The following is a 60,948-nucleotide window of genomic DNA, read 5'->3' as shown; positions in this document are numbered from 1 at the left end:
GGAAATTAGACTTCCCTCGGGCGGCTAGGGCGCGGCCCGAGAGAAAGGGGCGGCTCGGCCAAGCTTAATGGGCCGGCCGGCCCAAGAAGGCGGCCCATGGCGCGCGCGAGCGGGGAGGGGAGAGAAAGAGCCGGTGGGCCGGGTCCATTCCGCGTGGTCCCGGGTGGGACCCGCTTGTCAGCGACTCGGCTCACCGTGAGCGAGGTGCACGCGGGCGTGCTAGGGTTTGGGGAGGGAGGCGCGGCGCATGCGCGCGGTTTGCGGAGGACGTGGTGCGACGGGCCCACGCAGAGCCTCACGGCTCGCGGTGGACCGCGCGCACGGGGAGAGAAACGGAGGGGGCGGCTGGCCGGGTCAGCCGATCCGGTCGCGGCCGAGGTGGCGCCGACGTGGCGCCTACGTGGCTGCCACGCGGACCGGCGGGAGGTAGACGACGACGCCGGCCGAAACGGACGGCGGACGACAGCGGCGAGCGGCGGAGCGAACCACGGCGATACAGGCGAAAGCGAGCACACCGGGAGGTTGCACAGGATGAGAGGAGACGAGCCAACGGCTCGGATTCCCCGGGGGATGCTCGACGGCGGCGGATTGCGGTGGCGGCAACCGGCGGCGGGAGAAGGGGAAACGGCGACGAGGTCACGAGGGGTCGATTCCCGGCGGTGAGAGCATCTACGCGGCTACGGGAATCCGTTGCTAGCGACGGATTGGGCGGAGCTATGCCGAGCGGGGCCGGCGACGAGCGGCGCTTCCGAGCTCGGGCGGCGACGGCGGCGAGCACGCGACGAGCGACGGCAGCAGTCGGGGCGGCGGCAACTAGCTACGGGGAGGCTACTCGTGCTACTACCCGAGTCTAAGGGGAGGAGATGGAACGAGAAGGGAGAACGGAGGGAGGCACTACCGTGCGGGGAAGGGCACAGTGACGAGAAGCCGACGGCACGGGAGTGATCTCTCCGGCCTCGGGCCGGGGAAGAGGAAGAAGACGAGCGCCCGGGGTCCCCTTCCGCGTCCTAGCGCGCACCGGCTCCTCCGGCACACGCGACGACGGCGGTCGGCGAGAGAGATGGAGGGACGGCAATGGCGTGGGTGAAATACGGGGAAGATTGGGAGGGGGAAAAAGGAAGGGAGGCGCTTGGGTTTATAGGGCGGCGATGTCGGTTTGGGGGAGGGGAACCGACATTGGACGGTCAAGCCAGCGAGCTGGCGCTCCGGCTAGCGGCCAAATCGGCGACAGGGAGGAGGGGAATGACGCCGGCGGAGGAAGAGAAAGAAAGAAAAAGGAATGGAGAAAGGGAGCTTGTCCCTTGCCACTTTGGGAAAAGGAGGAGGGAGCGGGGGCGACGCGGCAGAGAGGGGGGGAGGGGCTCAGCCTCCGGCCCTTGGAGGCACGCGCGCGAAGAGAGGCGGGACCGAGTCGATGACGACGGCGATGACGGCGGAGGCGGCTTGGAGCGGAGCGGCGACACGGGCGGCAGGCGCGGCAGAGGCTGACGGCGGCGGCGACCAGGCGGTCGGCCACCACGGCGCGCGCGCGCGCGGGAAGCAACGTCGCGCGGTGACGATTTGGCGGCGTCGGCGGGAACGACAGCGGGAAGCGGGAGGGAGGGCTCGGCTCCGCGCGGCTCGCGCGCACGCGCGTGCAGCGCTCGGGCAGAGCGGGGAGAGGGAGAAAGAGAGAGAGAGAGAGAGCCGGGGAGGGAGGGGGAGATGGGCCGAGAGGGATTCGGCCCATCGAACCCTAGGGAGGCGAATTAGACTTTTGCGGAGGGATTTGATTTGGGAAGGATTTGGATTCGGGATTGAACTCGACGATGGATCGGGGATTTGAGATCTGAGATGGCACGGGCACTAGACAACAAGCAAAGAAACGGATTTCGCAAATAGGATTTTTAAGAGCTAGTTTTCCCGCTAGGCGCCACGACGGAACGGGCGCTACCACAGGAAACCCTATGTAGGCGTAAATGCCTTGCACATAAAGAAAGACAACTCTCACAGTTTGGCGAACTGGCATATACTACTAATCGGTAGAATTAAAGTTTAAATGCACATATCATGTAATAATATTTTTTTTTGCTAATATGAAATTTTAACAATTATTAAAGACAAATAAAAATGCACCGTGACGTTTAGGACGCGCATACTACTAGTACTACTAATCGTTAGAATTCTGATGCATGTTTCATCACTCCACAGTTTCAAAGGACGCTTTGATACAGAAAAGGTACAAAGAGCAGCATGCACTAATCGAATTCTGATGCAATGTTTCATCGCTCCACTGTTTCAAGGACGCTTGATACAGAGAGGGTACAAAGAGCGTCATGCGCTTTGTTGCTCGAGCCGTATAACAACGGGCCCCACTTTAGTACTCCTACTATGGTGGACTTGGTCAGCTGGTCTGATGCGCCACCTGCCAATCGACGGATACCGACTGGGATACGGCTGCATTATCTAGCAGCCAGTCCTTTTTGCCGCTAAGGGGAATAGACCGTTGGTTTGGCAGTTAGTACTTCGCATCTCGCAAGCTGGTTTCTCGCGGTATTCTGGATGGGCTCTTGCCGTATTCTGGACGGGCTCGCGGTATTCTGGCCTGGATGGGTTGCGCGCATGCGCGCTGCGCCGCTGCCAATGGATGGGACACGTCCGTATAAAACGCAGCGTTTGCCACCATTGTTGCTGGCATATCTTCGATTTGGACTTTTTAAGTCCAAGAGGATTTTCTCCACGAGAACTGAAGGCTGACCAGCTGAAAAACAGAGAATAATCCTACTTGGCTACTACACTCCTATAGGTCAAAACTACCCGTGCTTGAAATTCTAGAAGCCCTTTGTAGAATTCTAAGCTTCTACTAACTTCTAGTAGATGATTGACATAGAAATGTTTCCAGTACTAGATGATTGACATAGAAATGTCAAGCTCTCACTTTCTAACAGTGTCCTGACTCTGCAGCTGCTTCAATGCTGTCATTTAGCTATAACAACAAATGTTACTGGTACTCTTATAGCATTTAGTACCACTTATATGCATGTCAGTACGCTACATCAGGATGTTCTTCTTGATGGGTCATATTTTTTTACCGGTTTTTTATACATGAAAAGGAAACTTTGCATGGACAATCTTTTTTGGTTGGAACATTTTTTTTATACATGAAAAGGAAACTTCTTAAGGGATTGGAAGGGGAGGAAGAAGAACAGCCATGATTCTATAGTAGTCTGAGGATCAACAAAATTATACTCATATCCTCTACGTTTTGCAGCTCATAGAAGTTCCTAAGTACTCTATTCGTATGAGGAAGCATCAATACGTAGGATCCGGAGAATGTGTTATCCCCTCCGATTTTTAATATGACACCTTTACCTTTTTTTACATATATTTGACTATTTATCTTATTAAAAACAACATGATTGTCATTTATTTTGTTGTGCAATTAGATAGATAAGAGATGGGGAATTTTCGAACTGTGTTGAACCTTATCTTCTTGCCAACAACTCATAAATGGAGCCAGTAACGCCATTGAATCTGCATGGCAAAGGATATTTCTCGTTCATCACTAATACTAATTTCACAAATATTTTCACTAATCAACAATGGGTATGAAAGTGGTGGAGCTAGGGCGGCCGCCTTACCAGGCCGGAATCTAGTTTCGCCGCTGACTCGTCTCCCACAGCTAGGTCTAGACCCTTGCCTCCTGCCCTTCTCCAAAAATAAAAGTTATCTCATGCACATGAGTATATTATATTAAGAGGTATTTTTAAAAGTTTGTAAAGAAAAAAATATAAGGTCAATTTTTTAATGGAAAACTCATTGAACGAAGAGGGAGAAAAATATTATCCAACAAAAAACAAGTGAGCTATATCAACATATTGATATTTGGATGTTGGGTTATGTATAACCATATAAAGTGTGAGGCTCTAGCTAACTTTGTCCTATAAATATATGTGGAGATCTGATAGAATAATAATAACTAAGGGATTTTACTCTATGCACTCCAGAAAAAGAAAACAAAAGCTCCCATACACGAACTCGTTGATTGTATACGTGACAAAGCTTGTATATGGTGTGAGGCACTAGGTCGACCCATTGTATGGTGGGCCACATCAGAGGTTACATGGTAATCTCAGTGTGTAAATACTTTTCATGTACCTTTAGTCTCAGGTTTGTTGGGGTCATGAATCCGCTAGTGATTGTACACAGCATAACAAAGGTATGCACAATTATGTCTACAAGGAACTAATACAAATACTACATCTACATGCTCTTTTTCTTTAAAACAATAGTTGACATAGAATTCATTGTACAAATAGTACTAGAATGTCATAGGGCTCATCCTTAGTATTTTGTCATCGGATGGAATCTACTGACAGTGCGTGGACCAAGAGACAACATCAAAAGAAACTTGGTTGGAATATATTACATAAAGCAGTTCAATTATTATAGGAGTTTTTTTTCTTTCCGATAAGGACATACACGAACACATGCACAACACTGCTACACATACAACACCATATTGAAGCACCCACAAATACACTCTTAACCGTAGTAAAAAAGATAAAAATAAGTGGCACATCTATGATTTCACTATTTACGAGTTTTGGGAGCCCTCACAATAGTGCTAATTTTCGCTTGGCCGGCCAAATTGCAGGATTACACGCTCTCCAACAATCCCAAAAGAGAACGATTGCCGGGTTGGTCAGGGACTAATTGTCGATCTTAACCCTTAAACCTTGGGAGCTAACATAGAGATGCCCAGATGCGCGTTAGCGTGGCGACAAACGCACGGCGGGGCACGAACCGTACGGCGGCCCATACGTCCGTGACGGCATGATTCCCATCCCTATCCCCACCTCGCTCGCGGCGCGGCCCACCAGCGCCGTCGTGCCCCTCGTCCGCGTCGCGGTGCGGCGGTGCAGGCGAGATCCGCTTCGCTCAGCTCCCTGCCCGACCGCGCCACGGCCCGTAGGCCCCCCGCGCGCGCACCGCGCCCAAATCGATCGATCCCCGCGTCGTATGCTGTTGCTCTGCTCCGCTCAGGTTGGGACGTTGGGTAGGGGGGATGGCGTCGTGGACCACTCGTCCTGTCATCCATGCGCGCCCAGGCTGCGGCTGTACCGCCTGTGTACCCGCCGAGCCCCGTATGCAGACACCGGGCTGCAAAAGGTGTGGGTGTGCTTTGTCCTTTTGTCAGCCACTCAGCCTTGCACTCGTGTTTTATCGTTTTCCCCTCCGGCTGTGTACGGATCGCGTGGACACGTGTTGCTCCAGGAGAGCTATGCACACTGTTCAGCTATTGGCCCTGGTTGTGGGCGTAATTTTGTACTTTTTCACCCCTTTTTTGACTTAAAAAAAACCCTAACGGAATGGTATTTGTTTTGCCCTTTCATATATATATATATATATTGGGTGTGGGTAAAATCTGTGAGACTCAACTTACCCGTATTATATATACATCTTCTGCTGATGATTTGTGAACCTAAAGCTGTTGGTGATTTGATGCGGTTGCTCCCGCCATCGTCACAACCACCAAAATACTCAATAGTAAGAATAGACTTGGGCTGTGTTTAGTTCAGCGCAAAGTTTAGATTTTGGTTGAAATTAGAGATGATGTGACTGAAAAGTTATGTGTGTATGACAGGTTGATGTGATGGAAAAGGACTGAAGTTTGGATCCAAACTTTAGATCTAAACACAGCCTTGGTAAAACACACAGGTACACAGTGAGGGGTTATAGATTTTCAACTGCTACTGATCTGATAGGATACCAGAAATATTGACAAGTTCAGGTATCTTTCCTTTTTCACATCTCAACACATACACATACCAGGACTGAAAAATAAACTCATTTACTAAAGTATTTAATATGGCAAACCGACGAAGCCATCCATGTGTTGGAAGCAAGTACTATCATATGTTTTTAATGAAAGTAATCATCTGGTTAATCATTTGCAAAAGATCGAATCTTGTTAGATCAGGTAGTATCGAGCTAATTAACCACCCCAAGTCGTTGGTCTTTTCATTTTTTTCAACGACCAAGATCACTTACCCAAAGGCCAGAGTCCACACATCGGTCATATCTACACACACTACTTCACTTTTTTTTTTAGAATTACTACTTCACTTCATTTCACTATAAGCAATGAGCCTATGAGTGTTTAGAAAAGGGTAAGGTGTGGAGCGATGCACTGCGCGCACATCTTACAGCTAATCCACCCCCAAATTCTTATTTCACACATGCAGTACAAGCATACACAACCACAATATATACAGTACTCCTCATGGTCACTCGGCATTTCAGGAAATTAAAGTATTATTTTTCCTTTTGCAGTACTGTTTATATATGTACTGCACTGGCCGATGTGAATTGATTAATATTTCAGCTAGTGAGTCCCCAGCCAGGTGAAACGGGAGACCTATAACTTCCCTTTAAGCCGGCTTCATCAAGCCAAAACACCACAGAGAGAAGCCAAGAGCCCGGGAAAAAAAGAGAGGAGAAACAAGCTAGAACAGATAGGTAGACATGCATTAGCAGCAGATTAGGCAATCAGCTGCTGAGCTAACACCACATCCAGCATGCATGACTGGAGAGCAGAAAAGGGACTCCATACCAGTTTCAGTTTGTAGTTTGTACCTCCTCGTCTCTCCACATCATTCCAGCATCATATGCAAGCTTATCATATCAAATACTTAGTGGTACTGTAGCTATAACGAGCGGCAGTGTTTTGGTTTCATCTCCATGCATGCATCAAGAGTAGTAGTTAATTAATTATTACCGTCATCGATCTCAGTTCATCGCCAGCCGTTACCATGCATGGAGGGATTGTTATCTATGGGTCACGGTAGCTCCAGAGGCTGCCCCCGGCCTCCGACGGGTCCGGCGAATCGTCGGAGGAGCTGGGGCTGAGCCTCGGGGGGCTCATCATCATCCCGGCGGCCATGTTCCGCAGGAACTGCGGCGTCTCGAAGAGGGCCTCCTCGTCCAGGAAATACTGGTGGCTCCCGGCGCCGGCGCCGCTGCTGCCTTCCTGCTGCGCGCCGCCGCTGCCCGCCGTGGTGCGCGCGGCGGCACTGCTCCCGCCGCGCTGCTGGTGCGCTGATCCAGAGGCGGCAGGGGCAATGCCGCCGCCGGCACGGTCGTGCTGCAGCGAGGCGGCCGCGGCGGCAGCCGCTGCGCGGATGTCGTCCGCTGAGCTGGACGCGGGTGGCGCGGTGCGCGAGGCGGCCAGATCGGGGAAGTTGAGCGCGGCGTCGGGCCCACGCAGCGCGCGCGCCGCCACGTCGTAGGCGACGGCGGCCATCTCGGCCGTCGGGAACGTGCCGAGCCAGATGCGGCGAGCCTTCCGCGGCTCCCGGATCTCCGACACCCACTTGCCGCTCCGGCTCCTGATCCCTCGGTAGAAGGGGTGCTTCCCCGACGACCGCGGCGACGGCGGCCCGTGGTCAGACATTTGATCGATCGGCTTCAGCTAGGGCAGCAGCTAGCAAGCTAGGCGCACCTATATAGTTGACGACGACATGCCTATCTAGCTATAGCTAGCTAGCTAGCTAGCTAGCTAGTATCATCAGCTCGATCTGAGCGCACGTGTGTTCGATCGTGGCAGCTGTGGGTTGAGCGCGTGCCGAGAAACACACGAGCAACGCGGCTATATAAGGAGGCGGCGGCGGCGGCGAGATCAGAGCGCGGGAGAGAAGCGTGAGGAAAGCCATGGCGGTCGCTTGCGATGAGCTGGTGCTCCCGAAGCGAACAAGCAAATAACACCACAGCCACAGCCCCGCGCGCGTTATTTTCAGGCGGGTGTGTGGGGATTAGAAAAGTCGCGTTGCCTTCGACCTTACTAATCACCCAAGAAGGGGGCTGTGGCCTTTCCGCGGTTGAACATGGATTTAAACTGTTCCATTTCAGTCTCCATAAATTAATTGATGGCCCCAATATATTTACCCTGACCTAAAATTGCACATGCAAAGTGTCGTGAGTAATTTGATTATTGATAAAGTCCTACTGCCTCCATCCCAAAATATAGTAACTTTTGACTATGAATCTGGGCACATAGTTGTCCAGATTTATAGCTAAAAGTGGGAACGGAGGGAGTAAATTGGTCCACAAATTAATTTGGCTTGCTTGTGCTGCTGTACAGGTGCATAATTTTTTATTTCAAGAGACGTTTTTCCCCTGAAAAGAAATGTGTCTATCTCTATTGTATGAATTATGGTCCTAAGTTGAGATAGGGGTGAGAGGAGCGAGGGCAGAGGGGAAAGAAAGGGGAGATTGTTGGGCTTAGAAGGATGGTTGTGGGAGGCGGTGACCCCACGGTTGACGGTGAGGCGCCGACAGCGGCGCCAGAGCCACAGAGATGGAGGAGGGCGGTGAGCAGATGGGGTAAAGCAAGGTTGTGGTTTGGACGCCGTGGCGGATTCTTCGACCAGTGGCAGAGCCAAGGCCCGGCGAGTACAAGCATGCGCCCGAGCTTAGTCATACAGAAAGACATCAGCACATGCTTAATTACTCGATCTATTGGTTCCAATGCAAGCCAAAACATCCAACTAGGCACTAGCAAGCAAGTCACACATTACTTGGTTGTGGCACGAGGAAAAGCTAGTGAGACAACCAACAATCATCTTCTTTTTTCAAATATAATACTACTACTCATAAATCTTGTTTGCAATTGTGGTATATAGTGTTACACCCCAATCCAGCACCGTCGTACAACGGCACCTGATATGAGCGTGTCGTAGGAAAAACAGCGCGAGCCGCTTCCTATGAAACCGCGATCTCAGTACCAGTCCCAGGATGTAGCGCTGGTACCCACGGTGACAAATATGAATCATTGCAATCCTTAAAATAAATAGAGGACTTATTTACCTTAACTTAGGTTGTAGCTCAGACAGCCTGAGAATGCAACCGACGACACGGACGAGGCAAACACCAACAACAGCGACAGCAGCGGAACCAACGGTCTAACACCCAACACCATAGGCAACAGCAGGGAACTAGGACGAAACCCTAATCTTTACTTCACTTCAACTTCATCTTCAGAGCTGGCAGAACTATATATTTATATAGAGCAAGGGTGAGTACAGGAGTACTCAGCAAGCCATGGGAACTTAGGTGGTTAATGCAGGCTTCAAAGATAAGGCTGTTATTTTGCAATCGGTTTTGTTTGCAAGCATTTTAATAATCTAAGTGTGTGCTCTCCGCGACCAGAGCGAGACAAGTCCCAGCTCGGTCGGGAGGTGACTAGTGACCAAAATTTTATCAAGATTTACACAACTCCTAGAGTTGGTTCCAAGGTTGGTTTCCCAAACCAAACCGATTTTTTTTCCAAACATCCCGATAATAGTGGTCCCCAAACGACCATTCACTTTTAGGGACTCCCAGTCCCGCTGTCACCCGGACAGCCAAATGCTTTCCAAGCATCAGGTTTCCCGAACCTTAACACATTTTCACAAAGCTGGGTAAAACAAAAACTACGCTAAGGAATCACCTCACATCCGCCCATGACCGTGGGCACGGCTGTTCGAACAGTTTGTTAACCTCTGCAGAGGGGGTACACTTTACCCACACGACATTACTAACCCGGATCACTCAGCCCGTGCAGAACGGCCACATCTGGAGACCTTAAGGCTTTCATGACAAGGCATTTCGAAGGCCGACACAAGGTTGCCATATGCCGACGAGAGGGGTCCCAGACCAACAACAGGTTAGGTCCCAGACCATACTGTGCCAGGAAGCCCGGGGGTTCTCCCCGACACCACCCCGTTGAATCCACATGTCTCTCGGCATCAAGGCTCCCCCGCTTAGCAATTTATTAAGCCAGGGGTGTCCCATTCCACCCGTGTGGTCACACTATTGTATGCTCGGATGTAATTCCGAAGGAATCGGTCCTTAAATGCGACCACACAAGCATTCCGCCCAGGAATGGCCTTGTGTCGCGAGTTTTATTTTTAAAACTCATTTTCTTTCACAAGGCACCGACTCAGGCGTCGGGTTTTCCAATCCTTTTGTAAACCAAGTTTTACCCAAGAAGTTACTCAAATTTTAAGTTTGAAGGCGACCGTCGATACTCGCACAGAGTGCACGAATATCGAGGCGCAACTAGATGGTTACAAGGGAACATGATATAACAATTACAATGGAAGGATCAAATGCAACAAGTTAGGTAGGCTCGCCAATCTGCCTCGCAGACGGGGCAAGCAGATTAAGTGCAATCCTATCAATGCATAATATTTTTCAAGCAATATAATTAAGTTCAAATATAGGCTCAAGATGTTCAAAGGTGGCTTGCCTTGCTCAGGGTCTTCACGAAGCTTCACAAATCTTCGAGAATTCCACTTGAAGAAAAATATCCGGTAACCGCAACTAGGCGCAAACAATCAAAAACCTAAACAAAGACCAAATAAAATATCCTATTTAGGCTAATTAATAGTGCCATTAAATAGATCTCAATTTTACGGAATTACTGGAAGTGGAACGGAGGCGATCGGAGCTACAGATCAAGGGATATGAATTTTGGAGGTCTAAATGGATTTTCTGGATAAGGAAATGTTTTATCGGAATTTATGGAAATAATATTCTCAAGAATATTATTGACAGTCACTGATCAAGGAAAATGATTCATGGAATTTTGGAATAAGGAATTGATTTCTGAAAGAGGGAAAAAGGATTTATTGAATTTATAGAAAAGAGAAATATTTGTGGAATATTGGAAAAGATATTCTCAAGAATATCTTTGACTCATTGACAAGTAGGGCCAACAAGAAGTGAGAGAGAGAGAGAGAGAGGATAGATGGGCTGCGGTCCATGGGTGGCGGATGTGGTAGGAGGGAGGACGAGGGAGCAAGGTTAGACTTCGTTCCACGGCAGCTGGTTTGGAAGAGGGAGGCAATATAGACTTTGTTCCAAGGATCGAGGAGAGAGGTGAGGCCCATCGGCTGGCAAGAGAGAGCGAGAGAGTAGATGGGCCGGCTCGGGTTGGGCGGCCCACGGCCGGGCGGGCGAGGCCGAGCCGAGCCAGGCCTGCGCATGCGGGCGGCGCTGACTGGTCGCTGCTTGACCCGGTCAAGCGGGGCCGGCGGGCCAGGGTAGCGGCCACGTTGGCACGGGAGAGAGAGAGAGAGAGGGGAGGAGCCGGGCCGGAGATCGGACGGCTCACGGCGCGCGGCGGAATCCGGCGAGTGGCGGCAAACCGGAGTGAGGGGACGGTGCCGGGGGCAAGAGGAGGAGTGGATCCTTTCCACCGGCGCGGATTAGGGCGCCGGGGTCGGAGGAGGGCCGGCGACGGCGTCCGGCGGCGGCTGTGAGAGCGGCACGACGCGGGCGAGGAGGGCGAAGCTAGCGGCTGCGGCGGCGCTTCAGGGAGGTCCGAGGGGGGGCACAGGGATGGCGGCGGCGCTTCAGGGAGGTCCGAGGGGGGGCACAGGGATGGCGGCGGCGCCGGGAATCAAGGAGAGGAGGGAGGCCGATGGCCGGGGAGGCACGGTGGAAGTGGCCGGTCGCGGCGCACGGCAGAGCGCGGCGAAACAGAGGAATGGAACGCGGCGGGCTATGTCGAGCAGCGGCGGGCGCGATGCGGCGAGAGGGGGAGAAGAAGGGCGGTGTCTTCAGTGCTATTTCGGGCAAGGACGGGGAAGAAGCAGACGGGAAGCTCACCAACGGGAGGGAACGACGTCGGCGGCGATGGTTCGATGATGAGAAGGACGGGAAGCCGGCGGGAAGGGCGGCCGGGCTCTGCGGAGGATGGTGTTCGCGACGGCGAACGTGGCTCGACGGGGCAGCACTGCGTCAGCCGAGTGGTGGCGCCTGGCAGCGAACTTGATGCCGAGGCGAGCGCGCCGGGGAGGAGATGGAGGCATGCGGGGATGGAAGGACTGGGTGGCGGCGTAGCGTTCTTGGTCGCGGCGGGGCGGCCGGCGACGAGGAGGCGATGACACTTTGTTTCCAGGAGCACGGGACCAAATGGATAGATAGGGGGGCGCGGGGGTTGGGCTTTTATAGGAAGATGGTGCTCGGCTGGCGCTCAAAGGCGGTGCGGCGGTTTCGTGGGCGGCGTGAAATGGCGGATGGCGCGGATGCGTTGGGCGGTGGATCGGGCGGTGCGAATTGAACGCGGGGCGCTGGAGCAACTGCGTGGCGTGGTCAAGGTGGGGCAGCAAGGTGCAGAGGCGGTGTCAGCGGCTCTGCCTCCGAGCACAAGCGGCCAAGGAGTGGAGGCAGGGCGCCGTTGCCTGGAAGGGAAAAAGAGAAGGGAGCGGTGGAAAGGAGGGCTCGCCCCTTCCGTTTTTGGGAGGAGAGGGGGCGGGAGCACGAGCTGTGCCTCGCGGCTTTGGACGCACGCAGCGTGGGGCGCAGGGCCCGAGAGGATGACGCCGGCGACGACTGCAAAAAGGACGAGGACTGTTTGGAGGTGAGCACGGACACGTGGTGGTCGTCGGAGCAGGCGATGACCGAGGGTGGCGATGGCGTCTCCCAGACGGTCGGCCACGCGCGCGAGCGTGCGGGAAACGGCGGGCGGATTCAAACGGCGGCAAGCGGTTTGGGCGCGACGAGGGAGAGAGAGAGAGAGAACGTCCGAGAGAGGGAAGGGAGAGAGACAACGCTCTCTCTCTCGGTGGTCACGTGCGGCGCACGTGGAGATGGAGGGAGCTGAGGAGAGATGGGCCAGCGGCAGGTTTCGGCCCAAATCATCACGAGGGAGATAAAATAGACTTTTTCAGGAACTTCCTTTTAAGGAATTTGAGGGGCATTTGAGTTGGGATTCGAATTCAAATTGAACATTTGAACTCAACATAAAATGAAGGAGCCAAGGTGGGGCTTTAAAGCGGGAATTTTGGTATTTTTGGGATAGATTTATATTTGGCAGCACGAAGGATTATTTCAGAGGATTTCAAAAAGGGAAGATCATTATTCAAAAATGGAACAAGGGAGATAGCGGTAGAATGCCATGGATAGATAGATAGACAGAAAGGTAAGTTGATAGGTAGAGGGACGGATAGACAGATGGATTGACAGATGGATAGATAAACAGATAGATAGGTATAGTAGATAGATAGATGGATCGATCGATAGATAGATAGATCGAGACTCAGAGAGAGATGGGATGGAAGAGAAGGAAGAGGTGGACCGGAAAAAGGAAGAAGGAATCCAACCTATGAGGGAGGTTAAATAGACTTTCACAGAGAGATTTAATTGGGAGGTTTTAGGGTTGGAATCTGGATTCGAATTTCGAGGTTGATACTCAATCTCGGGAGAATAGGAAGGAGTCAAGGAAGGGAACAATATTCGGAGACGAGTCAAAGGGAGATGGATAATTTAGAGAGAAAGAGAGTGTAACTTGGGAGCTTGAGTTTGACTACTCAACGAGATATGTGGGTAAGGATTTTGGAGAGAGGTCTGAATAGAAGGGTTCGGACTTCGAGATTATTTCGGAACGGAAATCATTTTGGGGAGAACTCAAGGCGAAAGGGATTGAATCTTGGGGTTTAGAGTTCAAGGGTGGAAGTGATCTCGATTTGCATATTCAGACTTGGGTCAGAAGTTTGAGAAATAAAACAAGGGTAGATTGACGAACCGATAAAGAGAGAAAGATAGATGAATCAAAACCTGAGAGGTTGAATTCGAATTTGAGAATCGGTTTGAAGGAACCAAGGAGAGAGTTTATGACGTGAAGGTGAATCCCTGGACGGAGTTAGGGTTCGGGCATTCGACAAAGTTCACGGATGGGATTCTAGGAGGGGATTCCGAATAGAAGGAATCGAGCTTCGGGACTATATTGGGATGAAAATTTTGAGGAGACGATCTTTGATAACAGGGTATCGAGACAAGGGAGGGATTAAAATTGAGATCTTTGGCACAACTTAGACTCAACACTCAAAGAACGAAATTTTCGCAATTAGGATTTTCAATAAATTAGCTTTTAACGTCTCCCGAAAAGCGGAGCGTTACATATAGTTTATGGGTTTGTGCATATTTATCATCTGTTATTAGGTTTGCCCAGGCTCACGAGAATTTTTTAGATCTACCACTGTCATCGACCCCTGCCGCTGAAGACAGAAAAACAACAGGGTAGGGGCACCTTGCCATTGTCGCCTTAAGGAGGAAGAGGGGGGAAGGGGGAGGGGGGGAGGGAGGGAGGAGGGGTTGCCCCGTTGGTGCCTTTTGGCTAGCCAGCAAGGCTGGGCAGTGGCGTGGTGTCGGTGTCGGTGGTGGCGACGATGGCGGGAAGAGTCGAGCGCATTGTGCTCTTGCGGTGGCTGGGAAGAAGAAAAGAAAAGTCGAAGGATATTAAGGTTTAGGGGTTTGCACGAATTTCAAAACGATCCAATGGTCCAAAATTTACAAGATGTTATAGGATGTTTTTATTAGATGTAGAGTAGATAGTCTCAACTATTTTGGCACGGAAGTAGTATTGATTTATGGATTGGATGGGGAGGGTGGCCATACCAATATCAGAATGTTGCTCTTCTTATTATTTCTTCTTTCTTTTTTTTACTGTGTGCAACTTTTGTATGTCCCGAAGGTGAGGTGTCGGCATTATATTCACATCTCTTTATATAGTAGTGCACATTTATGCATTACAGATCGAATCTATCCATGGGATGTAAAGGTTCAATCTTATTTCCTTTCGAAAATGCATGTTGGTTTTGACTACTCTATATATACTTTATGGATTCATGAAAACATCAACAACACTGAGTGTAAGCCTAGATAAGAGCTACTCCCTCATTTTATATATTATAAGTCGTTTTTTTATTTGGGAGAATTGCATATTTGCCACTCCTTTCACCCTCTAACTCGAAATAACCATTATAAAATCATGAATTGCAAATTTGCCACCGAAAATAGTGTGTGCAGATTCTGTATGCCATCGTCGTTTCAATTTGTTCAAGTAAAAGGGCAAAAATAATTCATGAAACTTAATTAAAAAACAAGGCAATGCGATAAGACCATGTTGCCTTTACAATATTCGACCCTATCCGCTTCCTCCCCAACCTCTACCGCACCATAAACAATCCACTCAAACACATCCTCTCCTCTCCCACGACGAACCCTAGAACCCTAAATCCTCTCATCCCTTCTACAAATCAGGAGCAAATCAACCAAAAATCGGTCGTTTTGGAGTAATAGATGGCAATGGAAGAGGTGTAGATTGATTTCTGCGAGTAGGGCAGCAAGGCAAGCGGAGGCTGTGGCGGGTGGCTCCGTTGGGCTGCGTGTAAAGCTGCGGCGGGCGGCGGCGTCGATTGCCGCGGGCTGCGGCGTCGGCTAGTTCAGGCGGCGTGGCAACTATGACGGGCAGTTGCAGTAGGACCACCATGGAAAGATACAAGCTCTATAATGAAATGCTTGTGACCTGCTAGCTCTGTCTATCGTGTAGGCATTTAGATTTTGGTTTTCATCTGCTCCTCATTGAGCTGCTAGAACATTTTTTTTTCCATTTTTTTCGTTGTTAGTTGAGTTTGTAGTTGTCTACTTGTCTTTTGGATGTGAGGATGAATCATATGATGTGAACCTCCAACTGTTATCAGTTAGTTTGTATGCTACCGTATTCATGCCAAAATGATGCTAGTTGACTATGTTCTTGTTTGTTGCCTCAAATGTTGTTTTGTTCATGAAAAAAAATGTTAATTTTACAATTTGATGGGCAGGGGCATACTTGTCCTAATTTTCAGGAAAACCAGCCATCTAACGGTGTTAGTCTAAGCTGTGAGTCTAGTGGCAGTTATGTTGGGTTCAAGCTATTTTTGATGGAAAATTTTCAATTATAGTTTTTCTAGTGGCACATTCACAATAAATGTTCAATCCAGTGGCAAATATGCAATTGACCCTTTTTTCTAGTTAATTTTTTAAAAGTTTGATGAAATTTATAAAAAAATTAGTAATATCTAAAATATCGAATTAGTTTCATTAAATCTAACATTAAATAATATATTTTGATAATATATTTGTTTTTAAAATACTTATATTTTTTTCATAATCTTGGTCAAAATTAAAATTTTTGAATAGGAAAAAACCAAAACGATTTATACTATGAAATGGGAGGAGTAACTAGTCATGACAACCTTAGCCATAAAAGATGAATGAAAACAAGTCCATAGTACACGTACTATAAATATAAGAGAAACTAACGAACTCGGCGGGTGGATTTGACTAAAAGGAACAAGAGCCATCCAAATCTCGGCGCCTAGATCGATTTAACAAAGCGGAATTAATCATCCAAATAGAGGTCCTTCTCTTAAAAAAAATCATCCAAATTGAGGTGGTTCATACTTAAGGGAGATGCATGCACCCACGTTTCTAAATCCTGTCCTGTCATGCGTCTGTGTTCCTCTCATGAACGAGGTCCATCGTCAAAGCCGTAATGCTAGATAAAAATATTAACATGTACGGATTTATAGTACTAGGATGTGACGGATTAACTTATTTAGGACCGACTTAAAAACCAATATTGAAAAAATAAATGGCAACAAAAAAGACATCAAAGTCAACTACAAAAACCAAAAATTAGGACTCAAATTTTAGCTATGGGGGATAACCTAAAGAACAAACGGTGCAGTTGAATATATTGGTCAAGCGTAACAAAGCCCCTAAAATGTCAATATAAATTACTACGATAAGAGGTGAAGTTAGCATAGCTATTTGGTGAGGCTCTTGTGGTGGAACCTATATTCGCTTAGATGCAAATTCTATATTTGACACAAATGCTTGTAGTTATGGTTAATTTTCAGTGGTAAACGTGTATAACCGTCAACAGCAAGAGGCATACGTTGAATTCATCAATCTCAAAAATATACCAAACTTGCTACCTTGTGGCGCCGATGAGTTTTAGCGTCGGGTAGGCAGCCTCGTTGTCGCTTGTAGCTGCAGCCTGTAACCTTTGAAACTTGTAACTCTCTTCTCAAATCTTAATAAACTTCGGCTGGCATTCACAAGTCCGATAAGAAAAGACAAATAAACTATATATAATGTGTATATGTCGCCTACATTATATATATTATGTTTGAAAAACATATATAAACAAATACGTGCGCGTCTCTATATATATAGAGCTAAGATTACGTGATTATAAGTGCTTATATAGGTCATGAATTCTCAAGCCAGCCGCCAGCCGGGCAGCGCAAGTGCAGCTGCAAGACATAGATCCCATAAGCGTGCCGGCTGCAAGACAGAAGTGCACTTGCGATATCTTTTTTTTTTCCTTTTTTTTGCTAGCCCGGCTCTCCTATCCGAGCCCTAACTCACAGAATCTCACAGTGGACCGAGACAGGGTCCGATTTATTGGACGTGTGGGTCCTCCTCCCCGTGGCGTACCACGGGACCAGGCTGTGGTTTGGCTGGGGATGGTTTCGGCCGGGGCAGTGTCGCGGTCGCGTTCGTACGACGCGTGGGGGAGGCGGCCGTCGCTCTCGAATGCTCGATGATCGGGTATCTATTGCTGCGCTACAAATGCTCCACTTATTTAGTGCGGCGTACGATTGGATACGATGCGATACAAGTACCGTTTGGCGTTTGTTGCTCCCGGCGTTTTCTTGTTAAAAAAGTACCGTCTGTAAGCCCCGGCCCCCTCGTATTAAATATGTTGGGCGTAATTTTTGTTTCTTGTTTCCAAATACTAAACTTGACAGTAGTTGTTGATTTAAGTGCTATACGAGCGGAGGTGTGACATGTACCATGATACGACAATGTATCGGCATAGCAATGATACTAAGGAGATGATATTTTGCGCTTTGCTAGGGATATAATTTTTGTTTCTTGTTTCCAAATACTAAACTTGACAGTAGTTGTTGACGTAAGTACTATACGAGCGGGGTGTGACATGTACCATGATACGACAATGTATCGGCATAGCAATGATACTGAGACGATATTCTGCGCTTTGCTAGGGATATATGGATGGATATATGTTATTTTATTTGTCCTGGTCTTTCTAGGATTAATGAGCTACTTCTCTCATGAAAAAAGCCAACCTAGTATTGGTGTCCAGATTCGTTGGACTAGGAAATATCCTATCCAATACTAGATTGGCTTTTTTTGGACGAAGGGAGTAAATTAGTTAGAGGTGAAAATTACTAAATTGCTCCAAGTTATTACTCATACTAGTTGCATGTGATCATTTTTGCATGTGATCATTTCAACTAGGGAATTAGCACAAATGGCACCGTCACCACGTAAGCCACACAAGAATATTTTAAGCATAAAATAAAATGTCAAGCAATCTGGGACGGAGGGAGTAATTGTGTTGCAGAAATGATCGATGGATAGATTTGGATTGAAATATCATGAAAATAATTTGAGAATAATGATTTAGCATATGTATATTGAGTTATAGAATTAAGTAAATAGTATATGTAACTACTATAATTGCATCTTGAGTTTTAGATATTAATCTAGCATGTTTGCATATTACACTTTAGGAGTACTACTAAAATACTATTCTTGCATCTCGTTGAGCTGTTCTCTGACAGTTTCTAGTCTGACAGTTTCTAGTCGGTGGATTAGTCTAGTCGTCCTATTACCTATTGTATCTTTATGATATCCTATCCATAAATCCATATAAACTGAACTAGATCCAGATCAGTACAAATCTTTGTCCTTGTTTTCTTGATTTAATCTCGTGCATACCCTGATTTCAACAATTCTCATACTCTACAAATATCATCACGCGAGTATAGCCCATCAACAGTACTAAATTAAACTCTAGCTAGCTAGTAGTATGTACTCCCTCCGTCCCAAAATAAGCGCAACCATGAAATTCCATGTCCAACTTTGATAGTCCGTCTTATTTATTTTTTTTAAAAAAAGAACATAAGTCACACATAAAGTACTATTCATGTTTTATAATCTTATAACAATAAAAATACTAATTATAAAAAAATTAAAATAAGACGGACGATCAAAATTGGACACGAAAACTCATGGTTGCACTTATTTTGGGACGAATGAAGTATATATTTGTAGTACTTTTTTGGCAGCTTATCGAAGTAGAATCTAAACACGTATGATTACGTACGATCGTATATCACATAATCTATCTTATTATTTTTTTAAAAAATAATTATCTAGATAATATATATAAGAAACAACGAGTTGTCGATGTAAAATCAAAGGTGTTTTTATTATTATTCTGTGATGAATAATTGGTCATTGGAGATTATTAGTTTTGATATTTGGAATTTATTTACGAAGTGGTTTTGGAGATGATTGGATTCACAGGTGATCGCAGGATTCTGTCATTTTATGTGACCGGTCAGACCGGGCTCTGGTAGCCGGTCAGACCGGCGTGTAATGCGCGGTCAGACTGGCCGACGCTGTGTCGGTTTCGGTTTTGGGTTCGACGTTGTGTCGGTTTCGGTTTTGGATTGTTTGTTTGGATATCCGTGATTATTTCATGATTATGGCTTCTAGATGGATACTATACGTATGTAATACTGTTGTTTGCTACTAATGAGTCAAGTTGGAGATAGCTTGGTCTCGGAATATGGTTTCTTTGTTTATTTCATGTGTAGGTGACTCGATGCCTCGGGAGAGTATTTGCGGTGATGGACCGGGAGTCGGCTTGGGGATAAGACGACGTCCGTGGTGGTCAGAGATCATGCGGGATACTCAGGCTAGAGTTGATGCACATGGTTGATGGAGATTCTATATGGCATACGATGGAGGTATTGTGTGCGTATGGGATACGGAGTTGAATTTGGAAGGAGTCCAAATTTGGTACGATTGGTTATGTAAAGTTTCTTTCTTGTACTAGAGGGTTTCCTAAGGTGTTTAGGACTTTTAGTATGAGTTTGGTTTGTGGCTTTAGGCTGCCTACCTCATGTATAAATAGAAGGGGAGCGTGAGGCTTCCCGGTATCGCTTTTCAGAGCAATAGAGTTGAGTTTTGAGTTAGCGTTTCGAGTTTAGTCGAAATTTTTGTAAGGAGTGCTGTTGGTGCACTTTGTAAACACAGAGAGAATCAATAAAGTCATCATCTACTTTAAGAGTTCTTCGATTTGTGTTTCACCGGGTTTCGGCGGTCTAACCGGCAACTCACCGGCGGTCAGACCAGCGGCAAGGCGGCAGTCAGACCGACGGCGGCGACAGCGAATGGCAGCTGATCTCGGCGGTCAGACTGGAGATCTAATCTCGGTCAGACCGACGGCAACCAGGCGGTCAGACCGGCAGGACAACTTCGGTCAGACCGCGATCCATCGATTTCGACGGTAACTTTTATTTCCGCTAAATGTTTTCGGTTTTTGGGTATACCAACCATTCACCCCTCTCTGGTTGGCTTAATTCTTGTGATTCGATCCTACAGTCGAAAGAGTTTTCCAACAAATTTGGCAAGTTTACTTGGTTTCTATCCTTCTGAAAAAAATTTTAGAAAGGTCACCAGGGGAATCTAAAGGTCACCCAGGGGGATTCCTCGCCTGAATATCATTAACTAGATTAAGAGGAAGGTTACAGTTACACACAGTTTAAGGTTACACACGTATCCTTCTGAAAATGACTCTAAAGTTTGCTATTGATTGGGGTGACCCTGACTGAAGATGACACTACAAATAGTATTTGTTCTATTGTAGTGGTTGACTGTAAAGGAGTATATAGATTTTTGGTTAGAATACTCTGACTAGTCAAAAGTCTCTTTACACGATCCTTTATGGTTGATTCACTGCCATGGAAGATAAAGTTTATACACGAGTATACCACTGAATGTGGTGTGCTCTAAACTCATAATGGATGATGGAGAAGGTAAGTTTATGATAATTATTTCAAGCGTAGACTAAGTATTATTAAAAGTAGATTTGATCGAAAAGGTCTGCTTAGAAATACGAACAAAGAATTCTTTTTATAAAATCGTATGGCCATTTTCAAAGTGAGCTCTAGTGATATAATCTGGTTACTGGGTTCAAATATATATATGTGCTAATATTTACGGCTAGTTAATCTTTTCATTTCAATAAAAAGGGGTTCCATCGACAGTGAGGTACAACTTTTTTTTTAATTTGTATGTACGAATCCCATCAAACTTTATGTACACGCTATGACTTCACAGATCGATGTTAGACATACGGATACATATCATATTCGGCTAATGCATTTTTTAGTTTGCGAAAAGAAAATTTTTGGGTGTCACATCGGACATTTGACCGGATGTTGGATCAAGAGGTTTTCGGACACGAATGAAAAAACTAATTTCATAATTCACTTGGAAACCGCGAGACAAATTTATTAAGCCTAATTAATCTATCATTACTACATGTGAGTTACTGTAACACTTATAGCTAATCATGAACTAATTAGGCTCAAAAGATTCGTCTCGCGATTTCCATGTACACTGTGTAATTAGTTTTTTATTTTATCTATATATAATGCTCCATGTATGTGTTCAAAAATTCGATGTGATATTTTTGGAAAAAAACTTTTTGGAACTAAACAAGGCCTAAATCAATCTTTACAAATATTTTATCACCTAGTGTTCGATCTATAAGTAATCCCACTGATTCACTAACTTAAAAAACCAGAAGTTTAGATACAATAGTGTTAGTGTACTCATGACTGAAGTTTTTGTTTTTCCTATGTGAATCGACTTTGGATATAGGATTTTACAAGATGGTAGACTTCCTGTTTATCAGTGTTACCAACGTTTTTCTTTTATACTAGAAAAAATACCCGTGTGTTGCAACGGGTGAAGGTTATTTTAATATTATTATTGTTATATGGTTTACCTAAGGTGAAATTCACTGTGACAATTCGTTTGGATGTATTTTTTTTTAAAAAAAAATCATGAGCTGCGCCTGGGAGTCTGATCGTCTCAAATTAGCATGTGGGTTTTTTTTAAAAGAGATTCCTTATACGATTTCTTCTTTATTTTAAAAAACGAACGAACTTAAAAACCGACTTAAATATGCACATGTATTTTAAAAAATGAACGTACTTAAAATCCGACTCATAAACAGATGATGTACCAAAGTACCGGCAAACATATTTAATTTTTATAATAGTAGAGATAGGGCCTATTAAGATTGATGTTATTTTAAACCATACTTTATCATTGTTTGGTAAAATCGATAAATATATAGCTGCATTTAGTTTGTTTAGTTTGTTACCAAATATTAGTAATGCATAGAAAATTTTGGCATAACATATTTATTTCATTCTACCAAAATTTGGTAATTCTGTCCACTTACCATGGTATTGCTAAATTTTGGAAATGTTGATTTAATTTGGCAGTAATCCCCATAAAAGTATATAACTATTTGATTGATAATTGACCGGAGAATCAAACAAGAGATTCGTTTACTGTATATATTCTTCTTGTCGTACTCCCGTTTCAGCAGCTCAGCGCCATGCAAGCAAAACGGAAGCAACCAGCAACCAGTCTTTGATTCGTGTCAAATCCGATAGGTGCTTCGAGAGCGACGACCGCGTGCGGATCAGGCGGCCTCTGGCATCTGCCATGTGAAGCCCCCACGCCCTCCTCCACCCTCAGGGGCGCCCCCGGATGCCTTACGGTGAAAAAGCGGCGAAAGCGACGGGCCGCGTTGTTGGGTTTATCTGCCGTCGTCGCCGTTCATCAGCGACGTCCGGCTAAAGCGTGATTCCCCTAGCGTTGTCAGCGGCGCGGCGGTTGGTTACACGGTTACAACTGGCTTTGAGCCGTCGCCAAGTGTAATAAGCAGGGCAGATTATTAGTGATGGCATGCGAGGCTGCATGTACGTCCACAAAGCGAGGGAGAAAGACTGGACGGATGGCTGATCGTGGACTGACCATTTCCGTTGTGGATTGTGTCTGAATTCTGATGCATGTGTGGCAGCCCTTTTCTATTTGAGTCGGGAAAAAGACAGTGCACTGTGTGCAACAAGACAACAAGAAAAAAAGAAAGAAAGAAAAACCACACACACCACACACAAATTGAGGTTTGGATCCCAAAAAAAAAGGGTTGGAAGATTTGGATACAGTTTATTTTCAAGTAAATCCGTCCTTTATGAATGAAGTATCGTTTAGTTTATCTTCGTTACACTTTACATCACCTTGATTTTAAAGCCCGTTTGTTTCAACTTAAGATTATTATAATCTAAATTATTAAATTAGATTACTATAATCTGGATTATAATAAGCCGATATATAATAAGCTGTTAGCTGTTTGATTCTCTGGATTATTAGCTGTTACACCCAATAATCTACTCCCTCCGTCTTATAATATAAGGGATTTTGAGTTTTTGCTTGCACTCTTTGACCACTCGTCTTATTTAAAAAATTTATGCAAATATAAAAAACGACAAGTTGTGTTAAAGTACTTTGAATAATAAAGTAAGTCAAAAAAAATAAATAATAATTCTAAAATTTTTTGAATAAGACGAGTGGTCAAACAGTGCAAACAAAAACTCAGAATCCCTTATATTATAGGATGGAGGGAGTAGAAAAAGCACCTTTAGAGTGGATTACCAGATTATAGTAATTTGGCTTATAGATTATAATAATCTATCATAATAAGCTATCTATTTGTTTCAGCTTACTCCTAATAATCCAGATTATCATAATCCTAAGCTAATTCAAACAGGGCCTAACTCGGTAATTTCAATTACATCGGCTTTTGCACGACAATAAACTCCTAAGGGTCCTTTGAATCGTAGGAATGAAAACGAAAATAGAGGAATAAGAAAAACACAGGATTTTAACAGTAATGTAAGTGTGAAACAGATGATTGCAAAACACAGGAAAAACATAAAAAATAATCGTTTGACTGAGTCGCAGGAAAAACACAGGAATCAGATGAGAGAGATATACTCAAAGGATTTTTTTTTCCAATAGGTTGGACCTCTTGCTAAATTTTCTCCAAAACTTACATGCAATGAGTCATTTCATAGGAATTGTATAGAATTTGGAAAATTCAATTCTTTGAATCAAAGAGCCAAATAGAAAAATTCCCTATAGGATTTCAACCCTATGAAATTCCTCTCTAAATGTTTTGATTCAAAGGGGCCCTAAAACTGTCTATAGTTCATATCTTGATAGAAAATGAGCTAGATGTGGATGGATAAGAAAGTTGAGGTGGTTCAAAGTGATACAATATAAAATTAGCTACTCCCTCCGTCCCAAAATAAGTGTAGTTTTACATTATTCATGTTTAACGTTTGACCGTTCGTCTTATTTAGAATTTTTTATTATTAGTATTTTTGTTGTTATTAGATGATAAAACATGAATAGTACTTTTCTGTATGACTAATTTTTTAATAAAATTTTCAAATAAGACGAATGATCAAATGTTGGACACGAATATCCACGGCTACACTTATTTTGGGCCGGAGGTAGTAGTTTAGAATAAAAAGGGTGAATAAATGATGCCTAAACTGAAACTTTGGTAATAAAAGTTGGTTCAAAGTTGGATGCACCCTTTCTTTTCAAAGTTGTTCTGATACTTGATAAGGAGAAATATGGATATAGATGCACCGGTGGAGACAGGATCACAGGAGGAGCACTTTATGCTTGACCTTTTTAGTTTTGTTTGGATACCTTTTACTACTACTTTAACACCGCTGCTATATCCGGGTAGATATGGCAACGGGGAATTCACCGTTAGGGGTCACATCCGCATCCCCGTCCTCACAGTGATAAAATTTTACCGTCCCCGCCCCCGTCAACCACAACAGGGCTACATTTTCTCCAGCCCCGATCACCACTCGGTGAATTTATCCCCGTGCTTACCCCGTCCCCGGTTAAATAAAACAAATCAACTCAACACAAATCATCACTTCAGTAGTTGATTTCTTCAGTGACGGAGGCCATTGGCGGCGGACGGCGTGCTAGCGAGTGGCGACGGAGGGCGGCATGGCGCTGGCAGCGGACGGAGGGCGGCAGGCGTCGCGCCCGCGTCGATGGCTGCAGGCACCGGGCGGCGCAACTACCGTGGCTCCCGGCGGCATGTCAACAACTGGGGCGCGACGACGACAGCTGGGGCGGCACGTCCACGGCTTGGCCGTCTAGAGCGGCGGCGCACCTGGTGGCTGGCCGCTGGCGGAGTGGCGTTGCACACGTGCAACGGAGCCGCCGCTGCCGAGTGCTCGATCTGAAGGAGTGGAGGATTTGGAGTTTTGACTGGTTGACTAGGGTTAGTTTTTATATATACATGTTATTTGGGCTTCAATATTATGGGCCAGAACGTCTAAAAAGTTTAGAATTGGTCCTCTCTACAGCAAAGTCAGGTCACCACGGGGGGCGGGGACGGGGGAATGGTGCGTCGTCCCGTCCCCGTCATCCCCGATAGTGATAAGTATGAAACCATTTCATTCTCTATGAAGGATAAATATTAACCATCCCCGCCACCTAATAGATGAATTCACCGTGGGGAAACGGTGAACGGAGACCCATTGCAATCTCTGTATCCAGGTAGCTAGAGGATATATATGCATTGGCGGAAATATGAGGAGTATAACCTGGATGTAGATCGTAAGTGGCAGAGCAATAAATTTTTTCTATAAGATCAAATACCATTATCCATATTTTAGTGGGTCATTTTCATAATTTTTAATAAATTTACATTTAAAAATGGAGACTCGCAAACATGTTTGCGAAAAAGCTATCTGGTCAGCTGATCCCACAGCCTTCTGCATTGCTCCGCCACTAGATCACAATGGCATACCCAGGCTAAGCTTGAAAATGCATTGCTCCGCCACTAGATCACAATGGCATACCCAGGCTAAGCTTGAAAACAAGTGTTAAGGGCCCCTTTAATTTAGAGGAAAAACATTGAAATTTTAGAGGATTTTAATCCTATAGGAATATTTTCCATAAAGCTCTTTAAAACAAAGGATTGAATCATATCCAATCTTTTGAAATTCCTATGGAATGGACATCCTATAGAGATTTTGAAGGAAATTTAGCAAGAGCTTCAACCTCTTGTAACTTTCCTTTGAGTCTATTTCTCTCATCCAATTCCTGCAATCCTCTGTTTTACACTTACATTCCTATCAAAATCCTACTTTTTTCCTATTCCTACTTTTCTCAATCCGGCGATTCAAAGTGACCCTAAATAGTCGAAAGTAAAACTTTGGTAAGAGGTGTCCCTGCTGAAATTCACTCATAAAAAAATTAGGGACTCAACAGTAAATAAGCTCTACTCCTATATCAGTAGATCTTATCGGTATTTTTACTTAGCTTGCAATATACAACATATATTAAAAAGAACATATGATAATGTGGATTGTATGACTGACTTCTCTAGTCTACAACTTGCAAAGGGACCACATATAATTTTGACTTCAAACATTTTGAAACTGCGACAAACAATGCAATGAAGGGCGTACAAAGAATTTAAACTGCAAATTCTTGTCTTGCACTATTCCGCCGTAGTCACTGTCGGATTTCAATAACCACCTCTACAGATTCTGGCATATCTGGGCCATCCTGGTGGCTTCTGTGTTCTTGATGAACTGGGAGGAAATGAGATGTTGGATTAACAGAACTCTCAGGGAGGGTGGGGGGTTGAGACATGGTAGGAGCAGAGGATACGGTCGATTTTCCATCAGGCAGTTCTTTCAATGAGATCCGGCATATTGGGCAAGTAGTCTGCTTCAGCAACCATGCATCTAAGCAGTAAAGGTGAAAGTTATGATGACAAATAGGTACAATTCTTAGAATGTCCTTCTCCTTGTATTCACTTAAACATATGGAGCACCTGTTACAACAAAACATCCTATATATTACAAAAAAAAATTATGGATGCATCATAAATTTAAGAGGTATGGCTGCAAGCAGAGATGATAATGATAGAAAGTTTACTTGAAGTAAGACTAAACTGAACCCAGGTTGACAACGTAATGAGAAAAGACTCAACTCTGCCAAATTGGTTCCTATTAAATCTGGACTGGTGGCGAAGGCCCAAGGTACTGCAAAAAAACTGATAAAAGCTACAGGTGTGTTGTCCTATGTTATCTCATCAACAAGAAGTATGATTGATAATCTATAATATCTCTACCCATTGTACATATTGATTAAATATGCTTCGATTAAGCACATCTAAATTCCAACATTTCCACAAGGATATGAATTCCACAAAGTCTAACAAACCTTTTAACTCATTGTGCTAATATTTTTCAATAACCATAGTTTTTCTAACAATAGCATGTTAGAAGCAGATTATATGCATTGAACCACACTATAAAGAAGTTCAATAATATTTACTTCAGATGGAGACGATTGTACTTACTGGGTGTCATCTTCCGAATGGAAAGCTTCACAGTTATACTTCATTGTAGGAATTGCAGCAACAGCCAATGGTTCCAACCCACTGCGGGAATGCTCTATCTGAACAATAAAAAAAAATCTTGCATTTACTTTCAAGTCCAAAATGAATTTATAGGGCGTGTTGACTATTGATTCAGTTGATCTATTCACTAATAATTTCCATATGAGCTCAAATGCTCAACATAGTACTATAGATTCAATGCACTGTTTTATATGTAGTAGTACTAGCTAAGAGGAACTACTACAAGACCACTAACTCTGAAAGAAAGATGCTTTGTGCAGTTGGCGCTATACGAACTTCAGTGAAAATACATTATACTATTATTATTGAATTGATATTTTTCAGCTTATTTTGTATATATAGGAAATGATCCAAAAGACTAACACATTTTTTCATTTTAAAAGAGAGAATAACCCAATTTAAACCAACAAAGAAGAGAAATTCAGAAACAAGTCTAGCATACATGTGTTGATGTGCCTTCCTCCTTTAGTCGCTTAAATAAAATTGTTATTTGTACAGGGAACATAAAACCATAAACAATATTAAAATGATTAAAAAGATTAGACGGTAACATCTCAAATTCTTAATGAATCTCTTAAGGAACCCCAGTAAGCAATCCAAAGCCACTTTAACAACATTGCACGCCCAAGGTAAAGCAGGCTAGTGTACTACTAGTGCCTGTACTTATTCCCCATTTGATTTACTACACAGTAAGGCCATCATAAATTGAGCATGACACATGACAAGTATTTCTGCTTGAAAGTAGAAAAGTACTGTCCATGAACACAGAAAATGAAAACAGATATACTCCAGTCGTTTTGTGCACGTGCCATGCCACTGCAGGTAGCAGTGATACCGTTAACACGAGCAAATTACTACTCCAGTTTGTGGACTAAAATCGCAGCGGAAGACTATTATTGAGGGAGAACAAGGTGCCACATACCGGGCGATCGAAATCCGAGGGGAAGTCCGCGTCGAAGTCCACCGGCGAGGGGTGTGGCCGTGACGCGCGAGCGTCCGCGCGGCGGGCGCGGCAGCAGACGAACCGCGCGCAGACGAACGCGACAAAGGCGGCGGTCATGCCGAAGCCGAGCGCCGCGCTGACGAGATTCAGGCCCGACCCCAGCATCCTCCCTCCCTGCCCCCAGCCTCTCTGGCTCCTCCCACCCCCGCTACCACGAGTCCACGACAAGGAGAGGCGGGGAGACGAGTCCCTCCCTACCGCTCGAACAGGCGGCCGCCGCTGCGGCGAATCGCGAGAGCGGCGAGCTCCGGCCCGGGGGTGCCCATCGGGCGGAGCGTGCGGTGTCTCCGAGCCCGGAACCTGGCGTGGCGCGCCTGCCGGCGATAGGGTTGGGGAGGCGGATCGGCCGGCGTGGTGGAAAGCGGAGGTAGCTGCCGGGACGGAGTGGGGAAGGGGAACGGGAGGCGGTCGGCGCTAGAGGCGGCGGGCGTGCACTTTGGTCGCCATTTTTTCACCGCTACTGCCGCCTTTTTTCACTTAGGTCCCTCCCTTATCCCTTAAATCATTCCGCTGCCTGTACGGTGTAGTTAGTAGTAGACTTTTGCCGATGGCCGCGGCCCTGCCCAAGCGGGAGCACTCAGAGCACATCAGCCCAAGCGAATCGAGCGACGGCGCGACGCACGGCACATTACGCGGACACCACGCGCCCACGTGAACCTACGACATCAGCCCACCTGCTACCTCCACAGAAGCACAAACGCCTCGGTCAAAACCATCGTCCCCACGGTGGGCTAATCAAGCCCAACTCGATAACCACCTAGACCCCGGCCGGCTAATCCGTCCCAACTCGAAAGTGTCTCTACACTTTCATGCCTACGGCCCAACTTGATTCGGCCGAAGTGTGGCCGACGAGCGGATCACCCACGATTGCATGACACAGTAGTACTTCCGATCTCGGGGGAAAAACCCCTTTTGTGAACACGAGCTGCTTCCGGGACGAAGGGTTCAGAACCGATCACGAAGTTTCAAAGATTCATGTGCCCTATTCTGATCTGAATCAACGCAGTTCGCTTGATGTTCACTAGCCCGAAGGTTCGTGTCCCCGTTCTGATCTGAATTAATGTAGTTCACTTCATATAGATTTCATTGGCGTGCATCTGAATGCAATCGCAAGCCTGAAAGTCCGTTGTTTCTGGCTTCAGAACCACGAGGCTACGGTTTCTATAACTATTCTGTGTTTTGGTTTCTGCATCCAGACTGAAGCGATCCACTTACTATTCTGTGTTTTGGTTTCTGCATCCAGACTGAAGCGATCCGAAGTGGATTCGTTTTAGATTCAGGCTTGTGTTACGCAAGTAATGCGAGATAAAAGTTTTCATCCACTCCAATTTATGCATGCAGAGTACTGTTAATCTCAATAAACAATCATGTTGCTTTCCCTTGCTGCCGCCGCACACTTAGCCAGCTAGCTTAGCAGGTGTTATACTAAGTAGAGGGAGAAATATTTAGATGTTCACTTGTACTTAATTCGCTAGTGTCTACCTGAGTGAAACTGGATTTAACACCTGTATAACTTAGTTGTCACTTTGCACAGAATAGACATATTTTAACAGCACAATTTCACTTGCATTATTATCTATCCCGGAACATGAATTGCAATGTTCATTCAGTTTTCAGTAGCTTACCAAGTAGTGGATGGAAAGGGGTGAAAAGGCCTGGGCAATCATGTTCATACAAATCTTGTCACATTGCACAGAACAGAAATATTTTAACAGCACAATTTCACTTACATTATTATCTATCTCAGAACATGATTTGCCATGTTCATTCAGTTTTCAGTAGCTTAACAAGTAGTAGATGAAGAGGGGCGAAAAGCCATGGGCAATCACGTTCTTACAAATCTGGATGGAATAAGTCCACTTTGACTCCCTGAAGTGACCCGAATCTAATCCATAACCCTAAATCGCAAAAACAGATATCTCGAACCCGAACTATTGAAACTGGTGCAATATGACTCCCTTGACTGTTTTGGAGGGCGGTTTCATTGACGTGGCAGTGTTGACCTAGTATGTGGGGTTCACATGGCGCTTAGGTTGCATTTGAATTAAAAAACATATATGTGGGACCCGTTTGTCATTCACAACATAAAAAATTGTGCGGCCCACTGACATGTGGGCCCCACATGTCATCTTCTCTCTTTCTTCTTCATCCCCTCTTCCTCCCTTGTCTCTTTCTCTCTCTCTCTCTCCCCTTCGGCCGGCGGCGAGCGTGGGCTGGAGCGGCGGCAGCGGCGGCAGCGGCGGCAGCAGTGGGCTAGAGCTGATGCGGGAGAGGATGGCAGCACCGACGCCGACGCCTGGACTACGAGGTCGCAGCTCCTCGCGGCGGCGATGCGGATGGAGGACAGCTCTCCCCCAGCGCCGTCGGCGCCTCCACCCTCCCGCCTGCCGCCGCCACTCTGTCTTCGCCACCGAAGAGGGAGAGAGAGAGAGGGACGCCGACGGCTCCCTCGAGCTCTTGTTCCTCTCCCCAAGCGCCGTCGGCACCTCCACCCTCCCGTCTACCGTCGCCACTCCGCCCCCGGCGCCAAAGAGGAAGAAAGAGAGAGAGAGAGAGAGAGAGAGAGAGAGAGAGAGAGAGAGAGAGAGAGAGACGCCGATGGCTCCCTCGAGCTCTTGTTCCTCTCCCCTAGCACCGTCGGCGCCTCCACCCTCCCGTTCGCCGCCACCACTCTGCCTCCACTGCCGAAGAGAGAGAGAGAGAGAAGGGGGGCGTCGATGGCTCCCTCGAGCTCTTGTTCCTCTCACCCGGCGCCGTCGGCGCCTCCACCCTCCCGTCCGCCACTGCCACTCCGCCTCTGCCGCCGAAGTGGGAGAGAGAAAGAGTGGTAAGGGGGAGAGAGAGGGACACCGACGACTCCCTCGAGCTCTGGCTCCTTTCCCACGGCGTCGCCGGCGCCTTTGCCCGTCCACCACCACCACTCCACCCATTGCCGCCACTCCGCCTCTGCCGCCGCCAACACTGGCCCTGGCTCAATGATGAGGGAGAGAGAGAGCGGAGGAGGAGGAAGGGATAGACCCCCAGTGGGCCCCACAAAATTTTATTTTGTGGGAATGACGAATGGGTCCACATGCCACCTAAGCACCACGTCAACAGCGGACCAGGTCAACAATGCCACGTAGACGCCACGTCAGCAAAACCGCTATCCAAAACTACCGAGGGAGTCAAATTGCACTGGTTTTAACAGTTTAGAGGTTAAGATATCTGTTTTTGCGGTTTAAGGTCACGGATTAGATTCGGGTCACTTTTAATAGAGTCAAAGTGAACTTATTCCAATCTGGACCATGGATAAATTTAAGTTTGTACTAAGTTGGTATGGGCTGGGCTGTATACTCATGTGGGCTGGAATGTCATAGTGGGCTAGTTTAGAGTGTTGACCTTCTTTTGTTTTAATATAGACAGATCCTCGGACTGGTGTCTACCTATTTCAACACTGCAAAATTCTGAAAATTAGCATTACTCATGTCAACTATTACAAATTTTGGTTTTCTAACAAACCGGCCAGCAAAGTTTTACATGAATGACAGTCTTTGAAGTGGTGGCAGAACACCTAGAGGTTTTAACAGCGAAAAAAGAAACAACTATGCCATTTGCCACACGATTGCATTTTATAATTCATACAATTAGTCAACCAAAACTAACTAATAAGAAATTGGAGTTGTCAACTTTCAGGAATCAGACCACAGAACTATTTCTAATTTACTATTTGACTTACTTGCAGTTTATATGTTTCTCAATCGGACATTATATATGTAAATGGTCAACGGCGTGAAGTACACGCTGGATTTTCCTATAATAATGTGGATGTATATTGACTTTTCTTAGATAATATGAATGGACATTGACTGGTTATGGGTATTTATTATTGGTCAATAAACATTGGCAAAGTAGATCAGCTCATAATAAAATACCTTGTAGAGAAGTCAGCATCTAAAGAATTCAAGAATGAACTCAGCAAGACATCAGGTGGCTCTATGTCACTGGCTAGCTATCCGGTACACAATTGATCTCCTGAGCAGACAAAGGAACATCGCTGCTCATTTTGGAAATTCATTATAGACTTCTTTTTTTTACATGTGAGCTGACGATCAGTTGTTTTAAAATTTCTAAACATGTTTCTTTTCTTCTGTCCAAATGGAACTTATTTTCATTATCTGTTGTAGTAGCTTATTGCAAATTTTGCAACGTAAAAAAAAAAAGAAGACCTTCATCTTTCTTCAGCTGTGTTTAGTTCATGCCAAAATTAGAAGTTTAGTTAAAATTGGAACGATCGATGTGACGAAAAAGTTGAAAGTTTATGTGTGTATAAAAGTTTTGATGTGATGAAAAAATTGGAAGTTTAAAGAAAAACTTTGAAACTAAACACGGCCTTCGTCCACCAGTTTGGCTTGTTTGGTTTGCATGTTTTGTTTGAGTACTAATTAGTAGTATACCATTTACCACTTACTACTATGAAAGTGCTACCTCTGTCCTAATATAAGTGCAATTGTGAGTTTTCGTGTCCAACGTTTGACATTCCGTCTTATTTGATAAATATTTATGATTAGTATTTTTATTGTTATTATATGATAAAACATGAAGAGTGTTTTGTGTGGCTAATTTTTTTAAATTTTTTTATAAATTTTTCAAATAAGACGGACAGTCATACGTTGGACACGAAAACCACAATTGCACTTATATTAGGACGGATGTAGTACCAAATAAATATTTTTAGCATCTAGACTAGAGCAAGGGCTACATGTACGGTTTATAAGTGAAGTGATTTATCTTAATATATCTCTGTTTCTGCTGGTAGTGATGGTTTCTTATAAAGAGAAATGGGTATGTTGTGAGATTATTTAAAATAATTGGCAGTCCTTGGAAAACGGCCCCTTTACCGAACAACTTTGGATATGTTTCAATACTCTGCAAGTGCATCAGTGGTACTTTGATTCCAAGCTCTCAACAATTAATGTGAGTATTGGTGATAGTAGCTCTTTACCTTTGTCCAAGCTCCACCTCAATGGATGACAGTAGAGTACCATATACTCCAGTAAACAATATCACTGTGTATTACCAAGACCATATCTATCTGCTATAGCACTCTCCACCATCAACATGAACTGCCAGTGAAGAAAACCGATCAGGATGGAAATTGGTGCGGGCTCCAGTCATCTAAAATCTGCACTTATAAACTGTTGGGGCGCATAAGCAATAGTCAACACATCTATCATCTTCTTGAGCATGGCTTTTTGTTGCTTTACTCTCTTTCATCAAGATTCTGATTCCGCGATTGCAGTAATAATGGAGGCCTCAGTTCTAATCTACTACTAGGATGAAGGTGCCGATGTAGTTTTACTAGCTTATCCGAACTACTATACTAAAAAACCATTATCCAAATAATTCCTCACAAAGATAAGCTTATCCGTCGTAATACATTACAAATTTAGGCGGCTAATTGGCGTATTGTAGAGTGGCTAGATACATTGTTATATGTATATAAAATATCTTATCTTTGCAGGTCTAACTTCTGTTGTACTTTTTGTCCTAGGGATTGATATTCTGCAGCCCGGCAAACGTGCGCCCTGCAGATGGATGAGGAATCAGGGAACAGAAAACGCTATCTCCCCACCTCCTTTTTCGCGCTGTAGTCCTGTACCCGTCGCCAGTTGACGAGGCGTGGCAAATGAGGTAAACAAAACCTGGGTTCAAACCTTAAATTATGGCATAAATCCGGTTATGCGACGCCAGCAATTCTTTTGATATATTGTAGTACAAAGTCAGCCACGTACGTACAACGGGTAGACAATTGGGGAACGAAAAATTAAACGACCCATCATACGACATACCAATCAGAAAGATATTAGTGACAAACGCTAACTTTGTCAGAGATAAACGGATGGCAACATGACAAGTCTTACGTTAGGATCAGGCTCAAGTCCGGAGTTAGATATCTGCGAGATTTGAGTGCTGACTGGTTCATACGGTGAAAATCATGTGGTTCGGCATTTTGCAAGGTGGAGATGGTTCCAGCTATTCTTCCAACTCCTCTCGAAATCGAAGCTACTACGAGCGGGCGAGGCGGCGCTGAATGTTTCCTCGGAAGGGACCAATTTACCAGTCCAGCTTTGCCGCGGAATACGACCGCCACGCGCTGCGGCGCCCGCGGCTCGGCCGCTGATGACCGCGCGCCCCCACCCGCACCTGCCGCCCCCGCCGCCCGCGCGGACGCGTCCCTCCCGTGCACCGCACCAACCACGACCACGCGCTGCGCCCCGTCTCCCTCGCGCGCGCGCGCGTGCGGTCGCCGTCACGACTTTCTTTTCCACCGGTGCGACGCGCGCGCGGGGCTCGCTGAGGAGGCTCAGCCAGCCCAAAGCCAACCAGCCATCCGATCCCTCTATCGACTCCACTAGCTACTGGCGGGGCAGCGACCGCTGGACCCACGGCGCCGCGGGCGCCTAGCCTAGCCGTGTCACCGTGTGCACCCGGGATGGATGCGATGGGATTGGGCTAGATTGCCCCGTGCTCCCCTGCCACTAGACACGCTCCCTCCCAGGCGCAAAAGACCACAAGAGCCGTCACTCTCAGCCCGCAGGTGCAGGCGACGTGCTTGATTTCCCTTCCCCGCTGCTTTGCCCTGTTCAAAGGGGAAACCAACGCGACGATGACGGCCGCGGCAAGGTAGGCACGTAACTGGAATCGGCGTTCGCTCACTCTATCGATCGGTCGCCAGCCGGGCCAGATTGCCGTGGCCGAATTGACCACAATAAATAACAGTTCGTGTTTTAGGCATCAGTGTATCTGCCTTACTTAGCTTGTTCCAGTCTGCCACGCACATGGCATGCGTGCCTCATCTTCCGTCGCAGACTCGCGGCGTCGTATTCGGAGGATACGTCCCGGAAGCTGAAGCCGGTCGCCGGAAGCGAGTGATCCTACTGGCCGGGGACGCTCACGGTGTCTTGACATTCCACCAGGAAGCTGTTTCTTCAAGTGTTCTTCGGTTGAAATTATGTGAGACGAGCAGCTGAAACTAGCTATGACTGCTCCTGCTTGGTCTCTGCCGCCTATGCATGCATCCTACCGTGCAGTGGATCTACGGAAGATGGTCAATTGCGATCGGCGTCGCTTTACAAGTCGGTGGATGGAGCTCCATGATATTAACAGAAATTACGAGGCCGGCCGTGGCGCCGGACATTCGACCGCCCGTTCATGTACATGAAAAGTCACGCAATCCAAGTACGAGAGAAATAAATTGAAATCGCGCAACAGGGACGTAACCCGGCGGCAGAGGAGGGGGTCGTAATTCGTATAATTAAGTTCATGTGCTCCATAGTGCCATATATCACACGCTGACCTGCATTTGATGAGGAAAATCGGACCTACCATTCCGTCAGGATTCATGCACTAACGGTGCTGAGTTATCTCGAGGACGCATAGTCAGCTCCTATATGATTAGCGGCGGAGGCATGTGTTTTCTATTTGTATTTCCCTTGAAATGATTCGGAAGAGATGTCGACATGCATGTCTCCACCTGCGAATGGATGGATATACATGGACGCAGCAACTCGTCGGAGGTTGCGGTGAACTAGAAGCAAAAAACTAATTTCCTAAGAGATAGACACGAGGTGTGAAAAGCAACGATCGCGAGTTTCGTCCATGTCTGTAAGTCGCTTATACAGTAATAAACCAACAAATCATGATGACTATAATATGGTTGTTAAAGAAGGTTCATAAGCTAGCATATAGATTGGGTCAAGACATGAAATAGTACATATGGAGAAAATTTTAGCAAGACAGGAATGACGACCAACACACAGTTAGAGACTAGCTAGTATCTTTTTCAACAGTTACAACGGTAAAGAATATAGTAATTAATGTATCAGATAATTTTTATTACTTTTTTTCCTTTTCATATTCCCATGGAGTAATATTTTTTTATAAACGCTAAGATATGATAATGTTAAGCCATTGGTAAACTTAACATCGATATTTCTCTTTCCGTTCCCCTCTCTTTTGTGTCAGCAAATTGACAACCCTAAGACGAACCTGCTATTAATTGCTATTATACGTGCCTTAATTGAGGAAACATGTCATCTCTCTTTTAGAAACATGTCATCTCGATTTCAAAAGGAAAAGTTCACATGTAGCTTTCATTAAAAAAAACAATAAGTTCATTTACAACAACGTCTATTGATATAGAAATGTATTCCATCTTTTTTTTTCTTAAATTCGTTTATATAGAGTCAAATTGTGGAACAGCAGAAACTACAAGTTTGGTGTGGTGGGAATCCAATTGTGGTTGCATAAGCCTGGAGTGTCGATTGCCATTACAACTTTTCATGCATTTATTTATAACTTTATTATAGTTTTATCTAGCTTTTATTTGTAAACTCCTTGAGGCCCTAGTGGCGGCAGATTTTTTGTAGTTTATACAAATTGACGTGAATATAGTTTTCTAATATTATGGAGCGATCCAGTATTTGGTTAAAACAAGTGAATACTTAATGTTCGAATAAGAAAACACATGATGCTAACATATTTGATAAAACTATATTTTTTTATGACATATTATGATATATTTTCTTTTATCCATCGCAAAACATGGCAATTTGCTTATTATTAGGAGAAGCATAAAAGGAACCAGTGTTTGCTCTAGGACTAGAAAATTCCCATGTTAAACCAAGGAAAAGAGAAATAGATGTATTTTTTAATTGGGTATTGATTTAAAACAATGTAGTTTGATTAATATAGTTGTGTACGAAACATATTTATGTTTATAGAAAATTAGAAACTAGAGTTTATATAACCTATAATTATATTTTTTAAAAAGTAAACTTCAATCCAGCATTGTGTAATCATTGTGTAGATAATTTGGAGAAATTAGTGTTCTTTAAAGACCATAATGATGGCCAAACATGTACATACTAGATTATGCCCCCGCGCATTGCGAACATTTTCATTAAAAAGAATCATTAGTGAAGGTGCAAAATAGGGAGGTTGAATAGAACGATGACAATTGTTTCTTTTATTACTATGATCATTGTTCTCTTTGAGAATGGCTAGTTTGAAAATTTCAAAGAAAATAATGCATACTCCCTCCGGCCCGAAAAAAACGAATCTAATACTGGATGTGACATATTCTAGTACAATAAATCTGGATAAAGGTATGTTTAGATTTGTAAGACTAGGATATGTCACATCTAGTACTAGGTTAATTTTTTATGGGATGAAAGGAGTATGTCACAAAGTGTTTGGCTTTTACATGTGTATGTAGCTAGACATAAACATTTATGTGCGGGCAAATTAAAAAAAATCCAATGTGCAGAAGTTTTCTCAGTTTAACTTAAAAGTTACATGAATATAGAACGACTTCAAATAATCAAAATTTGAACATACTTTCACATAAGCATATCCCTAACCGAAAAGTCATTGATATATTAACCTTGCAAATATCAGGTACAGTGGATATGTACAATGAGTTGCTGTCAAGTGTTGTTCATGAAAGCAAATATATGCTATAGATAATCGGCAAAACTAAAGTACTCTAGGAAATGAACGATGACTACCATGTAATTAGCATCGATTAAGAAGGGATGATGGCATACATCAGCTCTCGAGAAGGAGGATGCCGTTGTGTGTAAGGATTATCCTAATTGTAGGATAGTTATGAGAGAATTAATGGGATTAGGGCCAATTTGGCGAAAAAGAGCTTTGATGGTAGTTTTTAGGCCATCCTCAGCCCTCCATATCATCTGATATCTATAGCATTAAATACATTGTCACATGAGCAAAAATCTAACGTGGCAAGAGAGTTAATGAGGAGAGATATAAAATGATGAATAAACTATTTCTCATGGAAGAAACCATCTCTACACAAGAACCAAGAATGAAAACAAAGGCATATGTGGATAAAAGAAGAGAGGATAGATGATTGGATGAGAATTTAATTTGAAGACACTGTCCATTGATATATAGTTTTTATACATAATATCTATATGACATGACAACTATAGAAACTAGTTGATAGTTTCTAAGTTAGGAATGTTCTTATTACTTACCGTTTCAAACAGATGCAAACATGCAGTGACATAGGACAAGAGGAAAGGGGGATCTAACATTTTTTATTGGATTTTGATAGTGATCTAATGGCTGAAATAAATAAGATGATATGGCTAGCTAGAATAACAGCTAATGGAGATAATTATATAGGAATAGTATATATGATCAAAGGGCACAATCTCTTGAAAATTTCTATGAGTCTCTCTCTCATCCGCTTCATGTGACTTTTTCTTCGGTCAACTCAAACAATCATTCTTGTACTTTTTGCATGTTTTGTAATTATTTGTTTGACACTTATATTCATGTCAAAATCCTACTTTATTTTAATTCCTCCTTTTTTTTAATCTCGTATTTCAAAAGAACCCTCATTTGTAAGGGAAAAAACATAGGAAATTTGAATGATTTCAATCCTATAGGAAAAATTCTACAAAACCCTTTAAAACAAATGATTGAATCATATCATTTCCTTTAAAAATCCTATGGAATGGATAATTCTATAGATATTTTATAGGAAAGTAAGCAAGAGTTTTAATCTCTTGGAAAATTTTTTTTGAATCTTTTTTTAGAAGAATATTTTTTTACCCGGCCTCTATATCCATTTGGATATATGTAGCTTTTTTTAATAGGAACTTAGCCTTTAATAGGTACATGCCCTTTCAAACGGTTTGCCATGCGACCTATACTATCGGTCACAGTTTAAAGGGGGCCTAATTAAAATGCGATCTCAGCCCAATGGGACGTGTGCATCATGCATGTATTGCGATCACTGAAGAGCCGTGAGCTGATCGCGTAGGAAAGTAAACGCGATTTCTACTTCGGTGGAGACACCTCTCGAGCTCGCCCAAGAACCAGGGAACATAACTTGTTTAAATTGGAATGATCCAATCCAAGCGACCGGGAACAATCATTGACTCTCAAAGGATCAAGCATTCAAGCGTGTATACAGTCCCATTGGTCGATTGAGCAAGCCAGGCTGCCACTCCACCTCAGATTCTTCGATCGGTGGAGGTAAACAACGGTTTTGACTCCAAATGAGTACGATTCCCTTCCACGTCAGCAGCAGGTGTGATTGGGCGGGGAGCACATACAACAGACACCTAACCATGTTATCCGTTGGCACAACAGGTGCTCATCTAGTCATCGGTCGGTCTCCGATCTATGCAGCGCATTGTGCAGCTCGGGCATTCGATCCGAACTCCAACATCTTTGTGAAGATGAGCTGTACTTTATCCAAACGTTCGGTATTACGAGTACTACTTTATAGTACTCCGTACTAGCAGTGCATATATAAGCAGGCCTGACAGCTTGACGATGCCTTTTGGTGCCTCCAAACAGTGCCATCTTCTAGGAACTCCAAGGAGTGGCAGGTTTCCAAAAAAAAAAAGGAGTGGCCGAGTTGGGGCTGAGCGAGCGAGAGCGGAGGAGCGGGTCGTTTTTTAACGCGCGGTGCGGCGATGCCGGTGCCAAACGCCATCCGTCGCGCGCACGCGCGTGGGTGCTGAGCTGAGCCAGAACACAGGGATCCAGGCCTGTGCGCGAGCCGCGCGCACGGGAAGCTCGCTCAAGCCCAACCACGCCTCAACGTGGGGCTCGCTTGCCCGCGATGCCGGCCGGAGCAGGGCTCTTCGAGACATGGGTTTTGCATTTTCTAGTTTATAGGATGGACTATTTCACGCTTATCCTACAGCTCTTTGAGACATGGGTTTGCATTTTGTAATTTATAGGATGGACTATTCCACGCTTATCCTACAGAATTTTCTCAATACACAAGCATGCGGGTCCTAACCCCAAAAGCAAAGAAAACCAGAGCTAATCATGGTCTAGAATTCTAATCGATAGCAATTAGGTGTGCTTTACAAGTCAGCCGGCCCTTTGTTACAAGCACGTGCGATAGTCCGATTTCCATAGCACAGTTGTATCCGAAAAGGTACCGGCTACCAGAAGTTAAAGCCGCGAGTGTCAACTTGACGGCCCGACGGCTACGAGGCTAAAAAATGGCGGGTCCCGACGGTTTGTCCAAAGCCACGCGCCACGCGACTTTAGAGCTGAGACCCGGTGCTACCACTGGTTGGCCCGTGCCGCTGACCGAGTCGTCACGCGGCCGGCCTCCCTGGACCAGACACCGACCCGGAGCAAGAGAAAGCGAAGCCGTGAACAGTTTGCTCCTCCATTGTGAAAAGAGGCAAAATTAATCTCTTTCCTTGGTATCTCATATTCTCCAACTCTATACTACTAATAAACAATCAGCATAATCTTTACATTGCTAATTAGCATCCGAGAACAAAATTGTCGCTCTGTCAGCATCTGATTCCTCCCCCGCCGAAATTTGGAAGGAGGGAGGAAATAAAAATGGTAAAAAAAAAAGAAAAAAGAGAGGCTAGATTACTACAATACACATGCGGCTCGCGCTGTTGCTGTCAGCAGTTCAACACCGATCAGTGTGATCGCTCGATCGCTCCACGTCCGTATCGACGGGTAAGCGCGACTTCTCGTCCGCGGCAACTCTGTCGTCACTCTCCATGTTGGCGGCGCCCGCTCCGGTGAGCTGCTTGGACCGCTTGGCCTCGGCCGCCCAATCCGTCCGGCCGATGACCAGCAGCATGCGCACCGTGCAGGTGGCCTGCGCAGCGAGCAGACCGAACCAGAGGCCCCTGAAGTCCAAGTGGAACCAGAATGCCATGACGAGCGCCACGGGCGTCCCGACGAGGTAGAAGGAGCGGAGGTTGATGCTCGCGGCGTCCTTGGGCCGCGCGCTGCCGCGCAGCACCCCGCACCCCGTCGTCTGCGGGCAGTTGCCGAGCTCGCACAAGCCCAGGATGGGCAGCACGGACGCGGTGAGCGCGACGATGGCCGGGTCGGCCGTGAACATGCTCGCCCACACGTTGCGCACGAGGAACGCGAACGCGGAGGCGAAGGCGCCGAACCCGAAGCCGAGCACGAGCCCCACCGTGGCTGCGCGGCTCGCCTCCTCGGGCTGCCCCGCGCCTAGCTCGTTGCTCACGCGGGTTGACACGCCGAAGCTGAGCGACGAAGGGAAGATGTATATGAGCGACGTGGTCTGGATCAGTATGCCCATGGACGCCACCGTCGCCTGCGGGTTCAGCAGCAGGCCGCACAGCAGGATCATGATCTCGTACCACCACCACTCGAGGCAGACGCTCACGCAGCTCGGCAGCGCGAGGCTGATGAGCTCGCCCCAGCCACGGAAGCTCTCGGCGGACAGAAGGAAACCGCCGGTGCGCTTGTGGACGCCTTTCAAGAAGATGTAGGCGAGGAGGAAGAGCACGAGGTTCAAGTTGGCCAGCACGGACGCCAATGCGACCCCCTTTACGCCGAGGCCGAGGACGACTACGAGAACGTAGTTGATGGGGAGGTGGATGGCAATGGCCAGGCCGGCGCACACGGTGAGGGGCAGGTTGATGGATTGCGTCCTGAGGTATATCCTCACTGGGTGGAGGAATGCCTGGAGCACGAGGTCAGGGAGAGACGCGAAAATGTAGGTCTCGGCGACCGCCGCGATGGCGGCGTCCTGGCCACAGAAGAGGAGGAGAGGCCGCATCTGCACCCACAGGCCACCTATGGGGATGGCGGCCGCGATGAGGAGGAGCACCGTCCGCTGCATGGTGACGCCCAGGAGCGCGTAATTGCCCGCGCCGAAGGCCTGACCGCATATCGGCTCCATGCCCATGGCGAGGCCGGAGAGGACAGAGTAGCCGGTAATATTGGCGAATCCGATGGCGAGGGACCCGCCGGCGAGGGCCAGCCCGCCGAGGTGACCAAGGAATAGCATCGAGATCATCGACCGGAGATAGAGCAGCAAACCCGTCAGTATCATCGGGAATGCGAGGCCAAGAATGGACCGCGCCTCGCCCCGTGCCGAGCAGGTGAACATGGACGGCGTCACCGGGAACGCGACGCCCAAAGAAACGGACCAGGCTTCGTTCACCGCCTTGGCGAGCCGACCCGGCGGCTTGCTCGTCAGCACCGGCGCCGGCTGCTGCTCCTCCGCCTCATCGCCGGCCACCAAGATGACGACCTCCGCCCCCTTGGAGGACAGCAAGGGGGCGAAGAAGGCGCAGCCCGTCTGGTCATCCGTGCAGGTCGTCATAGCTGAAACAGAGGAACACTCTGGTCTTCTCCCGCCCGCCGGCGCGCGTGTGCGTGCCTGCGTACGTGCGTGGGGTTTCGCTCGAAGCTTTTACGGCGCTGTGTGGAGGTAACTCCCACGCAGACAGGCAATTAACCGAGAGAGAGAGAGAAGCGTTAGCTCTCTCTCCTGTCTCCCCTTTGGAGGCTGAGGCCTGAGGCCGTGTGAGGTTGGTGGAGCTGTGTGCTCTGAGCCGCGCGAGGGGATGGGAAGCCTGAGCCTCTCTTTATATAGGCGAGGAGTGCTCTGCTCCCGGCCTTTTTTCCTCTCATAGCGCGCATAGGCGCAGCACTTTGCTTTTGACACTTCTTGAATTGGTTTCTTGTCCTTGCTGCTGTATCTATCTGCCAGAGCCGCCCATGCGTATTATCTCCATTTCCTTTTCGCTAATTCGTGTACCTGCGCGTTCAACAACAGCTCTTATTTAGATTTACTATATAAAACATACACGATGTACTTATACCTTTAATATTGTTTTGTTTTATTCTTTTCGAAGGACATATTTTAGTTTATCCAAGACAAACATGTTGGCACAAGTACCTTTCGGCTTCAGAGCACTCGCAATGGTAAAGTAAGTTGCTATCTATAAAACATTTACATCTCAGTAATAGACTAGATTAATAGTAAACCACTTCAATGGTATGTCTACATGGGTATCTATAGCTTTCTAATCCATTGCCTCGTTTTTCTCTATAGACTATCTCCAGGTTAGTAGATAGCTTTGCTCTCTCTCTTCATTTAATCTCTTCCAAGTAGGAAAATATGTTGATATGGATCTATTATAGAGAGCCTATAGATAACCATTGTGGCTGCCCTCAGTTACATACCTTCTCCTTTATAACTACAGTAAGTGGCATTGATTATCTTATTTAGTACCACTGGTCAGAGTTAGTAGTAAATCTTATTGCTAAGGTATTGATTTCAGTTTTACGAGAACTCGTCCAGATTCTGTACTGATAAAACATTTTTCTGAAGTCTATGACAAAATTCCAAATCAAGATATGCCATGAGGGAAAAAAAAACAGGAATCACATGGTCGTACAGATATGTTTTTTTCTTTCGTTTCTTATTAAGCTATGCATGATAATGCCGCCCTGCGTGATATTTTTTTCGCTATGGCCGGCAATAGTAGTGCCTGCGCGAGATTTCGTTAGCCCATTTTATTTGTGTTTGACTCTCATTCTTTACGCTTAAATTTTAAAAACTTGTCAGGGAAATAGGTATATTCTATGGTTCTGATTTTCTTCTCCGATTTGAACATTGAGCTCTAGGACACCTTAAATAGAGGAATTGATTTTAATCTCTCAAGGATATCCCTTTTTTCAATCAAATTCAACATAAATGATCACAAAATGTTTTAGGGAAAAATCCAGTGACATTTATCACTGCACCAAAAATCTAAATCTAGTACTTCCTCCGTTTTATATTATAAGACTTTCTAGCATTACTCACATTCATATAGATGTTAATTAATCTAGACACATATCGGTTTGTGTCTAGATTAATTAACATCTATATGAATATGGACAATGCTAGAAAGTCTTATAATATGAAACGCAGTGAGTAAGTTAAAACTTGATCCACACTTTGAGAAATAATTAAAACAAAGACAAATCCAATGTATAATTAAAAAATTGACAAATCCCTATGTGAATATATGAGTTGAGTTTAGATAAGATTTTGTGAAATTGTATATGAATGTTGTATAAATCTTGTCATTTTTTAACTATTTGAATAGTGTATGAACAAACGAGATGATATTCCCTCGAGATGTTAATCTTATATTATTCCCCCTTCAAAGTTCAATCGCCTATCCCACATAGTACTTCTGGACCCTCTGGTCAACTCACACTCAAGTTTCTTTTATGAGTTGACAACGTATATATATATACAAACAAATGAAGTCTACCCTCCATACTGTTTGTATAACAAATGTGTCTAACAAGCTACTATTTCCGTTCAAATGTAGTTATTTCTAACACAGTATCTTGTCCTAAAATAAAGCTATTTCTTCACCTACTTCACCTCTCAACCAATTACAACCATTCTTTTTCACGCACTTTCTCTGTTCAGCCAATCACTTACTTTCTCCAATCATTCTCATATACTTTATTAATATCCGTGTCAATCTTAAAAGTATCTATATTTTTAGACCGAAGAAGTACTGTGCAAAGTCAACTGGTTTTGTTAGCAGCGTTCGTTATCTCATTGCTTCACAGCTATTTAATAAACATGATAAAAAATAATTTGATAAATTAGCAATGTCAATGTCTTCGCTTCCTGCATACTCTCATCCTTAATTTGTTTGCCATGTCATCTGTACTTTTGTGAACATAGAAAACAACCTTTTGCGAAATCAAAATGATGAATTTGCTGACTCGACAGATAAATACAAGGTTTTGCTTAAACCTTTGTTTATACTAGAAAAAAATATCCATACGTTGTAACGCGCGGAGTCTATTTTAATTTTATTATTGTTATATGGTTTAGTTAAGATGAAATTCACTGTAGAAGTTCGCTTAGATATATATACTTTTAAGAAAATCATGAGCTACAGTTAGGAATCCAATCATCTAAGTTAGCATGCGAGTTTTTTTAAACATATCCAAAAGTGAACGATCTTAAAAACCGACTCAAATATGGATATGTATTTTCAAAAGCAAACGAACTTAAAACCCGACTCATACACGGATGGCGTACCAAAATACCGGTAAAAGTATCTTTAATTTTTATAATAGTAAAGATAGAAATAAGATCTGTCAAATAAAGAAATAGTGGACTTAATTGTACACTGCAAAACGATCTGTCAAACAATAATCCATATACTGGGGATTGAGTTTTGGTCGGCAAAGGCCATTAGTCATATTCGTTTTGCCCACTTTAAAAAGCTATTTTAGACACACCTAGCTAGTAGTAAAATTATAATACTTCTTGGGATCTTTACAAAATAAGCAAAGGTAAACTCTTCGAGCTAGGTTACTCTGCATCTGCCGCCCCAGCTAAATGCAGGACAATTAAAAACTGCCACACACTTGCGAAGTTGTGTGATCAAGTTGTGAGAAATCTCCAGAGAAGCATGTACGACTAGTACGCTTTAAAACCAGGTGTTTGGAAAACTGGGGACTCCCTCGCTGGTCACCAGATGCGTGGTTTCGCTTCTAGACTTACTCGATGAGGCAACGATCTAATCATTTCTGCTTCGATGCTCTCCAAATCAAGTAGCCTCACCCAACCTACTAGCTGCTTTTGGGGTCAGATACACACCATCAATAGTAATGGATCTGCGTATATGTGGATGCCTCACCCGGGGATATAGGTGCAAAGCGACACGCCATGTTCGGAGTGAGGAAATCTAGGCCTTTTTTCTTTGCAAGTTGGGTTTAGTAGCCAAGAACGCATGCAGTATGTGCGCAATGCATCGGCTAGCTAAGCCATAGGCGTACATGGAAAATGCACCTTGGCGAACAAGTGGTGGCATATATTTTATATAACCGATTGAGAAGCACCGAGTGTTTCTTTTCTCTATTTTGGGCGAGGGGTCCATGCATGATCAGTACCAGCGGCAACAAGCTAGAATGCAAGATTGCAAGTAACAGTATGTTTGTCTTGACCGGTGGTGACCAACGGGCATGGAGAGCATGGTGGCCTAGCCAACGGCCGAGATTGGTCCAGGCAGCCATGCATGCATTTGATTTTGGAGTGGTGCTACTGAAGTACTGCTGGAAGGCTGGACAAGTTTTGGCATTGTTGCCTGCCTCGGTGAGGCGGTGGTGGTTGCGGTTTTTCTTTTGTTGCATGCGTGTGCGTCGAGATGGACCATGCATGCCTATGCTGCCACGAGGCCTTGTTGTATTTGTAGCCAGCCAGCCAGCCCGCCCGGCCGGCGGGAAGCTGTTATTGGCCCACCGATTCGGCGTAAATAAAAACAAGTAACCTCCGCCTCCCACCGTTTTTGTCGCGAGACGCTGTACTTTTTCCTTGTTGCCTTGCTCCTGGCCCCCGTGGCCGAGGCAAATGTCCATGGAGAGCAACGCGGTCGAGGCCACGAGTTTGCTTTTCCGGAGCAAAACGACGCTAGTTAACCACTAATCAGCTCAGCGCCTTGTTGGTTTCTAGAAATAATCTCGTAGTAGCGCGAGAGGACGAAGGAGGGCGGGGGACGAAACCCGTGGTCGCTCGCGCGCGAAGCGGACGCAGGGGCGGTGTGTTATTTTCGCATATGTTTCGTCGACGCCCACGCGGCAGAGTAAAAGCTGTCTTTAGCCTGGTGCGACGGGGACGCAGAGGGGCGTCGTGTACCGCGCGCAAAAATAACGCCTCTTTTTTGGCGCGTATGCCGGCTGCGAGCCAGCCACCACTCGTTGTCGCCATGTAACGATCCGCGAAGATGTGGGCGTCGCTGGCTGGGCTGGATGGCTTTGATCAGATTTTGCCTTTCCGAGCTCGTCCCGGGCGTACGTGCCCAGATCTTTGTATTCAGCGCTGCGCGGCTGCGCCGTCCACATGGGGTACTTCACCGAGGAAATTCTGGTCGAGAGGGTGGGGTCCCACCTGTGGTACCTGATATGTGTTGGTACTTGGTACTAGTTTTGGCTAGCAGAATAATATGTAGTTTAAATTTTATATTTATATTGGAAAGCTGAAAACTACCGTTAGATAAAAAATAAACGCTTGAGATTTACCCATGTCTTAAAGAGTAAAATTTTCACTCTCAGATTTAGCCAAGGCTAAAAATTTTACTAGCAGGATATATTTTAGAAGACTCCATCCTTTTGCCCTCGGCTTACAAGTCTATATCAGAAATTAATTTTTGAAACTTAAAATTAGAGTTGATTTTTTTATTTTAGTTATATTCTAGTGGTTTAATTTTCAGTATTTACTATAAATCGCTAAGAAAGCAAATATAAAAGTTTACGTACAAATTTATTTATTTATTTGAAAATGTCTTTATCAACTTTAGACCAAATGATACAGTTGCTTTTCTTTAGACGAATACTAGGTTGCAACTCCGGTTATCCAAACCAAATTTGGTATTCCAATATATACCCTAGACACTTATCCTAATCTTCTTTTCTTATAATTTTGATTTTTAATTCTTAATTGTATTTCTATATGGACTCTAAGCTCTACTTTTTTTAAAAAAAAATTGTTGACTTTCAGTAAGTTATAAATTCTTATATAGACTCTTGACTCTTCTTTTAATATTACTTATTTTTTAATTTCGAATTTCAGTTTATTTCTAAATTATATTCCTAGTTGGACTCTACACTTTTCTTCCAGTATTTCTTATTTTTAGTTTCAACTTTTAGTTATTTCGCTATTGTATTTTTATATGGACTCTAACCTCTACTTTAGTTTTCTTATTTTTTTAATTTCGAATTTTAATTATCTCTAAATTGTATGCCTATATGGATTCTATTATCTTCTTTCAATATTTTTTTAAGTTATTTCTTTATTGTATTTCTATATGTACTCTAACCTCTACTTTCAATTTTTTTTATTTTTTAATTCCAAATTTCATTTATCTGTAAATTGTATGCTTACATGGACTCTAGTCTCCTCTTTCAATATTTCTTACTTTTAAATTCCGAATTTCAGCTATTTTTAAATTGTATTTCTATCTAGACTCTATTTTTTTTTCTTTTTATCCTATTAATATGAGAATGTATAGGCCATGAGCTGATTTTTCTATTACTTTAATAAGTTATAATTTCAATTATCTCTAAATTGTATGGCTATATGGAATCTAGTATCCTCTTCCAATATTCCTTAGTTTTTTAATTTTGAATTTTAGTTATTTTTAAACTGTATTTCCATATGGATTCTATTTTTTATCTTTTATCTTATTAATATGAAAATTTTCTAGGTCGTGAGAGCAAAAGTGGAGATTTCTTTTTCTATTACTTTAATAAGTTAATTGATTGATAGTGCTTCTGTCAAAGATTTTTTTATGTCATTCATTCGTTGTGTTTTGTCCATCTCCAGTCACATCCTAGCATAGGAAAAAAAATACACCACATCTATACTATCTATATAGTTGATGCTCGCTAACTTTAAAACTCAACATGCAAGTGTGTCCCATCATCACAAACTAGCAATTATTATCTAGAGTATTTTAAATATCATGCAAATGTGGCATATCATTCGCAATTTTATTTTATTTTAGAACTCAATATGCAAGTAATGACAAATTATTATCTTCACAATGTTTTTATATTATATTATATATATATATATATATATATATTATTTTTATAATATATAACATACATTCATCCACATATTTTACAGCAAATCGTGGGGTTCAACTAGTTGTATATCGGTTTAGACCGAGATTCACCATCATCATATATATTTCATTCATTGCTGCCCTGGGTGCGTAGGTTTGGACCTTGGATAATTTAGTTTTTACATTAATCTAAAAATGAGTGTTCATGTCGAGTACAACTCACTACTTATTGATTTTAAATATCTAAAATATTGAAAAAAAATACTACTCCCTCTATTTTAAAATAATTGTCAATATTGACTTTGCCTTTTCAACTTTGAAATTTGATTTCTCTTAAATTTTTAGGTAAGGGTGAGAAATTAATAGGATGCAACACACTTTGACAATGTGATATTTGAAAAGGTATTTATTTTTAAAAGAAATGAATAATCAAAGCGTGAAGGTGAATAGTATCACTCATAGTTATTTAAAATCGAAGGGAGCAAACTGAGACTTGAACATGAAATCAAATAGTTTTTTTTTTAATTTTTTAATTATTAAAACATAATAAAGCTATAATTAAGCCTCCAAACTAAGTAAAACCTTATTGATAACGAATTTTATAATTATTAAATATTGGAAAAAAACAGCAGTTGAGACTCCAAACACAAACAAAATTTGATAGGTAAGGCAAAATCAATGCCTTTCAGCTTTTTCAGATCTTAATCGATGTTTTCCCCCGAAAAGGGCCTCTTTTCAGGTACGAAGTGAATCATTTGCCAAAAAGGATGAATAGAAGATTTGGCAGTGCAGCGTGCTTGTCAGCTTGTGCCGTTGTCGTTATCCTTCTAGACATCGTGTTACCTTAAAAAAAGACGATGAATTTTGTAGCTAAGTTGACAGAACTTGTTAGTGCTGCCTGGGAACTACAGAAACAAGACATGCGTGTCTTCAAATGTGGATGCAGAGTAAAGGAGACCACACAATCTGATGCTCTAGACTTTTTATCAGCTGATGATCTAAGGGCTTTTGACAAATGGATGGATACCAATAAATGGAATCCAGTGCCCACGACTAGTTAATTACGTGCGTTTGGTCTAAGCAAGGAACCAAACTAGGATAGTCTGATACTGAAGTAAAAAATTCCGGCAGAAAGCAACCATATTGAAAACGTACGTACTTCCAGCAGACAGCATATAACAGCCGCAACCGGCAAGCCTTGTGTGGAAAAGATATTCTCAATTTTGTGGAGTAACTATGGACTTTTATTCCATTTGATTATCTCATTTATCTGATAATCTCCTCTATATCCTGATGTCTCTTAAAGTTTGTATGAAATAAAACAAATCTGATCATACCGTTATTTCACACAGCAATTTGCCTTGAAAGAAAACTATTTTGGTAGATGTTTGCATAGAAGTAGACCTTAAATTAATGATAGATGTTGGTATTTGAAAATCCATAATCATATAGTTCTTTTGTGCCTGCGAGGATGAAAATCATATAGTTTGACAAATGATTGATGATGATACCAAAGTTAAGCTTGAGTTTTGTCTTATTTTTGTTCTACCCATTATGTTGGAAAAGCCACCATGCACATGACACACGCACACTCCCCGTGGGTATGAACCTTGACACGATACCAAAAAGGAATTGAAGCTTGCCCGGAAAGACTGGATTGTTACCCTTGGAGAGCTAATGATACTGCACTTATAGCACACTAATTGAATCGACCCAGAATGTACCACCGGGGAACTTGTGGCTGGAGATAATCTCCACGCTGAAGAGAGAGTAGTAGTGTAATGCGATTCTAGTAGCATAAAAAGTGTATATGCATCTCAAACCATCGGGTAAATCAGAAATGCTAATGCCCCTTTGATTTATAAAAAAAAAAAAGAATTGAAGGATCTTCATCTTATTGAAAATTTTCTGCGAAGACCAAATCATATCATTTCCTTTGAAATTCCTATGGAGCAGATAATTTTGTAGGGATTTTAGAGAAAAATTAGCCAGAGTTCCGATCTCTTAGGAATTTTTTTAGTCTATCTCTATCATATTCATATGTTTTGCAATTCTCTATTTTTACACTTGCATTTCTATCAAATTAAAATATGTGATTTTTTTTTATTTCTCTATTTTTTCAATCCCGCGTTTCTAGTAGGGGTTGACAAAAACCTCAAAGTTTATGGCTCAGATCAAATCGTAAGAGATTGGATCGGATTGACTTAAACTCATAGTTTTAATGAGTCGAAGAAAGCAAGACATTTAGCTCGTTATTACATGAGACCATATCTCTATGTACTTATGCTTCTTAACTAGTGATTAGTTCTTTAATTACAACCAAACAATTTATATTTAGTGAATTATCCATTAGTTGGTGTTTATTATTAAGTCTATATATGATAAAATAATAAATTAAAAATTATAAAGGTGACACACACGTATACATATATACACATATACGTATACATACATATATATATACATATATATACATACATATATATACATATATATATATATACATACATATATATATATACACTCATATGGGGCACTATGGTGCCCGGGCACCATGGTTTCAAATGCACAAAATCACTCAAATTTTTCAAAATTTTTAAATTTTGAGTATATACCTAGTTATAAGAATTCGATTCATACCTATACCTATCAACAAAACAACTAAAATTTAACTTTATTTCACAATCCATGATTGCATACCTAACTAATTATATGTATGGATGCTCCATACTTAGAATCAAAATCTAACAAAAACAAGTTCAAATTCAGTTCAAACTTGCTTTGAACTAGTTAGTAAAGTAGTTAATGTTAATACCTAAATAATTGAAAAAGTTTTATACTCATTTGAATTGGGTATATATTCAATTTTAACAATGGTGCCCGGACACCATGGAGCACCAAACAAATTATATATATATATGTGTGTGTGTGAGCTAGCTCACAAACCAAGTCGAGATAGGCTTTTAGCTCGTTAACCTTGACAAGCCGAGCTAAGCTAGTTCCTTAAGATAACTAACTCAACGGGCTAAACTGACTCGTTATTGACCCCCTAGTTTCAAGGGAACCTTGAGTTGTGATTAGACTAGCACAACTAAAATATTTGCATGCCCAGGCTCTTGAGGCCCTCAAAAAATAATTGAAAAACTTTAGACTAAAATATTTAAGTTGTGATCGATAGTTTGAACTTTAGACTAAAATATTTATGTTGTGATCGATAGTTTGCTAGTCTTTGTAAATAATCTTGATAGTATCGAAAGATTGAAGGGAAATGGATTTGGAGCTGACCGTATATCTTTTGAACTAAATATTGAACAGTGCAAAACAAGGCGATAAATTAAATATCCTAGTCAACACCGGAGATCTTATTGTAGATGACAGGTTACTGGTTGGCATTGAAAAGGGCGTCGAGATGTGTACATCGAAGTTGTTTTCTGGAAACAGTCATTCATTTGTTTGAAGTCAAAAAGATCGGAGCAGAGGATATCCAGGACTCAACAAGGGGTTTATCAAGAGATACATCACAAAGCAGTTGCGCTAGTTGTCTCTGTCCGGGGGTCTGTTTCGAAGCACTAGTCGTTTGTTGCCTCGTTTATTAGTGTTCATACAGAATTCAAGCTGAATACAGATTGCCAAAATACACAGAGGAGGTGTATCGGGCTGAACTGGCATTAATACTCCGTACTGATCAGCATCGTCCTGAAAGATCGCCAAAGTATGGAGCGATTAATACGGAGCTAGGGGTAGTTAGCATGTAGGACCTGCTGCAGATTGGTATTATTTTAAACCATATTATTATTTGTTAAAATTGATAAATACTTCATCCATCCAAAAAAAACTCAATTTCTGGGTTTTCATGTCTAACCTTTGACCGTTCGTCTTATTTAAAAAAATTTTAAAAAAATTTTAAAAGATAAGTCATGCATAAAGTATTATTCATGTTTTATCATCTAACAATAATGAAAATACTAATCATAAAAAAATTTCATATAAGACAGACAATCAAACGTTGAACACGGAAACCCAAGAATTAAATCTTTTTAGGATGGAGGGAGTATATGATAGTAGTCTACTATCAAATATTGGTCATGAATAGATAATTTGATATCATCAGATTTGGGTATTTTACCTATTCTATTAAAACTGGATAATGTTTGCTAACTTATCAAAAATTTGACAATATCAAATTTTGAAAAGGTTGAAAATGCCTGTAAAGTGGTAATCAATCTCAACCGGACAGTTCGCGGAATCGGTTGTCATATAGAATCAAAACGCGAAAACGTGACAAGAACACCTTGGAGCGTGGAGCGTACGTGGTTCGATCCGGTCGCCGCGGGGCAAGCGACCGCGGGCGCCCGGCCGGCCCAGCAACGACGCCGCGACGTCACCTCGACCGGCCGCGCGCGCTCGACGCGATATGGATCCATCCAATCCACCGCCCGACATCTCGCTGTCCCAGCATGTCGCTTCGCGGCGAGCGGGGAATTGAAATGCAAGGCCTTGAACCGTTCCAAGCACGGATCCCCGCAAGTGGAGATCGACGTCGCGGCGTGTCGTGTCCGGTTAGGTTGACGGCGCCCGCGCGCGTCGATCGCTCGCTCGCTAGCTCGCGGCTGCGGCCGCATCCGGCCGTGCATGCATACCGTTTCAAAGTCTCGGGTGAGCGGTGGGAGAGCCACGCTGCGCCACAGCCGCCGCTCGCAGTTTCGCTCGGAGTCGCCTGCGCTGCCGACATGTGACAGGGTTACAAGCTGCATGCGTGTGTGAATGTCAGGCCGTACGATCGCACGAACGTTTGTACGCGTGGCGTCGTTGTTGGGGAGAAGAAGATTTGTCCTTCTTTCTAGATTTCCCATTCTTCGATTTAGTTTATTTATGGTTTTAGCTTTGCTTCCAACTTTGAGCATTAATCGTTAGAAAGTCACGTAGTTAAACAACATGTGAATTATATATATTAGGGATGTATTTATCATTGTGAATCTAAAAACATAAAAACCACGATGTTTGAAATATGTATATTTTTATAAAATTACTAGTCACGTGTGTTTGCATTTCGGTTAATTAATTTTTAGTGGTAGACAATGTATTCTTTAACAACAAAACATCTATAGTAACTTCGTGAATTATAGAATATACTGGCTTAGTTTTTGAAGGTACTTATAGGGATGGGTATGTGTGAGTGCGTGCGCATTTATATGAGCGCCTACTGTATGTGTTTTGGAAAAAAAAGAATAACTAAGGAGTTAGCTAAAGCGACAATTATTTGAGCGGAGAGAATATATCGGATTTTTAATGTTTTAAGCTTTCATTATTTGTCTTTGGATTTTAATTTGGTCATGTTTCAAATGAAATTATTTTTTATTACTCGGAAGACAAGTATACGTACACAATCGAGTACATCTCTTAATACACTCATGTGTATAAAATTGTGATTACTAGCTAGTAGGATTTAAATCTAAAGAGTAGAGTTATGCACCACTACTAAACCAAAAAGAATCTCTGATGTTTACCCGGTTGAATCAAATTGTAGGTGTGCATTCTAGTGACTATGCTAATACTTTTGTGACCATACGGGTTATAGAAGCATGTACGCACCTTACTTATTATATTATTAGTCGCTTTCATTATGTGAAATGAAGCAATGGCACGTCAAATAAAGCTAACGCACGGCCGGACAAAATAAACTTGGATTCAATCTAAGTAGAGTTTTCTTTTTGTACTGCGCGTGTTAGCTTAACAAACATTCGCTTGACTTTTTTTTTTAATTGTCGTACGTCCAGATCTAGTCGACATGGTTGGAAATAGAAGTTCGGTGTAAATATTAAAGTACATATATATACATATATATATATATATATATGTATATATATGTCCTTTAATATTTGGCCATGCTAGCTAGTTAATTAATTTGGTGTCCCTCTACCTACATCGATCTGACATTGTTTCGGTCAGGGATCAGATGTGAAGTTAATTGATGAGTCAGGTTTTTTGCTTATCATGTTATGCCGTCCAGATTGTGCAAATTAAAGCACCGACTGTGATGTTGTTCATCTTTTGACCATCGTATGTGTTCCTCATTGGTGAAACAATTTTCATTTGTCAATCAACGCGTTTCTAATTAATGCCTCTACTAAAGTTACATCCGATTAACACCAAGCATTGTGATGTTACTGAACTCATTCACAAGACTTTTTTGTCGAGCCGGAAAATCATCTTTTATTTGCTTAGGCGCTCGCTCGGTCACGACAGCTAACATCTCTGTTACCTATGTATAAACCAATGTACTGTCCCAAGATATAAGGAGTTTTAAAGTTGGACACGGTTATTAAGAAAATAGATATAATTGAATATAAAGATGTTAGTGATTAGTTGAGAAGCGCATGTAGGTGGGAAAAATGAATGGTGTAAGGTTGTGATTGGTTGGGAAGGGAATATTAATTAGTGCAGAAGTTGTTATATTTGGGACAAATCCTAATTGCTAAAAATTGTTATATTTTAGGGCGGAGAGAATAATATTTAAGCTTTTGTGGCCAATCAAACCCCAGCTTTAATTATATGGATTCGTCGAAAAACAGCATATAAATATGAAAAATAATAATCCCATATTTAACCCTTTTATTATATTGGATCGCTCATGCTCCTTTTTAAATTTCCCTTGAAACCCTTAAAACTACGTACTAATTTTCATGGTTAAGCTAGTGCATTTCCTGCGTAAAGTTGTGGGGAGCTAGAATATAAAACTAGAATTGGATTTATTTTACTTACAATTGTTTTAAAAAATATAATTATATCTTGCGTACAATATAATTTTGAATTATAATTCGATTTGATATATAGCTCATGGCTTTTCTATAGATACTATTGTATTATATATACATATATAAACTATATTGATAAGTTTATGTTTCCATAAATATAGTTGTATTTTGCGTAAAATATATCGATTTATCTCCCCCATTTATAATTTAGGTGCACCATGGTCAAATGGTACATATTGTCTATTTTGTAATAACTAATGTGGCAATTTCTAGGTTTCTAGAAGCGATATGGTGGCTGCTTTTCTAGGACCATATGATGGAGGCCTAAAATTCATCCTAGTAATTGAAAAGGAAAGGAGAGAGAGAGAAAGATACACACAATAGTGGTGGGTCCAAATTATAGGAGTGGAAATAAATCTAATGATCTATATAAATTGTACACAACATACAATACAAGTGATTTTTTAATTTGTTCAAAACAGAAGGATATTTTAAAAATACGAAATACAATTGTATTTGTAAAAATTGAAGCACTAAGTTGTATATCATATCTAACTGTACATTTAAAATCTTGCTCCATGCAAAATTATAAAAAAATTTGATAGATCAGATATTACAAATTAATACTTCTACTCAGATTTTATTTACTGCTGTGCTTCCTCATATAGTCACAACCGACTTCCATTACCGTATACAACTTAAAAAATCTTTATATTTTTTATACGGTGTGTGATCTTTTTTACGAAGGGAGAGTATTGTCTTGGATTCGGAATGGATTAGACAATCCCAGGTATCCAAGGCTCCAAGCAATCCGTCAGGTGTTCTTCCCTTGTTGCTGCGTGTATGGGGAGCAATCGGCGGTGCCACACACGGACCTGGCTCAGGGGTGCAGCTGCTGGCAGTTGGGCAACAGATCCATCCCAACTCTCTCTCTCTCTCTCTCTCACACACACACACACACACACACACACACACACACACACACCCATTCGCCCATGCAGCGATACACAGGGCGAGCGATCAGGCAGGGATTCTCTGCAGCACCAACCCTAGATCAGATGCCTGCTCCCGAGCTGGAATCATATCATAATTAATCCCCCCTGTCGTCGTGCTTATCCTGCTGGCTACTGCTACGTCCGGGACCCCTTTGGCTGGAGTTGGATTAGACGCGCAAGTTGCCGCAAAAACGACAGGCGGACACCAGCGATCGATCAGCCCCGTTTCTGTGTCAAATCTCTCGACTATAGTAGCCACTTGATGCTATCCGTAACTGTGGCCTGTAATCCGTAACAGTCTGCCCAATCCCATGCGTGCTTCCCAACCAACCGTCGGCTTTACAGCTCGCTACCCGAATTATAATTGTACCGGCCTGTTTGCTCCCTGCCCTTAGCCCTATCCGTGCCATGTAGTATGCTGCGCGCTGGCCTCCTGCCCTACCGTGCCCCTCAATAACCCAAGGAAGCCTCTCGAGCCGCGCCTGCAGATCGACTGATCGATCAGCTAGCTAGCGACGACCCGCGGCCGCCTGCGCGCGCATGCAGCAAACGACGTGCCGACGACATGGGCGCCGTGCTCGCCATGTCGGCTCCGTCCAGCGAGCGACGTAGCTAGCTAGGATAGGAGTACGTACTACGTATGTGATACGCGCGCACGACGTGTGGCCAACGCCGGTGCAACTTGCTGCGCGAATCGAGCGCGGTGACAGCGACTCGCTTTGACGTGCATGGCGCGGCGGATGGATCGGTTTTATTTTTTCTTGGGTCAATGACAATGCGGGCTCGATCGATCGCGCGCTCTCTAGACGACTTTCAAACCTTGACCGGCCGGCCGGCGGCAGCAAAAGGCTGCAAGTACAAGGGGCGGTGGTAAAAGAAATTAAACTCGCTCTCGCTCCGCGAGAGTGCAATCCATGATTATTAGGGAGAAGGAATCGAAACGCGCGAGGGGCGTTAGTCGCGCGTGAGATCGATTACGCTGGAGGACGCCACGCCACAGTGCCGTCTCTGCATGCATGCCCACACACTAGCTAGGCACACGGCCTGCACCGATCAGGAGGGGGTCACTGTTGCGGCGCCAGGGCCGGCCATGTCTGCGCGCGCGCGCGCGACGAGATCGGTGGACGCCAGGCTACGTCGCATCACTGACCGCGCGCGCCTTTTCTTTTTCTCCCCCGCTGCATGCGTATATAGCACTGTCGCGGAGTGCAATCCCGTCGATCGCTGGTGCACTCATGCATGCATGCTCTCACCGGTCGACACGTCGATCGACCGGCGCGTACTTAGACCACTGTGGCCCAGAGTACAGGAAGACCAAACATGAAGCAACCTGCACTGAACACAAGCACAGCACAATGGATGAGATTGGACCACCCAGTAGAGGGGAGGCAGAGGCAGGGGGCGATTTAACGTCCACCGCTCGTGAGGCCGGCCAGAGACAGGGAGGCGCCGGGGCCGTCAGAGCCAGCCAGCCAGCCAGCCCAGTATATCAGTATCAGCCCCCTGCCCCTGGCAATGGCATTGGCATGGCATGCCCTGTGCCAGGGCACCCCATCATAGTGTTCCAACGACTTCAACACAGCAAAGCCATCATCGCACTGCCATGCATCATTGCCGCCAAAAATGCATTCAAGGTGCATACCAGTTCAGTCAAAACACGGTTGCTGATTGAGCTCAGCACTGAGAGCGAGCAGGTTCGCCCTCCTCTCCCTAGCTAGCTCGGTGGGTAACAACTACTCCTCCCTCCTAATGATACAGGTAGCTAGCTACTACCAGTCGTGTCCCATGGTCACGTACGTTCCCATCTGGCACCCGGTGTAAAGGCATTGCACAAGAGGAGGCAGCACTAGCTAGCTTGGCAAAAAGAAAAAGAAAAGTGTGCCGCTCCAGGACAAACGAGTCCTACTCTATCAGGCGGAAAACGAAGTCTGATTATTATTGCCGCACGTTCTGATGGCCCGGTAATCTCGGCGAGTTCCCGTTTCCCCACGACAACACGAGCGCGATGCCGTCGACCACGTAAATCCCGCGTCAGTGTAAAGCTAGCTTTGCTTGCCAGAAAACTACTGCATCTAAGGTTGTTTTGGCCACTGAGATGCTTCCATACTTGTCTTTAATTTCCTTGTGCTGATCGAGTTACCACTAACGAGCCTTGCTTTCGCTTTCCCAGCTTCAATGGCCTTGTCAACCTGATAATCTTACGCACTTATAAAGCGCATAGCATAATCTCTTGTAGAACGGTTAGGTTTGCAGCTTGATGTGCTATATATACGTCCAAGAGGTAAAGGGGCCAGATTATTCAAAGTTTATTCTTTTATTTAGACAAGAAAAGGATTAGAGTGTAGAAAAGCAAAAACTACGCGCAACTTTTGTGTTCGACAACAACTCTAAGCTTGGAAACCCAGAGCCGCTAGGCCCATTACACTTCTTAGTGAACAAGACTCCTCCGACGCAAGAGTTGGCCCGCTAGATCCCAACTGAGCATAGCCCAGCACCCAAAGGCCCATAGGGTTCCTCTTGAAACGCTTTTCTATTGTTTTCTGAATAAGTTCACTTTAGGTCTCTCAAGTTGTCACCACTCACCAAGTCTGAAACAAATCCCTAAACAGAAATATCAGGTATAGCTCATCTCCCAACTCACAACACCGTCTCAACTTTGGTCCCTCGACAATATAATGGACAGTTTTGGCTGACGTGGTTTGTGGGAACCACATGTGCCCACATGTCAGCAGCCAACTCTTCTCCATCCTCTTCCCTCTCTTTCCCATCTCTCATATTCTCAAGCGTGGAGCGGGGTGGCCAGCGAGGAAAGGGCCATGGTGGCCCGGCGTGGAGAGCTCGCGAAGGAGGGAAAAGCCCACCACATCACCTTGCCATCGTCGCCATTGCCATCACCGTAGCTTCTCAATCCCTAATCGCACGCGAAGCTAATCCTTTTCTTTTAGGGTTCCACCGAATCTCGAAGCCTGAGCACAGGGCACGATGGCGGCGGCGGGGGGGGGGGGGGGGGGGGGGATATCGTGGCCGAAGTGCATCAACTCGTCGAACCCATTCCATGATAGCTCCAACTACTGCCTCCGCAAGATCACCAAGAGGATTGCCGACGCCAAATCCTAAGCTTGTATCGGGCGCTTATGGAGTGGTGGTGGAAACTCTGCGGCACTACAGCCGTTGGCCCCCCACCAGAGCCGTTGTCGTCATCGTCAGAGTCCATCAACCAAAGCCGTGGTTTTCCCCTTGACTCCCCGTACACGCAGGCCGTAACCGCGACCTCATATTTACGGGAGAGACCATCACGCAAGTCCGACGCCACATCATCTTATGTAGATGCCAACAAATCTGATGGCGCATCTACCCAAAGAGAGGTGATGATGATGCTGCAAGGTAGGAGGACAATGACGCAGACAACGGTTACCCGCAAACATATGGGGCCCACGTGGGCCCCACTCACCACATCAGCCAAAACCGGCTACTATAGTACCAACTTTCGAGGGATCAAAGTTGACATCGTATTGTGAATTAGGGGATAGGTTATACCTAGTATTTCAGTTGATGGATGAATTTTAGACTTGATGATAAATTGAGAGACTAAAGTGAACTAATGTCCTTGTTTTCTCTTACCTTCTTTCCCCCTAATAAAATATTCCAGCAAACCAGTATGTTCAGTTCAAAGCCTCAAATTATCCACCAAGACACAGTTAAGTAGAATAAGTAGTAGAACAAACTATAAACATTTTAATCTGACATATTATTTACAAGTAAAAATACGACATAATCTGTACAAGAAAGGGGGAAATTGTACAAATCTCAAAAAACATCGGCGAAAGACTTTATCACCTAAACATCACTACACAAATGATGAACAAATGGAACTGCTCTTTCTACAGATAAAACTCCAAGCACAGAAGCACTCATGCCTAACTCACTACCTACATCTATAATCTTCCTGCTGATTTAGCTAACACTACAAAGAATATCGATCAAGACTTCACGCCCATACAAAATTTTTTTCTGTGGGAAGTTTGGATATATACATTGAGCTTTTGGACAGGAATGACCTGGAAAAAGGAGAACGGGATCCAGTGGCTTTCCAAAATTTACTTGCAGATTGTGCAGTCCTCATGTCGATGACCCTTGGGATATATAAAAACAGAATCAACGCATAGACCGCCTTTTGTATGGGTACAATCAATCTGCATCATGGAGAACTTAAGGTTGGTTAACTGATCTGAACTTGATACGACAAAGTCCCCGACATGGTAAAGGATCCAGTTTCCTGGCTCATTCAGATAATATTGCGACGTAGCTTGCTGATCATCTGAAGTTGAAAGCTGAAACCTTGTCGGTTTAATGTTCCAGCCGTGGATTGACTCACAGCCATAGACTCGGCGGCCCATGTACTTGTGCGGTCGGCCCAACTGGAGCCGAAAGAAAAGACTGTATGAACCAGCAGGGAAGCAGAAATCAATTTCCCCAGCCACCTCAAGCCACCATATTTGCTGAAGATACGCGACATGGTGGAATCTGTATGGTGAAAAATATATTGGTT

The 60,948-nt window shown here is 44.1% G+C and overlaps 4 protein-coding genes across 5 annotated transcripts in view; all 4 read right to left on the bottom strand.

The window, feature by feature from the left end:
* Positions 1-5,654: 5,654 nt before the first annotated feature.
* LOC127771579 (ethylene-responsive transcription factor ERF025-like) lies at positions 5,655-8,025 on the bottom strand. Its single transcript, XM_052297505.1, has one exon. It carries the CDS (start codon positions 7,433-7,435, stop codon positions 6,815-6,817), a length of 621 nt encoding a protein of 206 aa, XP_052153465.1. The 5' UTR covers positions 7,436-8,025; the 3' UTR covers positions 5,655-6,814.
* An 18,082-nt stretch (positions 8,026-26,107) lies between these two features.
* LOC127769748 (RING-H2 finger protein ATL68-like) lies at positions 26,108-28,712 on the bottom strand. Its single transcript, XM_052295376.1, has 3 exons — positions 28,152-28,712; positions 27,170-27,267; positions 26,108-26,638 (listed from the first exon to the last, which is right to left on the bottom strand). The coding sequence occupies exons 1-3, from the start codon at positions 28,335-28,337 to the stop codon at positions 26,314-26,316; spliced, it is 609 nt and encodes a 202-aa protein (XP_052151336.1). The 5' UTR covers positions 28,338-28,712; the 3' UTR covers positions 26,108-26,313.
* Positions 28,713-40,506: 11,794 nt separating this feature from the next.
* Positions 40,507-42,630, bottom strand: LOC127769454 (protein DETOXIFICATION 49-like). The gene has a single exon (XM_052295039.1). It carries the CDS (start codon positions 42,379-42,381, stop codon positions 40,699-40,701), a length of 1,683 nt encoding a protein of 560 aa, XP_052150999.1. The 5' UTR covers positions 42,382-42,630; the 3' UTR covers positions 40,507-40,698.
* Positions 42,631-60,102: 17,472 nt separating this feature from the next.
* LOC127772229 (F-box protein PP2-A13-like) overlaps positions 60,103-60,948 on the bottom strand; it is a 3,349-nt gene continuing 2,503 nt past the window's right edge. For both annotated transcript variants that reach the window (XM_052298240.1, XM_052298241.1), the window contains one exon: positions 60,103-60,923. In XM_052298240.1, the coding sequence (XP_052154200.1) occupies positions 60,497-60,923 (427 nt within the window). In that variant the 3' untranslated portion in view covers positions 60,103-60,496. The remainder of the gene's footprint in view (positions 60,924-60,948) is intronic.

Source organism: Oryza glaberrima, chromosome 4 (assembly GCF_000147395.1).
Source record: "Oryza glaberrima chromosome 4, OglaRS2, whole genome shotgun sequence".
Classification (NCBI taxonomy): Eukaryota; Viridiplantae; Streptophyta; class Magnoliopsida; order Poales; family Poaceae; genus Oryza; species Oryza glaberrima.
Note: the sequence above shows the minus strand (reverse complement) of the source record. Positions and strands in the feature narration are given on the sequence as shown.

What these genes read in the sequence shown, in the direction of transcription:
- LOC127771579 (XM_052297505.1), bottom strand. Translation starts at nt 7,435, where the DNA reads ATGTCTGACCACGGGCCGCCGTCGCCGCGGTCGTCGGGGAAGCACCCC.
- LOC127769748 (XM_052295376.1), bottom strand. Translation starts at nt 28,337, where the DNA reads ATGCTGGGGTCGGGCCTGAATCTCGTCAGCGCGGCGCTCGGCTTCGGC. An exon ending in CCTCGGATTTCGATCGCCCG is followed by an intron (nt 27,268 to 28,151) that starts GTATGTGGCACC and finishes TTTATTGTTCAG; the next exon opens with ATAGAGCATTCCCGCAGTGG. An exon ending in CATTCGGAAGATGACACCCA is followed by an intron (nt 26,639 to 27,169) that starts GTAAGTACAATC and finishes TTGTTGTAACAG; the next exon opens with GTGCTCCATATGTTTAAGTG.
- LOC127769454 (XM_052295039.1), bottom strand. Translation starts at nt 42,381, where the DNA reads ATGACGACCTGCACGGATGACCAGACGGGCTGCGCCTTCTTCGCCCCC.